The sequence below is a fragment of the Peromyscus leucopus genome, chromosome 1 (genome assembly GCF_004664715.2).
Source record: "Peromyscus leucopus breed LL Stock chromosome 1, UCI_PerLeu_2.1, whole genome shotgun sequence".
Taxonomy (NCBI): Eukaryota; Metazoa; Chordata; class Mammalia; order Rodentia; family Cricetidae; genus Peromyscus; species Peromyscus leucopus.
Window position 1 is genome coordinate 182,417,135 of NC_051063.1, and position 59,221 is coordinate 182,476,355.

The 59,221-nt window shown below is 43.0% G+C and overlaps 4 protein-coding genes and 1 non-coding gene across 5 annotated transcripts; all 5 read left to right on the forward strand.

The window, feature by feature from the left end:
• The first annotated feature begins 599 nt into the window (after window positions 1–599).
• Window positions 600–10,254, forward strand: LOC114684468 (zinc finger protein 773-like). Its single transcript, XM_028859060.2, has 5 exons — window positions 600–915; window positions 6,181–6,219; window positions 7,151–7,277; window positions 7,821–7,904; window positions 8,903–10,254. The coding sequence occupies exons 1-5, from the start codon at window positions 850–852 to the stop codon at window positions 9,868–9,870; spliced, it is 1,284 nt and encodes a 427-aa protein (XP_028714893.1). The 5' UTR covers window positions 600–849; the 3' UTR covers window positions 9,871–10,254.
• Window positions 10,255–17,151: 6,897 nt separating this feature from the next.
• On the forward strand, window positions 17,152–23,131 carry LOC114684470 (zinc finger protein 419-like). The gene is made up of 5 exons (XM_028859062.2): window positions 17,152–17,441; window positions 19,059–19,097; window positions 20,221–20,347; window positions 21,036–21,134; window positions 21,639–23,131. The coding sequence occupies exons 1-5, from the start codon at window positions 17,370–17,372 to the stop codon at window positions 22,544–22,546; spliced, it is 1,245 nt and encodes a 414-aa protein (XP_028714895.1). The 5' UTR covers window positions 17,152–17,369; the 3' UTR covers window positions 22,547–23,131.
• A 1,885-nt stretch (window positions 23,132–25,016) lies between these two features.
• Trnaa-agc lies at window positions 25,017–25,097 on the forward strand. Its single transcript has one exon. It is a non-coding gene; the product is annotated as a tRNA-Ala (tRNA).
• Window positions 25,098–30,190: 5,093 nt separating this feature from the next.
• Window positions 30,191–37,619, forward strand: LOC119087298 (zinc finger protein 773-like). The gene is made up of 4 exons (XM_037202107.1): window positions 30,191–30,426; window positions 34,641–34,767; window positions 35,274–35,360; window positions 35,942–37,619. The coding sequence occupies exons 1-4, from the start codon at window positions 30,394–30,396 to the stop codon at window positions 36,034–36,036; spliced, it is 342 nt and encodes a 113-aa protein (XP_037058002.1). The 5' UTR covers window positions 30,191–30,393; the 3' UTR covers window positions 36,037–37,619.
• On the forward strand, window positions 36,084–36,995 carry LOC114684471 (gastrula zinc finger protein XlCGF7.1-like). Its single transcript, XM_028859063.2, has one exon. The coding sequence runs from the start codon at window positions 36,084–36,086 to the stop codon at window positions 36,993–36,995; it is 912 nt and encodes a 303-aa protein (XP_028714896.2).
• Window positions 37,620–59,221: the final 21,602 nt, after the last annotated feature.

The window sequence follows — 59,221 nt, forward strand, 5'->3', positions numbered from 1 at the left end:
TAGAAGTGTACTAACATAGTTGTCTCTTGCTTAAGCTAATCATAGATAGGATGACCTAACTGCTTCTAGAATTCCTTTAGCTATGTATAAAAGGTGCCTGTGAGCTTCTCTTGAGGTTGCCATTTTGCCATTGTGCCTTTGCATTTCTCTTACTCTTGAGAATTAAATGCTCTTGCTGTTTTCTAAAAAAAAAAAAAAAAAAAAAAAAAAAAAAAAAAAGTGCATCTTGGAATCGCGGAGACTTGTTTCCAGAATTTGGACTGTTTTCACATTTTTACACACCAGATATGACATTGTCACCATTGGCTTTTAAGCAGAGCATTTTCATGCGAAGGGAAATTTGGGAATGCATACCCAATTCAGACCCAGGAATCCGCCTTACTGTGGCCTTGATGATCAGGGAAATGGAAACACTGGCGCATCTGTAATCACTACAGTGTCTGCAGAAGTCCCTTTAACTCCTTGCATACAGCTTCTATAGCTTCCCTCTCTTTGGCTATATCCTTGTTTCCAGGGTGCATGTTGTCCGAACTACATTACCCAGAAGAGACAGCGCAGAATGGCTCAGCCAATGAAAACTGGCGATTCCGCGGGCTTTAACAAAAAGAAGAACAAGAAAAAAAAAAGACAAGACAAAAAGGCATTGGGACTTAGTGGTTGTGGGCAAGTGATTGTTCTCCATGGATGCTCGTGTCAGATCAGTGGAAAACTGATTTTTTTTTTTTTTAACACCTTCGTTGTTCAGGAAGAGGAGGCTTGAGAGGAGCGACGCTTTGTGCACTAGCACCCAGACGGGTTTGAAATCTGCGACGATCCGTGTGACAGGTTGCGCGTCTAGAGAGGACAGCCATGTCTATGGATCCAGCTGTCCAACAGAGTCAGGCTGCGGTGGCTGGGCAGGGAGCCCAGGCACAGGTGCGTACCACGTGATCACACCTCCGGTCCTAGAGTTAATGAAGGCTTGGCACAGGGCTCTCAGGCACATCCACTAACGAGCCTGGGAAGATTTGTGAGTGTAAGACATGTGCGGGGCCACAGAAGCCTGGCAGCTTTTTGGTTTGGGTTCTGGTGTGTTTGAAGACTGGGATCTCATAAAGCACAGACTGGCCTCAAACTCATAATCCTCCTGTTACAGCCTCCCAGACGCTGGGATTACAGACATGTGCCCCCATGGTCCACTACTTGAACAACCAACTTACCTACCTTCATTTATTACCTCTCCCTCCCTCTATCCTTTCCTTCCTCTCTCCCTCACTCCCTTCACTGGCTCCCGTTTTCTCTTTTTGTTTGAGGCAGGGTCTCACTGTGTAGCCCTGGCTGGTCTGGAAGTTGTTACATGAACCAGGCTGGCTTTGAACTCAAAGAGGTTTGCTCGTCTCTGGCATAGGTCACCACTCTGGCCCCAATCTTTCTTCTTTAAAAGTGTGTATGTATGTGTGTTGTGTTTGCCCTCGTGTGTGTGTGTGTGTGTGTGTGTGTGTGTGTGTGTTTGCCCTCATGATGTGTGTGTTTGGGGGCAGGAGGGTCCATGCATGCTTTGGCACAAGTACAAAGGACACAGAACAATTTTTGTTGATTTGTTTCTCTCCATCCACCTTCATGTGGGATCTGGGAATTGAACTCAGATCATCTGATTTTTCTTTAGTGAGATCATTTAACCACCAAACCATTCTGCCAACCCAGACCTGGATTAATGTTACAGGTCCTCATATCTCACATTTTCCCTCCACAAGAGAGAAATCACTATAGACTGGGTCAAGTTTTCCCTTGGGGACCTGCCAAGGTTCTCTCATTCACAGATTGCCCAGTCTGAGTCATCACTGCCTGGGGTGTCTGTCTGCTCTGCTGTCTGTCACTACTGTTTCCCTAATCGGCTCAGATCTGGGCTGAGGAAGAAAAGCTGAAGGTTTATTATTACTTTATGGTCCTGAGAGTGGAACCCATGAATAGTTATCAAGCCCTCTATATTGAGCCTCATCCCCAATCCTTGACTGGTGGCTGGTACTACACAGCTGAGCCACAGCCAGCTCCAAGGATGGAGTCCTGTGATCTGATGTGGTATTGACTGGTGTCTGCAGGACTGGACATTCCTGGACTGTGAGGATTCTGCATTGTGATTGAGACGTGGCTATTGGTGGGATAGATTCGGCTCGGTGGGCTTTCATTGCCACTCCCTGTGGAGAAAAGGAAGGTCAGTCATGCACTTGGCATGAGTAGCCCATCTGTGCCTCACCTCCTCAGCCTTATGCAGAGGATGATCCCCTGTCCCTATGAAAGGACCCTAGCAGAATTCCCTCCTTGAGGTATACACCAGCCAGTTAGCTGAAGTCTAGAGCCTGATTTCTCAGGCTCTGTGTTTATTCACTCTGATCTGATGAGTACTTGTTGAAACAGTATTTGATCAAGAATCACACATAAATGGGTAATTAAAACAGCATGGAAATAACATTATTATGAGCACTTAACAATTACTTGAAAACACATTCTGCATTTGATTAAAGCCTAATGCATTAAGTATCACATTCTTTTTTCTGATTGCTTTCTCACTTGTTTTTATGTGTATGAGTGTTTTGTCTGCATGTCTGTCTGTCTGTCTGTGCACCACTTGTGTGCTTGGTGCCTGCAGAGTCCAGAAGAAGGTATTGGATCCCCTGGGATTGGCGTTACAATGTGAGCTACCATGTGAATGCTGGGAATCAAACCTAGGTCTTCTGTTATGAAAGAGCAACCAGTGTTCGAAATAGCTGAGCCATCTCTCGGGCCCCAAATATCACATTCTTAAATAAGTGTATATAAATCAAATGCATGGTTTATAAAAGCATACCCACATATTTGGTTTTGAGGGGGAAATGATTAGTTCTTTGAGAATTTCTTTCACTGTCTTTTAATTATATTCATCCCCTCCTCTAGGTCCTCCCAGACCTACCTGCTTCCCTATCCAAACCATCAAGTTCAGTTTGTGTTAGCTATATATTCTTGAGTATATATTATATATAGCCTTCTACTGGAGTTTGGTTGACTTACCAAGAACTGTACTCTTAAGGAAAACTGACTCGTGCTCTCCCAAAAGCTATCAGCGACAAGAGCTCTTTGGTAAAGAGTAGGACTTTGTGTCTAAGGACCCTTTCCATGGTCTGGCTTGACTATACCCAGCTCTTGTGTATGCTGTCACAATTGTTGTGAGTTCATGCATGCAGCTGCCTTGCTGTTTCCTTATAGTTATCGGCTACCTCTGGCCCTTACATTCTTTCCATTGATCCCCCTTTCCCAGTGACTCCTAAGCCATGGGAAGGCGAGTCAGTGCAGGGCTAAGCATTCCAAAATCTCTTATTCTCTGCATCTTGCCTAGTTGTGGGTCATTGTATTGATTACCATTTTCTGCAAAGAGAAACTTCTCTGATGAAGGTTGAGAGATGATTGATCTATGGGTGTAACAACAAGGCACTGAGAATCAGTTTAACACACCATGTCCATGGAGCAGAATGATAGTATATTTTCCTCCGGGGCCTTGGACCTGCGTAGACAGAGATTCTTGGCCCTAGAATGGTGTCAGGATTGGAGTTCATCTTGTGAGGCAGGACTTAAGTCCAATCAGAAAGTGGTTGATGAGTAAATCCATGTTCCTTGCTATTCTGTTCACAATACCAGAAATAGAAACAGCCTAGATGTTCCTTGACTGATGCTGGATAATAAAAATGTGGTACATTCACACAATTGAATATTATCCCACTGTTAAGAAAAAACAAAATTATGAAAATCACAGGTAAAGAGATGGAGGGGGAAACAGTCATTTGGAGTGAGGTAACCCATGTCCAGAAAGAGAAATGTTGTATGGTTTCTCTCATTTTTGAACGCTAACTTCGGATCTTCAGATGTGTGTGTTAAATTTGGAGGTTGGGGAATGGGCGTGGGGGGCTTTCAAGGTGGGGGAAAGATAGTATGTAGTAGTATAAAGGTACATAAAGGGGACAAGAGAATAATGGAACAATAAAGGTTAAATTGAGGTGAGGGTGGGAGGTAAGGGTAGAGAGGGAATTGGGGAGAGATAAATAGCACTGAAGACTTTTTGAGAAATCATATGGGAGATGGATGTGGTAACTCATGCCTTTAATCTCAGCACTCAGGAGGCAGGGGCAGGTGGATTTCTGTGAGATTGAAGCCAGCCTGGTCTACATAGTGAGTCCCAGAACAGCCAGATCTGTCTATGTAGAGAGATAGTGTCTCAAAAAGAAAAAAAAAAGAGCAAACAAATAAAAAGATCACATAGAAACCCCCTACTATAGAAGGGGGTTACACACACACACACACACACACACACACACACACACACACAATTTTTCTATAATGGGGTGTGCTTTTTTTCTTGCTGTGATCAAAACCAAACTTTGGAGGAAAGGGTTTATTTGGATGTCTTAGTTAGGATTTCTACTGTTGTGACAAAATACCATGACCAAAGCAATTTAGGGAGGAAAGGGTTTATTTGGCTCACACTTCCACAGCACCGTTCATCATTAAAGGAAGTCAGCACAGCAACTCAAACAGGTCAGGAAAGCAGGAACTGATGCAGAAGTCATGGAGGGATGCTATTTACAGGCTTGCTCCTCGTGGCTTGTTCAGCCTGCTTTCTTGTAGAACCCAGGGCACCAGGCACCATTGGCTGGGCTCTCTATTATAAATCACTAACTAAGAAAATTCCCTACAGCCAATATTATAGAGGCATTTTCTCCATAAGATTCCCTACCTTCAGATAACTTTAGCTTGTGTCACGTTGCCATAAAACTAGCCATCACAATGGCTTATACTTCTATTTCATTGTTCATCATTGACATACTTAGGGCAGGACTCAAGGCAGGAACTGAAACAGAAACCACAGAGAAATGTAGCTTTTTGGCAGGCTCCCCCATGGCTTGCTCGGCTTGTCAGCTTGTTTCTTCTTCTTCTTCTTCTTTTTCTCCTTTTCTTCTTCTTCTCCTTCTTCTTCTTCTTCTCTCTTCTTCTTCTTCTTTTCTTCTTCTTTCTTCTCCTTCTCCTTCCTCTCTTCTCCTTCTTTCTTCTTCTTCTTTCTTCTTCTTCTTCTCCTCTTCCTCCTCTTCCTCTTCCTTCTTCTCCTCCTTCTTCTTCTTCTTCAGATCAGATTTATTTATTTATGTATACAGTGTTCTGTCTGCATGTATGTCTGCAGGCCAGAAGAGGGCACCAGATCTCATTACAGATGATTGTGAGCCACCATGTGGTTGCTGGGAATTAAACTCAGGACCTCTGGAAAGAGCAGCCAGTGCTCTTAACCTCTGAGGCATCTCTCCAGCCCTTAGCTTGCTTTTATACTATGCAGGTCCACCTGTTCAGGAGTGGCAATGTCCACAGTAGGTTACGTCCTCCCACATCAATCACTAATCAAGGAAATCCCCCATACACATGCTCACAGAACAATCAGATGACAATTTCTCAGTTGACATTCTCTGTTTCTAGATATGTCTAAGTTTTTCTTAAGTTGACAGAAACTGACCAGTATACTGGGAAATAGTTCTCCCCACCCCTGACTAGACACTACAGACTAACAAATAAGAAGCTTAGTGCCAAGAACAGGTTACTACTTTTGGAGTTGTTGGCCATTGAGGTCTCATGGGCACCAAACATTACAGGCTATTGCCAGTGCACTTGACTACTTTTCAGAACTTGACAGTAAGACCCTATTGCTGAAGACCCATCGCACTTGAGTCATAAAACACGGAGAAGTCACACTGGCACTCACCTGGAAGCTTCGTCCCTACAGAACACCCTTTTATAGTACTGGAAGGTGCTATGCTTGCCACCAGAGGAAAAAAGTAAGCTCTGATCTGAACCAGCTGTGAACCCTGGAACTATAACAACAGCCTGGCAGTGCCCATTTGTGCTAAAAGTCTTGACTACAGTATTATACATCCAGGAAGGACTGCACACCAGTACTTGACATGGTGTAGGACTGGGTGTAGTACAACAATACTCCCGTCAAGGAATGGGTGTCGTTCTCATTCCCATGTTCCAGAAGACAACATTGAGGAGCTGATGATTTGTCTAAGGGCACAATTAATAAGAGACGTCACTGAGGTCTTAGATATACCTGACTGAGGGGGGGGACTTGGATGGTCCTTCAGGATGCCAACATCATTGCTCTTTACTCACAGCCTTCTTTACCCACAGGTTGCAGTAAGTGCAAAGACATCGACTGACTGTAAAGAGGTAAGTGGAGGGTACCACAGGAACTCATACTCTTCAATTCCCTCATAAGTGATGGCTGGGATTATGATGCTTTGGGAATCTTTACTTGCTATTCTCCTATCCTTCCATCTGATTTAAATGGAAGGTGATTATAGAATATAAGGTCTCTGAGTCCAGAGCACAAAATTATATGGATAGGTTCCATTTATGGAAGCCACTCCCTTAAGATTCAGAGGTATGCAAGTTCCAGTGATGAGTATTAGAAAATGCCTGGAAGTAGGATGAATTAGGAATGCTCAGAAGCTGGGTGGTGGTGGTACATGCCTTTAATCCCAGCACTCGGGAGGCAGAGACAGGAGGATCTCTGTGAGTTCGAGGCCAGCCTGGGCTACAGAGCAAGTTCCAGGAAAGGCTCCAAAGCTACACAGAGAAACCTTGTCTCAACACCCCCCCCCCAAAAAAAAAGGAATGCTCAGAAGCCCTGGGGTGTACATGAGATTTGCTGGATGTGGTGGAAGGCAGCAGTTGGGAGTGGTACAGTAGATGAGAAGCTGTGGTCTTGAATACTAAAATGGGAAATGGAGGGACATGACGAGTGAAAAACGATGTGCATAATAACAGAAAGAATGAACAGATGGGCTCTCAGCTCACATGCTAGGGTTATAGTGGAGAACAGTGACTCAGATCTGCACAAATTTGGTTAGCATGATGTGGAGGAATCTATGTAAATTGTCTGGTAGAAAGGTGGAACTTTCCACACCAAATGTCAAGACTGGGTGAATTTCATTCATCTGTTGTGGCTGGTGCTGAATATAGTGTTCACTGCAACCTTGAGAAGAGACTGAATGTCAATGGATGAAAAGCCTGGTGCCCTCTGCAGAAGGAAGCTAAGTGCGAGGGGCTGTCTTTGGGATGTCAAATTAAATTAACTCAATGATCTCTGTTGTGGCAGGGTTGTATGGCCTTTAACGACGTGGCTATCTACTTCTTGAGGGAGGAATGGACACTGCTTGATGACTCTCAGAGGCATCTCTACCACCATGTGATGATGGAGGTCTTTGTTCTCATGTCCTCATTGGGTAAGCCTCCCCACAACATTCTGTAAGAGCAACCTATCTGGTTTGACTTCTTTTGTAGAGAGAGATGTCTTCTTCCCAAACTGGCCCATGGACCACTGACTCTTTCCCCACTGTCCTGGAGTAGGAAATACAGGTGAAAGACCATCTTCTTTCTCCTAAGTACAGCAAAGAGACACAGGAAGTGCCCTAAGATGAGGAAGATTATAGTAGCTTCATAGAGTTCACACTGATGGCCTCTCCATGACAATGTAAATACACAGCGTTCCTATGTCCTGGGTACTGTTCTCTTCCTCTAGGTGACTTGGGTCTGCCTGTGGCAGGAATTGTGACATTGATATGGACACTATTTGGTGGATTTTCTTGCAAGATCTCTCCAAGGGTCTTTGTCATTAGTTTTCTTTCTTTTTCTTTTCTTTTCTTTTCTTTTCTTTTCTTTTGTTTTTGTTCTTGTTTTTGTCATTAGTTTTCTTTCCTGTGGATTGCCATGAGTTACATCACTCTGACTTGGTATGGGACATTCACCTGTCCTGCTCTTTACTTTAGGACTCATACCTTCTGGGACCCGTAACATCATTCAGGTGGAGTCTTCAGATCCCTTCATTCCTGCACTGAGATTCCTGACTCCAAGTATGTGGATGGTATTGGGAGGGTGGAGGTTGCTGATGTATGCACTCTGGATGGGTTCATATGAAGTATCTTTCTCTTGGTTCTGATGTTTTGGTGCCAGAGCAAAGGATCATGGTTGAGTCCATCTGTCTATGTTTGCCCAGTTGCCTACCAGCCATTGCTATTATTTCAGAGCCAGGACTCTCTCTCTCTCCTGTGAGTCTTGTGTGTTTTGCCTGGTCCCCTGTAGCACTATATAACACTGGATTTCCTTGATTGTGTTGTTAGTAGGCACAAGTTCCCTGAGCAGTCCTTGAATACAGGTTCTTTGGGTGTTGTATTTAATGGCCATAGACACAGCCTTCTGCATTGAGTTAAGTATCTCTGTCTTAAAGTTTTTATTACTGTGATAAAACCATGACCAAAAACAACTTGAAGAGGAAAGGGTTCATTTCATCTTACATTTCCAAGTAATGGGTTCATCACTAAGAATAATTCAAGGCAGGAATTCAAGTCAAGAACTGAAGCAGAGGCCAGGGAGGAACACTGCTTACTGGCTTGCTTCCCATGGCTTGCTCAGCTGGGATTGCCTGACCAGGGGTGGCACCACCCCTATGAGCTGGTCTCACCTACATCAATATTAATAAAAAGAAATAACCCTTGATTATTTTATGGAGGCACTTTTACAGTTGAGGTCCCCTCTTCTCAGATGACCCTAGCTTGTGCCAAGCAGAGAAAAAAACCCAACTAGGACAGTCTCCAACAATTGGGGCTCTGCAGAAAGCCATTTTCTAAGGAAGGAGTTCAGGTCCCCACCACCCCTCCTTGTGCTGCATGCCATCCTCATGTTGTTGCTCATGAGGTTTCCTGGGACAGGGATCTTCAGCTTCATCACCATAATAGGCCCTTCTCATCTGAAGTTTCATGAGACACCTCAGGTACTGATCCCTTGTGGTGTTGCTGCCTCCAAGTCGAAGTATCCTTTATCATTGTTTCTCTATGTTTGGATTGCTGCAAAGGAATTGTGGTTGAAAAGATACCTTGGAAGCAGAACACTTCCATGGAAGCAGGGCTTAATATGACCATGCTCCCACCGCCACAGCTGGGCTGTACTGAGACATCCTTACAGAGAGCAGAGAGCAGGATTCCAGCTGTGGAGTGCAAGAAAAGTGACTTTTCACAGAAGAGTTTACAAAGCACAGACCGTGGGATGGACCTCCAGACTCCCTCAGGTCCTCTGGGGCATCCTGTGACTCACGGTAGTGAGGAGCCACCCAGGAGCACTAAAAGAAAAAAGGCTATTCGTAGTGAGAAGGGGAACTACAAATGCTGTGACTGTGGCAAATCCTTCAGTTGTAAGTCTCTGCTTATTCGACACCGGAGGATACACACTGGTGAAAAGCCTTTTAAGTGCAGTGACTGTGAGAAATCCTTCATCCAAAAGGCTGATCTGAATCAACATGTCAAAGTTCACACTGGCGAGAAGCCTTTCAGATGCAGTGAATGTGGGAAAGATTTCAAACATAGTCGCTCCCTTGTTGGGCATCAAAGAGTTCACACTGGAGAAAGGCCTTATAAATGCAGCCAGTGTGGGGAATCGTATATGAACAAATCCAGCCTCATTCGTCATAATCGACTCCATACTGGAGAAAAGCCTTACAAGTGCAGCGAGTGTGGAAAATTGTTTAAAGAAAGATCCAGCCTCGTTTATCATGCCCGAATGCACACTGGAGAGAGGCCTTTTAAGTGCAGCCAATGTGGGAAGAGTTTTAAAAAGAACTCACACCTCGTGAAACACCGAAAAGTTCACAGCAGAGGGAAACCTTTTAAGTGTAATGTATGTGGGAGATGCTTTACTGTGAGGTATATCCTCATTAAACACCAGAGATTTCACACTGCAACAAAGCATCATGAGTGCAAGCAATGTGGGAAAGTGTTTTGCTACAGGACTGGACTTTCTAGACACAAGAAGACTCATACTGAATAGAAGTATTGAGTGCCATGAAGATGGGAAATTGTTTTCATCATCTACTATATACATGCAAGGGAACATTCACTGAACAAAAATCAAGAATGTTTGAATTGTGAGGAGCCTTCACCCACACCTCCATCCTGTTCAACTGGAGAGGCCACGGTGCTGGGATGCATCATGAACCCACTGATTCTGGGAAAGCCTTTGAGCAAATGTCTGCTCTTATTAGTAACATATGCACAACTCAGATAGGTCTGTGAATGCAGAGAAAATCTTTAGCCATTGGTCAACCTTATCCTAAAAGTGACCCTTGTGAGGGAGTCATTCATTGAAAGTTACTCATCAAATAAGAACATTGGGACAAGATGAGAATTATTGCCATCTTCCTACCCCCCCCCCCCAAAAAAATGAATGTTTTCTAGGAAACTTAGCAAGAGGAAGGTCTGTTTTTTGTTTTGTTTTGTGGGGTGAAGGGTTGTTTTTTGGAGGCAGAGTTCTCTGTGTAGCCTAGGTTGTCCTGGAACTAGCTCTGTAGACCAGGTTGCCCTCGAACTCAGAGATCAGCCAGCCTCTGCCTCCCAAGTGCTGAGATTAAAGACACATGCACCACCACTAGGCCAAGTCCTGTGTTCTTGACTGCACCAGTGTGGAGTGGAGTTTCCAAGTGACTGAGTTTGAATGGAGGAGGAACAGTGTGGTCTCAGTTTAAATAAGACATGGCTTTTGTTGTTATAGTTGTTTGTTTGTTTGCACTTGTTTTCTCACTAAATGTTGCAGTTCCTGGAATAAACAATTGTTTGCTGTATTGTCTTCCTGACCGTATTGTTCCTAAGTGTCACTAGTTTTATTGGGGACCAGCTCTATGTAGCACCTTATGCTCTCATGTAGGAGTATAGCCCATATGCTTTAGGTATTTGTTGTTTTTTCAGGCGTAAGTATTTTTTCTGCATCTCTGTACGTACATTGAGTACATGCCTGGTAAAAATGGTATTGGATTGCCCAGAACTGGAGTTACAGATGGTTGTGAACCAGTCAGTGTTTGCTGGAAATGGATCCCAGGTCCTCTGCAAAAATAGCAAGTGGTCTTCAATACTGAGTCCTCTCTCCAGCCCAAGTTTTAAGTTTTTAAGAAGTTACCAGATTCAGTTCTAATTGGCTGTGTGTTTCAGATTTCCTCCTGAAGTATTTCACATACCAGTTTGTCACATCCTCCCTGACACTTTATAAGTTGTGAGGTGTTCACATGAGTCATTTTAACAACTATGTAGTAGCATATGATTGTAGTTTCATTTTTTATTATGGTCATATATTATTATAAAGATTCATTTAATTTTGTCAGTTTATGTTAGAACCTGCAGGTATGTGTGTGTACCACATGTGTGTCTGGTCCCCTTGCAGGTCAGAGTGGCCATCAGAGCCCCCTGAACTAGAGTTATAGATCCTTGTGAATTTCTAGTCAGTGCTGGGAATGGAACCAAGGTTATCTGCAAGAACAGCAGCTACTATTAGCCAATGAGCTATTTCTTTGTTCTCCTAAATCAGGTTTCCTTCCTTCCTTTTATTCTTCTTCCTTCCTTCCTTTCTTCCTTTCTCTCTCCCTCCCTCCATTCCTCCCTCCCTTTCCTCCCTTCCTTCTTTCTTTCTTCTTTCTTTCCTTCTTTCATTTTTTCACTCACTATTTAGCCTTGGATGTACCTGGATTCCTTCTGTAGACCAGGCTGGCTTTGAACTGAAAGAGATCCACCTGCCTAGGCCTCCAGAGTGCTGAAATTAAAGATGTGAAGTTGGGGTATGGTAGTGCACGCCTTTAATCCCAGCACTTGGGAGACAGAGGCAGGCAGATCCCTGTGAGTTCAAGGCCAGCCTGGTCTATAGGACAGGCTCCAAAGCTACACAGCAAAACCCTTTCTTGAGGGGGGGGGGAGTGAACCATCACACTTAGCACCCACATTTTTTTTTGCTAATTTTCTTTTATTATTTACTTTTTTCTTTTTGTTTGTATATGTGCTTATTTAAAAAAAAAAAAAACTGGTTTCCAAGCTAAGAGACAGAGACAGGTGTATCTGTGAGTTGAAGTAAAGCCTGGTTTACATGGTGAATACCAATGCTACATAGTATGAACCTCTTTCTCTCTCTCTCTCTCTCTCTCTCTCTCTCTCTCTCTCTCTCTCTCTCTCTCATACACACACACACACACACACACACACACACACACACACGAATAAAAAAAGAAAACAGAAAAATTTGTTTTCTCTTATTGTTTTAAAAGTTTTTGATATTTCTGTGAAAAATATCACAGTCTGTGGGTTTTTGTTTTTCCATTTTTATTTTCTGACAGGGTCTCACTATTGATCCCAGATGTCCTCAAACTCTTTCTTCTCCTCCCCCAGTCTCCTGAGAACTTAGATTGCCTGAATGCCAACATGCCCAGCTGTCTCCTTTGATCTCTCAAGGCTTAGGCACTTAGTCAACTTGCTGATGTAAGGCATTTTACTCTGAAGAGGTGAGAATTCTCTAACCATGAAGGTATAGCCATATTCATTCCTAATGTAAAGAGTATAATTATGCCTATGAACAGAGACATGTGACACATGATCTTCTGCCCATTCATGCTTTCCCAGACTGAAGGGCAGACATCCTGCACAAAAGAAAATAGAATGAAAATTAAGCATACACTAAAGCAGTGTTTCTCAACCTTCCTAATGCTGTGTCTCTTTAATACAGTTCCTCATGTTGTGGTGACCCCCAACCACAAAAAAATATTTTTGTTGGTACTTCATAACTATAGTGACACTACTATTACGAATCATAGTGTAACTACTTGTGTTTTCTGACAGTCTTAGGTGACCCCTGTGAAAGAGTTGTTGACACACTAAGGATGGTATTGAATATCATCCTCAAATCCCAAGTTCTGGGATTACAGCCATGCATCAATATGTTTTGTTTGAAGGAGGACTTTCTTAATCATGAGTATACAAGAAAGACATGAAGACATAAATAAAGGAGAGCCAGACAATTGTCAGTCACGTCCCATTCACGAAATCAGCAAGTTCCGAAAAGAAATTGAAGAGAAAGAATGAACAAATAATCCAACCAAACATGAACAACCAACAAATTACCAGAATCAACAAATAGTCCCCAGTAATTAACCTATCTACTAATAGTTTGAGCTCTATAGTTATAAGACAAAGACAAACTGCTTGGGTTCAAGGAAAAATCTGACTGATTTTTGTCTACAATAAATAAATCACTCACAAAGAGATTTATAATGTAAAATGTAAAACAATGTCAAAGCACATGGAAGATATAAACTAACCATGAGCAGTTAAACATATATCTGTTAAATTATACCTTACCTAAGATTGGAATAGATAAAACATGCTACAACATATTAATATGAGGAACAATTTGTTAAGAACTTGGAATAATAAATATGTATGCACCAATTCAGGTACATGATTTTCTAAAATAAATATTGCTAGACATGAACAGATAAATATGTACAGATACATTCATAGTGGGTGACTTCAATACCTCATTGTCATCAAAAGACCTGTCCCCTAGATAATGAAAAATAATTTTAAAAAACAGTGAAGAAATAATTGCAAGAGATCTTCAGACCATTGCAAATGGGCTGGACAGATGGGAGTGATCCACAAACAGACATGTGTGCAAAACACATGTACACATCAAAATTGAAAAAAAAGTATTTCAAACAACAACTATTGAAGATGAATTCTCAGTAGCCCATGGAGCATTTTCTAACATAGATCACATTGTAGGCTATAAATTATGTTTTTGTTTGTTTGTTTGATTAGGTTTGTTCATTTTGGTTTGGTTTTTCCAGACAGGTTTCTCTATGTAACAGCCCTGGCTGACCTGAAACTCGCTCTGTAGACCAGGCAGGCCTGAGACTTACAGAGATCCACCTGCCTCTGCCTCCTGAGTGCTGGGATTAAAGGTGTGCACCACTGTGCCCATTGTAAATGATATCTTAACAAATACAAAAGAATCAAAATCATTACTTATATCTACTCATATCGCAGTGCAATAAAAATAAATGTCAATAGCAAGCTGGCAGTGGTGGCGAATGCCTTTAATCCCAGCACTCGGGAGGCAGAGGCAGGCGGATCTCTGTGAGTTCGAGGCCAGCCTGGGCTACTAAGTGAGTCCCAGGAAAAGCGCAAAGCTACACAGAGAAACCCTGTCTCGAAAAAACCAAAAAATAAATAAATAAATAAATAAATAAATAAATAAATAAATAAATGTCAATAGCAAAAAAAAACTATTAGAAACTATGCAAAGAAAAAGCAATTGGCCATTGCTCTTGAGTGACCAGTGGATCAATGAAGAAATCAGAAGGAAAATTTAAAAATTCATATAATCAAATGCAAATGAAAATACTACTTACTGAAGGATAATGTGGGCTCAAGATTTTATCCCCAGCACTTGGGAGGCAGAGGCAGGTAGATCTCTTTGAGTCTAAGGCCAGCCTGCTGATCTACATAGAGTTCTAGGACAGCCAGTGCACATAGAGAGACCCTGCTGAAAAATAAAAAAGGAAGAAAGAAAAGGAAAAAGGAAAAGGACCATACAAGAAACTTGTTCTAATAATAGACACATAATAACATAATAGACACAATTCTAAAGGATGGCTGATAATTATGAGAGCTCTATTAGTTACTTTTCTCATCAGTATGACCAAATATTTAATATATACAACACAGGGGACTTGAGATTTATATTGTCTGGTTTATGTTTCAGGGCAGGGAGTCCATGATGGTAAAGAAGGTACTGCAGCTGGACCAAGTCCATACACCCAGAAGCACATGCATGCACAAACACACACAGATTAATCTTTAAAAATAACTCCAGTGTGGGGGTGGGTGGTACATGCCTTTGATTCCAGCAAAAGTAGGTGGATCTCTGAGCTTGTGGCTAGCTTGGTCTACGTCACGAGTTCCAGAAAAGCTAGGGCTACAGAGAGACTCCCTGTCTCAAAAATGAACAAATAAACAAAACAACAAAAACACAACAATAAACAAACAAAAAACCTGTAGGGATATCTTGCAATCAAAGATGTGTGGTGTATTCAGCATTAGTGTCTTATCCTTTAGCTCTGGTAGTCAACCAAGAAGATGGCAGAAACTTGCAATTTTTTGGATGCCTCTGGGGCTTCCCTGGTTAATCATTCATGAGGAGGTATCTCCCACTCAGTATTGAGGCTTTTGTTTAATTACCTATTGCTTCAAGTGGGCAAGATATTCATGACTGCAAAATACTGGCATGACTTGGGGGTAAGCAACCACTCTTTGATGAGATTTAGGCCATTCCAAAGAAGGGAAGCCATGCCTGGCACTGTTAACCCAGTCAAAAGCCATGGATGGGGAGGTCACAGTCCCAGACCAGAACTTAAGACTGTTGTTCAGCTAATAGACAGAGCATAGAACTGGCTACTAAATACTGTCTATATTCATAGACAAATGCTACTCTCAGCATTAGTCAGAGAAGCCTTCTATGGAGTGGATTTAAGTAGATGAAGAGGCTCTTGTTTGTTTAAGGTGCTGATGATAAGCTACAGGTGAATGCTCAGCCCTGGACAAGGCATTTATCTTAGTCCCTGGAAGGCTAAGGGACACTGAGGAAGAGGAGACAGAATGGAAGAGCTAGAAGACTGGAAGGCTGTGGAATGCCATCTTTTGGGCAAGCCAGAATGATCCCAGCAACAGAGCCAGAGCATCTCCTGTTGTCTGCCCAGGGTTTGCACAAGAATGGAACCATCGATAGGGATGAGCTGGGGAGTTTTTCAGGGTACCTACTTTTCTCTGGAGAACCATAGGCTATGGGTAGATTTTGAGAGAAGGGGAGTTATTGGTTGTCTACCAGGTGCTGAGCCCAGGGAGCTCCAGTGAATAGTTTCAAGTAGATGGTCACACATCGCCCTTGTTTAAAACAGTGAGTAACAAAACAAACAAACAAAACCCAAGAGGGGCTGGAGAGATGGCTCAGCAGTTAAGAGCACTAGATGCTACTTCAGCCTTGTTGAAGAAAGCAGGCTTTGTCTGCCCACTCTTTTCTGTCATGAGGCCACTTTCCTTGGATGTACAAAGAATCCTTGTCCTTTTGTCCTGTGTCACTTTGTGGAGCTGGTGCTTGCCACATTTTTTTTTTTTTTAGAAAGCCCAGCAGGTTTTAGGAATATTCGCCATGTTTACAGGAGCAATATTGGCACAGAAAGTAACTACAATCTTTAAAAGAGTAAAAATTAAAATAAATAAAACAGGTCACAGTCAGGAATATCAGTCCTATACCCAGGCTCACAACCCAGACCCCAGGGTGCAGTAACAATCAGGTAGGTCAGGGATCATGTTATCACCTCATCGAGAGTTCCCAGACCAACTGACTGGGCTACCCAGAGAGGCACATGTACAGGAACATTCCTACTCAACGCTTAGAACCAGACACACCATGGCAGTACAGATTTCAAACCTGTCTAGGTGCCAGAGGACAAGACCTTTCTCCTCTCCCACCCTTCTACCTTCTTGGTTTTCTTTTTACAGAGAATGTTTCTTTTCTTTTTCTTTTTTTTCTCCAGAAACATTTATTAGCATGATTGAAAACATTTTTTGAATAATAACAGAAGGAGATTCTAAACATGATTTCTGTGAGTTCAAGGCCAGCCTGGTCTACAAGAGAATTACAGAAGAGCCAGTTGTTACACAGAAAAAAACCCTGTCTCGAAGGGAGGGGGGGAAAGGTGGAGCGTAGGGAAGTATCTGAATCTAAAATCCCATGGTGAAGGAATCCTTGATTCCAAGTACGTCATTTTTGTCCTCCATGGTCACGGACCTGGTAAATACCATTTCACACAAGGCAAAGGTCTGAAATGCAAAAGTCAACATTGCCCTATCTCATGCATTTCTGAACATCAAACAAAACAATTAGGTCTCACTATGTAGCCCTGCCTGGCCTGGAACACACTGTGGCAGGTTGGCTTCTAAAAACACTGAGCTCTGCCTGCCTCTGCCTTCAGTTCTGTAATTTAGAAGAGTTCCAGCAAGCTCGACCTTGTAGCTCACCCCCTCTTTCTAACCCACACCCAACTTACCTCAGGTAGAAAATATTGGGGCGTCTATAATTACAATATTCTCCACACCAGTCCCATGAAGTCCATGGAAATTTGAGTCTCCTCCATCTGGGCAGTTGTGTCCAGAGCTGACATTTGATCCTATTTGAACTACATTGCCCAGAAATCATTGCAAGAAGCTCAACCAATGAAAATCGGTAGTTCAGTGACGACAATGACCGTTGGGCGGGACTTTGGGCTCTACGTGAAGGAGAGTCTTTGTAACTTCCTGGACCCGGCAGTATGGTTCACAGAAAACTGGTTTCATCTGAGTTGGCCATGACAGGAAAACCGGAGCGTTAGAAGCGTTTGTTCTTTGTCATAGAGACGGGTCTGAGGTTCGTAACGACACGTGTGACCTGATCCAGGCTTGGAGCAGGGCTAAGCCATGTCCCAGGGCCCCACCATCCTGTGGAGCCCGATGGTGATCGTGGAGGCTGCGGGTGGAGCCCTGCCTCAGGTGAGTGCCGCGAGATCGCCCGCCTACCTGCATTCTAGAGCTTTGAGATCTGAGTCAGGAACCGACAGGGCAGGCCCGGTGTCCCCGACTGTAGGACACTGGTGGACGAGAATTATGGTTTTGACATCTAAGTGCTAGAGAGCGATCCCCTCTGATTCACAACGTCTGGCAGACCATTCATCGAAAGGCTGCAGGCCCGCAGGAGCTCAAAGACAGAAGCCCTGGAGTGACCCCTGCTGGCATTAGATGCGGGGAAAGGGCGCAGTGCGCCTAAGGAGCTTTTATTTATGGAGATGCTGGTGGCCAGGGAAGATCTGAACAGAGGAGAGACTTGATCTGTTCAGAGTTTTCCAACCTTCCCGGGGAATATTGGGCATGGATGAGGCGATGTGGATGGAGGGATGGAGACAGAGAACTTGAATCTTTGGGTATATCCTGTGGACTAATGCAGGAGTTGGGGTTGTAGACCACAGAAGTGGAGAGTAGTCTTCAGATATCTGATACATCCCCCGCTCCTCGCCAGTAGTTCTGGCGGCCCTGGAACTAGCTGTGTAGACCAGGATGGCCTCAAATTCACCAAGATCCTCCAGAGTGATTGGATTAAAGGTGTGGGCTCCCACCTCGGGCCTCTCTGATAGATTTAAAAGAAGTACTTTCTTTTCCTTTCCTTTATTTATCTTTTTACGTGAAAACATTTCATCATTTGAATAAAGTCTACTGGCCTCAGACACAAGGATCTGCTTCTCTTTCATTCCATGTGTTGCAATTAAAGGGGTGCACCACTGTGCCTGGCTGATACCGCCCCTCACCCTCACCCCCACCCCCACCCCCACCCCCAAGGCTTTCTCTGTAGGATTAAAGGCATGGGCCAGCCACCACCACCTATCTCCTAAATTCTTATATGTGTGTAGATAAAACAATACATTCTGAAATGATTGTTTAAGTGTTTGTGAAACTCTTGACACAAGTATTAGTCATGTGCCCAGGAAAAGCCTGTACTGAGTGAGTACTTGTCACGTAGGGCTACGTTTGATGCAATGCTTTTCTTTTCAGCTAGGACTGTGTGGTGGTTTGGATGAGAATGGTTCCATAGGCTGGTGTTTGTGAAGGCTTAGTCACCAGGGAGTGGCACTGTTTGAGAAAGATTAGGAGGTGTGGCCTGGTTGGCAGAAGTGTGTAGCTGGGGAAATTTGCCAATGTCCTTTCTGTCTCTCTGTCTCTGTCTCTGTCTCTTTCTCTCTCTCTCTCTTCCATATCAGGATGTAAAGCTCTCAGCTACTGTACTAGCCCCATGCTTCTCGGCTTCCCACCCTGATAATAATAGACTAACCCTATGGAACTACAAGCAAGCCCCACTTAAATGCATTCATAAGAGTTGCCTAGGTCATGGTGTCTCTTCACAGCAATAGAGCCGTAAATAAAAAAACAAGCTGCCATTCTTATCCTCAGAGAACAAACTGAGGAGATTGATACCTGGACCAAGGTTACCCAGTAAAGGGATGAAGCCCATGGGGGCAGTTGGGTGTACCTGACTACAGGTATGTGAGGAGACTTGGATGGACCTTTGGGATACCAACACCTCGTTTGTTACTCACCTGTAGCCTTGTTTTTCTACAGGTTTCCCATTATTCAGTGAAACCGGCCAACCAGGAAGAGGTAAGTGGAGGGTGCTCAGGAAACACACTCCTCAGTCTTCACATAAGAGACCTCTGTGATTGCAGTGTCCTGGGACTCTTTGCTTAACATTCTCTCCTTCCGTTGGATTTCCTGGCAGGTGCTCAAAATGTGAGGTCCCCATGTCCACAGCAGAGAATACATGGCCAGGTTTCCATTTATGGCAACCATTGGCTTAAGTTTCCAAGGTCTTAAAGTTCCAGTGATGAGCATTAGAGGATGCCTGGAAGTGAGATGGTTGGGAATGCAGAGGAATCCTCAGGTGTGCTGAGGTCCGCTGGATTTAGTGGAAGGTAGTAGCTGAGGGCTGGGCTTGCATACTGAGTTGGAAATGGAAGTTCAGTGGGGAGACTGATGTGTGCGCTGTGAGAGTATGTATGGATGGCTTCCTGGCCTTCCTGCCTGGGACACAGTGGATACCAGTGACCCAATATGGTCTGTGTGAGGCAGATGATTGGGAGGAGCCCATGTGAATTCTCTGATAGAAAGGAGGGCCTTTCCATGGCATCCTTCAAGCTTGGATCGACTCCAGCTGTGGTGGTTCAATGACCATGCCCCCCATAGGCTCATAGACGTGAACACTTGTTCCCCATTGGTGGAAGAGTCTGGGGGGAGGACTAAGAGGTGTGGCCTTGCTGGAGGAGGTGTGTCACTGGGGTGGGCTTGTAGGTTTCAAAAGTCCATGCCATTCCCAGTTAACTCTCTCTGGTGCCTGGCTCAGGATGTAAGCTCTCAGCTGCTGCTCCAGTGCCATGATGCCTGCTGCCTTAGGGGTCACGGACTCACTCTCTGAGTTGTGAGCCCCCAATGAACTCTTTGTTCTATAAGTTGCCTTGGTCATGGTGTCTCTTCCCAGTAATAGAAAAGTGACTAAGACACCCCCTGTCCACCTGCTTGTTGACTAAGACACCCCCTGTCCACCTGCCTGTTCTTGCTGAGTGCTGACCAGAGCACTCGGTGGGCCCTTGAGGCCAGACTGGATGTCCTAGCTTCAGAGCCTGGTACCCTCTGAGGTAGGAAGCTAAGTGAGAATGGCTGTCTTGAGGATGGAAAGAGTCCCTGACAAGGAGACTTCACATAAACTCTACTTTCCCCTTTGTGGCAGGGTTGTGTGTCCTTTGAGGATGTGGCTGTGTACTTCTCCTGGGAGGAATGGAAACTGCTTGATGACTCGCAAAGGCTCCTGTACCAGACTGTGATGACCGAGATCTTCGCACTTGTGTCCTCACTGAGTAAGCCCTTCCCTCCATCCTGTTAGAACATGTCTGTATTGGCTTGGGTTTTTGTTTTGTTTTGTTTAGCTACAGAGACACATATCCTTCTCACAGCTGGCCTGTGAAAGCTCAGTCTTTCTTCCCACTGTCCTGTAGTTGAATATATAGGTTATGGACACAGGCTTGTTACACAATACCTTTTCTCCCTTAAGAACAGTAACGGCCAGGTTGGGGATTTAGCTCAGTGGTAGAGGGCTTGCCTAGCAAGCTCAAGGCCCTGAGCTCAGTCCTCAGCTCTGGGGGGGGGGGGGGGGGGGGGGACAGGGGGACGGACAGTAACGACAAACAGGAATCATTTTGATGTGACAACATTTGTATGGTGCAAGGGCTCCTGGAACTCACTGTATTGACCAAGCTGGCTGGAACTCAGAGATCCTCCTGCCTCTGCCTTCCAAGTGCTGGGATTAATGGTTGGCAACTCTAGAGGGTTGGGAGTCTCAATCAGTGATCAGTCTTCCCTGAGCTGATGACAGAGCAAATACATAGCATCTCTGTAACACAGATACTTCTCACTTCTTCTAGGTGACATGCCTTGATGTTTTTCTTACAAGAATTGTTCTCATTAGGCTTCTTTCCTTTGGGTTATTATGGGTTGATCAGTGTGTCTTTGTATGGAACTCTCACTTCTTGTATCATCTTCCTTTAGGACTTGAACTTTCTGGGATCAATGACACAACTCAGATGGAGTGTTGCGGAGATCTCTCTGTGCCTGCACTGAGATTCATGACTCCATGTTTGTGGACAGGTACTCGGAGGGTGGAGATTGCTTATGAATGCACCTATTATTTCTGAAACAGGACTGTCCCCAATGTATCAATCTCAGATGATTGGCCCATTGCTTTGCCACACTGTGAAACTCAGGCTTCCCTTGATGGTGTTAGTGTGCTTTATACCTAGGTCAGTACTTGAGTGTAGGTTCCTCAGTTACCATGTCCTATGGGCCTAGACAGCCTTCTGCACTGTGTCCTGCATCTCCAGCAGCTGGGGCTTGTAGAAAGCTATTGCTGAGGACAGTGTTATGGTTCACAGTGCTTCTCCCAGTGATTCACTCCATGCTTGTGTTCTTACTGTCTCTAGGGTCCTTAGATCCTATGATATTGACAAATTCAGCATGACAATGGGTCCTTACCACCCTGAACTAGTCCCCTTGTTCTGTAAGAAATCTCAGTTATGTGTGCTCAGTAATGTGTGCTGTCTGTCTGTCACTTGACAATCTCCATGCCATTCATCAGTATTTGTCTCTGGTCAGGTTGTTGGATCAAGGTGGAGAGTGAAACGCCCCGCTTTGAGCAGAGTCTTTCCACAGAAGGAGATCTTAGTTCATCCATGCTCCAACAGCAAATGCTGAGCTGTGCTGAGACACCCTTGCTAAGTGCAGACAATGCAATGATCATCCAGACTTCCTCAGGTCTTCTCGGGCATCAGGTGACTGCCAGTGGTGGGGAGGCACCCAAGAGCACTGAGAGTGGAGAGGCCATTCACACTGAGAAGAAAAACTGCAAATGCACGTACTGTGGCAAAGTCTTTACTAGTATATCTCACCTTAATCGGCACTGGAAGATACACACCGGAGAAAAGCCTTTTCAGTGCAGCGAATGTGGGAAATCCTTCAGCCAAAAAGCCTTTCTCATTAAGCATTTCAGAATGCACACTGGAGAAAAGCCTTATAGGTGCAGGGAATGCGGCAAAGCCTTCAAGCATAATATCTCCCTTATTTCCCATCAGGGACTTCACACAGGAGAAATGCCATTTAAGTGCAGTGAATGTGGGAAATCCTACAGGAGCAGGGAAGGCCTTAAAGTTCATTATCGATTTCACACTGGAGAAATGCCTTTTGAGTGCAGCGAATGTGGGAAATCATACAGAAGCAGGGAAGGCCTTTTGAATCATTTCTACAGTCACACTGCCGAGAAGCCTTTCAGCTGCAGTGAATGTGGGGAGTATTTCACCCAGAACTCTGACCTCATTGAACACCTAGCAGTCCATGGCAAGCCTTATAAGTGCAATGAGTGTGGAAGAGTCTTTAATTCAAGTTATAACTTTGTTAGACACATGAAAGTTCACATTGTAGCAAAGCAGTATGCGTGCAGGGAGTGTGACAAAGTGTATTGCAGTAGCTCTAGCCTGTATAAACACCGAAAGATTCACACTCGATAAACGTCTAAGGAAGGCAAAGAAGGTAAGAAGTCCCTTAGTCATCTAAATGAACACCTGAAATCTCAGCGAACCAGAAGTGTTGAGTGCTTCAGAGCAGATGTCAGCATCATTCACACACCTCCAACCCATCAAAGTGGAGAGGTCACTGCACTAGGATGTGTCATGAAGCCATGGATTCGGGGATCCAGGTTTGAAGCCTCTGCACAAAAGTGTTTTCTGAAAACAACATCACATCCCACATAGGTTTCTGAGTGCAGAGATTGTAGGGAACAGCTTCAGCCGCTGGCACACCTTCAGCTTTAGGACTGAACCTGACCTTTAAAGAGACATTCTGAGAGTGGCCTTTGTAAGAGATACATCATCTATCGAAACCGCATCCTCTGGTAGATCTCTTTCCAAGAAGCTGACGCCAGGGAACTAAGAGAGAGGGAACTCTGTGCTTGGCTGACCAAGTGAGGAGTGGACTTTCCATGGGACTGAATTTGGGTGGGGGAGGAACAGAGTGTCCTTGGATTTTAACGAGACATGACTTCTCCTTTTACTGAGTGTTACAGTGCCCTGAATAAATGCTTGTTTTCCCCCCTCTGTAGTCTTTCATGACTGATTGCAGAGGTTTTCCTCTGTGCTCCTGGGTTTCAGTAGACTTTTTGTTGTTGTTAGAGTCATTTTTTTGTATGAGCGTTCAGTTCATATATGTATGTCCACCAAATACATATGTTTATGTATGTATACAACATGTGTGTCTGGTGCTGACAAAGGTCAGAAGAGAGCATATCCTCTCCCCAGAACTAGATTGAAAGAGCAACATGTGCTTGTAACAACTGAGTTTCCTTGATTTTCACTAGTTTTGATGGAGAGCAGCTCCATGGTGTCCCTCATGATCTCATGTTGATATGTAGTCCAAATGTTTTCATTTATGTGTTTGCTTGTGTGCATACTGAATGCTTATGTGGGGAAGAAAGTCATGGGATCCCCTGGAACTGGAGTTACATATGGCTCTTAGCTGCTGTGTGTGTGTGTGTGTGTGTGTGTGTGTGTGTGTGTGTGTGTATGTATTTGTGTGCTGGAAATGGAACCTACGTCCTCTGCAAGACAGCAGGTGCTCTTAAGCACTAAGCCATCTCAGCAGCCCTATCACATACTTCCTTTTGTTTGGAGACAGTGTTTCTCTGTGTATCCCTGCCTGTCCTGGAACTTGCTTTGTAGACCAGGCTGGACTCAAAGATCCATCTGCCTCTGCCTCCTGAGTATTGGGATTCAGAGTGTGCATATACATGTTTTCGAAGTATGACTGTAAGCATGAGTCTTCTAAGTTCTTATTAATAAAATCAAACCTGAGCCAGGTATGCGGTGAACTGGAAGATCAGAGATACAGAACAAGCCACAGCTAACCTCACCTGGCCAGCTTCTCAGCTGATCTTATTTCCTCAGACTGGAGGCCTCTGAGTCCTCATCCAGAATGGGTCTCAGCTGAATTGCTGCTCAAAAGCCTGAATGCTTAACCAGCCAAAATGCCTCTAGTTTCTGGTCCTCATGCCTTATATACCTTTCTGCTTTCTACCACCACTCCCTGGGATTAAAGGCTTGCTTTCTGGTATTAAAGGCTGTGATGAGTCACCATGCCTGTCTGTATCCTTGAACACATGGATTTCTGCCTCTGAAATGCTAGGATTAAAGGCGTGTGCTACCACTGCCTATCCTTTATGTTTAATATTGTGGCTGCTCTGTCTCTGACCCCAGATAAGTTTATTAGCATGCACAATATTTGGGGGGAATACAATACCACATATGACTCTTCAAATTGTGTCCTTTTCTTGGTTTTCTGTGTGTGCATGTAAGTATATGCCCCAGCACGGTTCTGTAGGTTTTTTTTGTTGTTTTTTTTGGTTGTTGTTGTTGTTTTTTTTTTTTTTTTTTTTGTTTTTTTTTAATGTGCATGTCTATGGGGTTTGTTTGTTTTTGTCTGTATTTTTGGGGACAGGATCTTACTTTATCCTGACTATCCCTGACTAGCCTGGAACTCTTTGTAGATAGACTAGGCTGGCTCTGAACTGACAGAGATCTGCCAGCCTATGTCTCTTGAAGGCTGGGACTGAGGTGAGTGCCACCACACCTGGCTTTGTTTTGACATGTCTTAATATTTCTGAGAACAAGTATCAAAGTCCATTTCCTTCTCTGACCTTTAGTGTTTTATGACAGACCTGTGTGCCTGGCTGGCCTCAGGCTATATTGATTCTCATAGCTCAGTCTCCTAAGCATCGGGATTGTTTGTACACCAGCACGAGTTGATCCCACTGGTTGAGAAGAAGACCATTACCACCATTTTTGAGCCAAATTTGAAGTAAGCTTTGTTTTCTCTGCCACTTAAAGAATTAAAAGGAAAAAAAGATCTCCAGTCCTATAGGTAGCAGCAAGAGAAGGCTCAAACAGGCAAGCCTGAGCAGACAACATCAGCCAGTCAAGAAAGGCCTTTGGGGTTGGGGATTTAGCTCAGTGGTAGAGCACTTGCCTAGCAAGCACAAGGCCCTGGGTTCGATCCTCAGCTCCAAAAAAAAAAAGGCCTTTACGAGGATGAGGAAACAAATGTACCAAGCATACCAAGAGAGAGGGCACTCTGAAGCCCAGCCCCTTTTTGAGGGCTATTTTTCTCTTTCCTTTTCAAGTCTTTGAAGGGTCTTGTGTTAATTCCACAAGGCAAGAATAAGACTACTGCCACAATTATTTGAGCCAAATTTGACCAGGTCCCTACCCAGGATTCCCAGAGTATGGCACCAAATTAGTCAGAGGCTTATAAAGGCAAAACACACAAGGCCACACACTCCCTTCCTGTCTCCAACTAGTCAGGGGCAAGCATACATCCTGATGTGCTTTTTTGTTTGTTGTTTTTTTTTGTTTTTTTTTTTTGTTTGTTTGTTTGTTTCTTCAAGACAGGGTTTCTCTCTGTGTAGCCCTGGCTATTCTGGAACTCTAGACGAGGCTGGCCTCGAACTCACTGAGATCCACCCGCTTCTGCCTCTCAAACACTGGGATTAAAGTCGTGCACCACCACTGCCCCGCCCTGATATACTTCCACTTCCTGCTGACGTACTTTCCATCCAGGTGTGATCAAGTACATCCTGTGCGGTTGGGGCAACCAACCTAGCTTCCAGGAATGGAAACCTGTGGCTTGTTATCTTCCATAAACAACAGCCCGCAGCACTCCAGGAAGTTATTGGTCTTTGGGCAAGTGAGACTTATAGGCTAGCAGCATTTTTGTTTCATAGATTTCTTAAGCACAGTCATTTAAACTTAAAGCCTAACTTTTGTCCTCATACACACTTTAGCTGTTTTCAGTGCTTAACCCTGCCTTACCTTGATCTGTCAGGGCAGCACAAATGCCTGAATCTTGACAGATTGAGGACTTTGTGCTTCGGTACATACCTTTAATCCCAGCATTGTAAAGGCAGAAGTAGGAAGATCTCTCTGAGTTTGAGGCCTGGCGTACATAGTAAGTTCCAGAACAGTTGGGGCTATATAGAGAGACCCTGTCTCCAAACAAACAAACACATAAATATAAAAGACTTGAATCAAACGTCAAGTGTTTTCAAGCCAATGCTAAGATCTCGATATCTTTTATCAATTGTGTTTTAGTTGCCCATTTGTGTATGAATATTGACCCAGGACTGACTGTGTCAACAAGCACTTGCCAGAAAATTGAGAGTGAATAAACACAGGCTGAGGAGTCAGCTCTGAGGGGTACACTCCCAAGGATGGAACTCTGCTGAGGGTCTTTCCATAGGGACAGGGGATCATTTCTGGGTGTAAGACTGAGGAGGTGAGGCACAAATAGACGGCTCTCACTGCATGGCTTTCCTTTTCTCCTCAAGGAATGGCCATGAAGGCCTGCTGAGCCAAATCCATCCCACCAGCAGCCATGTCTCAACCACAGCCCAGAACTTTACACTGTAGAAACTTGAATGCTGTAGCTACCAGTCAGAACAACTGACTATTCATCTCCACCCCTGTGGAGGAAGTACCACCTAACAGGCCCTTCTCACCGATTTGTTCCTTCATAGCCCTTTAGAAACAAAAGTGTCAGGGGTTGGAAAGTGCTCAGTTAAGAGCACTGACTGCTCTTCCAGAGGACCCTGATTCAATTCCCAGCACCCACATGGCAGTTCCCAACTGTCTGTAACTCCAGTTCCCGGGGATCTAACATTCATGGCAAAACACTAACATACATAAAATGAAAATAAAAAATTTTTTTAAAAAAGAGTAAAAGTGTCAAAATTCTCTTTCAATCCAAGGCCAGGCTTTGTGTTGGTCCTGATTCCACTGACCACCCTTTAATGGTGGTTAAATCCTCATTTTAAACCATTACTTGAGTAATTTCAATTTCCTCTTCTGGGTTCTTAGACTTACTAAACAAACAAACAAATATGGAAGCCAGGCATGGTGGTACATGCCTCTGGGTTCTTAGACTTTTTTTTCTTTATGATTTGTTTATTTTATTTTTATTTTATGTGTGTATTGGTGTTTTGCCTGCATATATGTCTGTGTGAGGGTGTCAGATCACCTGGAGGTGGAGTTACAGACAATTGTGAGCTGTTATGTGAGTGCTGGGAATTGAATCCAGGTCCTCTAGAAGAGCAGTCAGTTTTTGTAACCTCTGAGCCATCTCTCCAGCCCCCTCTTAGGATAGACAGATTAGATAGATGATAGATAGATAGATAGATAGATAGATAGATAGATAGATAGATAGATAGATGATAGATAGAGCCAGTTATGGTGGCACACGCCTTTAATCTCAGCATTTGGGAGACAGAGGCAGGCAAATCTCTGATTTCAAGGCCAGTCTGTTCTACAGCAAGTTCCAGGACAGCCAGGGTTACAAAGTAAGACCCTGGGGCTGCTACTGGAAAGATAGTCCAATGGTCAGGAATGCTTTCTTTTCTCCCAGAGGACAGGGTGCATCTCCCAGCACTTAGTCCTGGTAGCTCACAGCTGCCAGTAACTTCAGCTCCTGGGGGTCCAGTTTCCATTGCCTCTAGAGGCAAACGTGCATATCCATTCCTGCTCATAAACAGTCATGGAAATTAAAATAAAATCTACGGAGGAAAAAAAAAAAACCAAACATAGGGGCTTGTGAGATGGTTCTGGAGGTAAAGATGCTGGCCACCAAGCCTGACAAACTGCACGCTAGGAGATTCATCTGACCCCCATTTCCAACTGTGAACACACATAAACAAAATGAAAAAAAACAAATGTAAAGAGAGAATTGCAAAGAAATTTCTTTTTAATATAAAATGGACTAGAAAGAAAGCTCAAAGCTAACTTCCCAGTGCTTGTAAAAAGAAAACAAAACAAACAAAAAACTTGAGCAGACAAGACAAACTATAATTCTCAGCAGCTGCCAGAAGAAAACTTATGGGAAGCCACGTTTGAGTCTGAGCGGGGTTGACATGTTCCCCTAATGGAGACTGTGAAGCAAGGACATGTACACAGTAGCTTCTTGCTGGAAGAGATGTGGTTTGGAAAACCAATGAGAAAAGATAGTGTCCGGAAAAGTACAACCAGTTTTTGGCCAGTAGTGGAAAGACGGGATACTTTTCAAAGTAAGAAGGGAGGCTCTGCAGGCTGCCTGAGGGAAGCTGGGAAGTGTCTGCGTGGAGGGCGTCTAGGGAGGACAGGTTATTAAACTCAATGGGACTCAGATAGTTTGAGGGTGGAGAATTCCCGGTGAAAGAGGATAAGAACTCCTCTAGGGCAGGTGATTGACAAGCCCAGCTGGATCAACACTGAAAGGGATTTATTATTTTATGTGCATGGATCTTTGGTGCCTGCCTAAAAGTGGACCACATGTGTGCCTGTGTGAAGCAGAAGAGGGCGTCAGATGCCCTGGAAATAGATGTTCCCCGGGGAAACCTGAACCTGGGTCCTCTGCAAGAGTAGCTGTTAGACCTGAGCAAAACCAAATCCAATTTAATTAGACTGGCCAGCTGGCTGCCTCTCTCAAAGTCCAGGTTTCAGAGAGCAGCCTCTCACTGGCCTTTGAGGTCCCTTTCATGGGGAAGGGTTAGGGTTGATAGAAAACAGCTGCTGAGATAATTGGCTATTAGCACCTGCTCGGAAGAGTGGGGGACCCAGGGCTCAAGGCTGCCTGTGGGGTAGATAAGTGCAAGAATCCATCATGTGGAAGAGGAGTCATCAAGGTATCTGCAAAGACACATTTTCCTAAGGCAAAAGGGCAATCACAGGTTCTGGAGTTTAACAAGGCAAAGGGGGTGGCCATACGTCATGGGGTCACAGTTCAGAGCAGATTGTGAAACATGGTTTGCAAGATATTTTAGGCTTAGGAAACAGAAACTTCTTCTTGCAAGATATGGAGACTTAATAACAATGTATAACAATGTAGCTCCTTAACAACAGTGTGGCTCCTGTTTGGGTTTCACACAGCAAGTGCCCTGAACCTCTGAGCCGTTTCTCTCTAGCATCTGAATTAACTCTTTTAAAAGCAGGGCTGTGGTGGCCCACGCCTTTAATCCCAGTACTCAGAGGCAGAGTCAGGCGGATCTCTGTGAGTTCAAGGCCAGCCTGGTTCTACAGAGTGAGCTCTAGGAGAGGGATCAAAACTACACAGAGAGACCCTTTCTCAAAAAACCAAAAATAAATAAATAAATAGCTGGGAAGACAGAGGCAGGAGGATCTCTGTGAGTTCCAGGATAGCCTGGGCTGCACAGAGAAACTCTTGTCTCGAAGGAAAAAAAAAAAAACAAAAACAAAATCAATTCTCCATCTAGACCTAGAATTTAGATTGTAGTCCCCAAGTGCCTTAACAGGCCTCGGTGCAGAGGAGAAATCCCAAATCCTAGAGTGGCAAAGATGAAGCTCTCCCTTCCAGGCTACCAGGATGAATCCCTATATGGGATCATGGCACTGTGTTCCAGTTTATGACGTACACCTTGGGACAATCAAGCAGTCAGGTCAGGGATCAGTCAGAATTCACTGGATACAGGCATCCTGACATGCTCCTACATTGGGACTCTTTTTGGAAAGCAAGGCAGAAGAACTTGGCTGTCGCTACCGAAGGCTTGAGCAGGTCACTATGAGTGGCTCGGACTTCGTCCTCTCCTGCTTTCCTGTCCTGGTCAATACAGGGTAAACCAGTTTGTGCAGATCTGACCAACCCATCCAGGAACTTTGAAAGGGATCACCTGCAGGCAACACAGGTAAGTCTGATCCGAAACTATTTTTAGTTACGGAGACACCCATTTTCACTGGCTGAGCAAATTTAATTTTTAATTTTTAATTTTTCATTCAATATATTGGTCATATTTTTCCCCTCCACAAACTCTTCCCAACTCCCACCCAACTTTATATACTTTCTTGATTTTAAAAAAAAGGGGGGAGGGGTACATACACACACACACACACACACACACACACACACACTACCACCACCAACAACAACAATCAAAACCCCAAGGAGTCCCTTTTGTATTGGCCAGCTGTTCCAGAGCTTGAGGCCTGCCATGGAGTGTGGTATATCCAGGGTCGTTGTGTGGTGAAACTTTTTTTTTAAAGCTCAGCCAATCAAAATGGACATTTCCATTGTTGCGAAACGTGTTGGGCGGGCCTTTTAGCGTTGCTGGCAAAAGAGTCTTTTCAAAGTTCCTACTTGGGTTACCCTGTTGCACAGAAAACCGGTATCACATTGAGTAGTCCAGGGCAGGAAGTTGCCAAAGGAGAAGAGCCTTATCGTCTGGTACCAAGGCGTGTCTGACGTCTGCGGCACCATTGTGTTGATCAGCTGAGTGCCTGGTTCAAAGACGCCTGAGTCCCTGTGCCCTGCTGGCCAGCAGAGTCTGATGGCGGCCGCTGAGCAAGGACTACAGCCCCAGGTAAGTGCCACGTGATCCTGGACCTACCTGAATCCAAGAGCTCGGGGAGAGAGCCCTGGAGTCAAGAGCCTGCAGGGTAGGGCAGGGCAAGGGATCCTAGACTGTGTGGTATGCTGGCTCTAAGGTGGACTACTAGAGTCTCCTTTCAGACACCTGTGTACTAGGAAGTCCATCTGACTCTAATGAACATCGAGATGGAGTGTACCTCCCAAGGCTTGCAGGCAGGCTTGGGGCTCAGCGCCACCTAGCAGCTGAGTTAGATTTGTGAAGGAGCTGGTGTCTACAGATTTGCAACCCGGGAGACGCTCGATCTATTTCTCAAAAGCTTCAACCCTCCTGGAGGAATCGGAATGTTGTGGGTGGAGACAAAGCAGAGACCTGCGATGTCTGTAATCTTGTGCGCAAAAGTAGGGGTGGGTGTGGACCATAGATAAAAGTGGAGAGGAGAGATCGGATCTGTAGACGGATTTTAAAATGTGAGCTATCTATCTGGGCAGCGGTGACGCACGCCATTAATCCCAGCACTTGGGAGACAGGCAGCCAGGTCTCTGAGTTCGAGGCCAGCCTGGTCTACAAAGTGAGTTCCAGGACTGTTACACCCAAACCTTGTCTCGAAAAACAAAACACAAAACAAACAAACAAAAAAACCACCAACAACAAAAATCTGAGCTATCAGGGCACCCTGCTGGGGCAAATGCAGCTTCGAAATTGATATAAAAGGGTGAGTTGTTTGTTTGTTTTTGATTGGGAGTTTGTGCTGCAGCAATTTCACTTCATCCTTGGGGATATTGAGAGTCTCAGAATGATAATGCCATATGGGAAGCTTGCTCATTCGCTTCTGGAGTTCTGAGGGAAGTGTGTGAGGTGGCGATAAATAAGGGCGGTCCACGGTCGCCAGAGCCAACAAAGAGCCTGAGCTGATGTCTGGGAAGGAGAATATTAAGCGTCTTGTATCAGCCAGGTATGGTGATTGTTGCACATAAGCCCAGACCTCAGGAGGCAGAGGCAGGAGGCTCTCTGTGAGTTTGAGGCCAGCCAGGGCTATGGAGAGAGACCTTGTCTCTGAAAAACAAAAAAAAAATCAAAAAGTCTTACATCAGGTGGGAGCTGAGATGAAGGAGGATCTAGAGTTAGGAAAGCCTCCACTATGTAGATTTTGGGTGCAGGCTTGAAGTTTATCATAGAGTGTAGGATTCTGGACTGTGGAACTTAGCACATCAAAAGGTATCCATTTCAACAGGATCTGGTCAAGATCCATAATCAAACAGTAGCAATGAAGACAGCATGACTGGATTGGGGAGCGCAAAACTTTAATCTCATCACTCAGGTCCCAGAGGCTGGCTGATCTCTGTGAATTCAAGGATAGCCATACATGCATAATAAGACTCTATTGATGGATATATATCTATAGATATACACACATATGCATATGTTATCATGGATATAACATTATTGTAAGCGCCTAACATTGCTTAAAAGCATATTCAGTGTTTGATTATGTGCTGATTATTGCATTTATTTTGTTTCATTTCAGACAAGGTCACACTCTGTAGCCCTGGCTGGTCTAGAGCTCATTATGTGGACCAATTATAGCTAGCCTCGAATTCACAGAATTCCACCTGTTTCAGCTTCGGGGGTGCTGTGATTAAAGGCTGTGCCACCTTGCCTGGTGTAGTATTATTCTTTATTAAATATACATAAATAAAGCCAGCCATTCTGAACTCATTATGTAGACCAGGCTGGCCTCAAATTCATAAAGATTCACCTGCTTCTGCCTCCCGAGTGCTTAAATAAAGGCTTCTGCCAAGACATCTGGCTTTCTGCTCAAACACTTCCAAAAAGTAATTATGTGTGTAGGAAGCACCTTTGCTGAGTACTGTGCTGAGTAACACATGGGAGTGAGTGTGACCTAATAATATTCATGTAATGTTCATAAACACATGGGTATCAATTTTTTTTTGATACTTGATCTTACGATGTAGCTCCAGCTGTCCTTGAACTCACTAATCATTGTAGATAGCAGGCTGTCCTCAGACTCAAAGATAAGCATGCCTGCTCCTTCCCAGTTCTAGAATTAAAGATGTGCACCTCTTCACCAGGCAACATGGGTACCATTCTTCTCCTTATGTGCCAAGAGACAAGACTGAGGACATTGTTTCCTTACCCAAGAGCATGCAGAAAGAGATCGCATTGAGGACTGGGCTTCAGGTGCCAGTTGGGTGTACCTTACTGAGGTACTTAAAATCTGAGGGCTTAAATGAGCCTTGGGGATACCAACGCCATTGCTTGTTTCTCTCAGCTTCAAGTTATTTCCCAGTTTCCTCTTGGTTCAGTGACACCTAGCAATGGGGAAGGGGTAAGTAGACAGTTGTGGTGATATGTTGCTTGTAGCCTAAGAAATAAAACCTTGCCTGAAGATCAGAGGACAGAGTTAGCCATAGAGGTCAGGCAGTAGTGGCATAGGCCTTTAATCCTAGCACTCAGGAGGCAGAGGCAGAGATCTGTCTGGGTCTCTGTGAGTTGAAGGCCACACTGGGCTACACAAGATTAATCCAGTCTAAAAGAGAAACAGCCAGGCAGTGGTGGCACACACCTTTAACTCCAGCACTTGGGATCACACACTTTTAATCCCAGCACTAGGAAGGTTGAGACAGGAAGTGATATGGCTGGGCAGAGAAAGGAATATAAGGTGGGAGGAGACAGGAACTCAGGTCTTTTCAGGCTCTTGCAGGCTGAGGGGTTGGGGGAGGTGGCTCGCTCTGCTTCTCTGATCTTTCAACTTTCACCCTGATATCTGGCTCTGAGTTTTTATTATAAGACCATTTAGGATTTGTGCAACAGACAGTGTCCCATTATGTACCCTGTTTTGTCCCCTCCTCTTTAGTGATCTCTGAGATTGACGTGGCTTGGGACTCTGCTTGCTGCTCTTCTATTCTTCATATACCTGCCAGGGAAGATGATTACTGAATATAAGGTCCCAGGGTCTGGAACAGGGACTATATGTAGAGGTTCTGTCTTAGAGTTCCTGTTGCTTTAACAAGAAACACCATGACCAAAAAGCAAGTTGGGGAGGGAAGGATTTATGTCTTATATTTCCACAGCACTGTTAATCATTACAGGAAGTCAGGACAGGAATTCAAACAGGGCAGGAACCTGGAAGCAGGAGCTGATGCAGAGGTCATGAAGGAGTGCTGTGTACTGGCTTACTTTCTATGACTTGCTCAGCCTGCTTTCTTACAGAACCCAGGACCAGCAGCCCAGGGGTGGAACCACCTACAGCGGGCTGGGTTCTCTCCCACCTATCACTTATTAAGAAAATGCTGTACAGCTGAATCTTATGGTGGCATGTTCTCAGTTAAGGTTCCCTCCTTTCAGATAACTCTAGTTTCTGTGTCAAGTTGACATAAGATTAGCCTGCAGAGTTTCCCACTTTTGGCAGAACTCTTAAAATCAGAGGCATTAAAATTCTAGTTATGACTCTGGGCATGCTTTTAATCCCAGCACTCAGGAGGCAGAGGAAATCAGATCTCTTTGACTTTGAGGCCAACCTGGTCTACAGAGTGAGTTCCAGGACAGCCAGGGCTACAGAGAAGCCCTGTCTCAAAAAACCAAAAAAGAAAAAAAAAAAAAAAAAGAAAAGAAAAGAAATTCCAGTGACTACCATTATAGAAAGCCTGGAACTGAAAAAGAAAAAAAAAAAAAGGTGAAGAATGCCTGGCACTGAGATAAATTGAGAATGCTCAGAAATTCCACAGATGTGCATGGTCTTTGTTGGATTCAGTGAAAAGACAGGAGGTGTAACATGGCTCACAAACTAAGCACCTGGACTCGAATGCTGAATAGAAATGCAGGTAGAGTGAATAGTAAGGTGTGTGCTGAGAGTATGCATAGATGGCCTCCAAGCCCATGTGCCTTGGCATAGTACAATGGTACAAATCTGGTCACATGTGGTAAGGTCATCTGTCAGAGCCCATGTGAAACAAGGGCCTTTTGATGTCATACTGTAAGAATAGATGGATTTCTTCTGTCCATCTACCTGTTAGCTTAGACTGTTGACCACAGTGGCCAAAGGTACCTTGAGAGATTGGATTTCTGTGGCTTCAGAGCTTGGTGCTCTCAGAAGTACAAAGTTAAGTGTGAATGACCGTCTTGGAGATGGCTAGAGTGCCACAGAAGAAGGCATCATATGAACTCATATATCTTCATTGTGGCAGGACTGTGTGGCATTTAAGGACGTGGCTATCTACTTCTCAGAGGAAGAATGGACACTTCTTGATGACTCTCAGAGGTTCCTGTACTGCAGAGTAATGATGGAGATCTTCGTTATGGTGACCTCATTGGGTAAGGGCATTCCCATCTTGTCAGAACATGTCTTTGATGGGCTTGACTTCGTTTCTACAGAGGGATGTAATTTCCCAAAGCTACACCATGTTCAGTGAATCTTTTCCCACCATCATGGAGTACAGGATACAGGTGATAATCCTGGGCTCCAAGCCACATTTCCATCTTCTCTTGCTCTTGAGTACAGAAGGGTCTGTAGGAAGCAATGTGGGATCGGGAGCCATACAGTGAGCATAACAGAGGTCAACTTGATGGCTTTCATGGCCTGGTGATACTGTGAATACATGGCATTCCTGTGACCCAGGTATTACTTTCTTCCTTCAAGAAGGGTGTGCCTGTGGCAGTGATTGTTACACTACTGTGATCATTGTTTGATGGGTTTTTCTTGCAAGCCACCTCTCTAAGGATCATTCTTACTAATTTCCTTCCCTATGGATTGTCATGGTTTGCATCACTCTCTATTCTATCTAGTATGGAATGTTCATTTGTCCTATGTTTGACTTTAGGACTTGTACCTTCTGAGATCCGTGACATCACTCACCTGGAGTCTTCAGGAGATCCCTTCACCCATGCACTGAGATTCCTGACTCCAGGTATGTGGACAGGTACTTGGAGGGTGGATGTTGCTTATGTATGCACTCAGGATGAGTTCATATGAAGTGTCTTTCTACTGGTTCTGATGTTTTGGTACCAAGGCAAAGGATAATGGCAGATTCTATCTCAGTTTCCCCTGTTATTCTAAACCAAAGCTGTTCCTCATGGATCAGTCTTTGCAACACTGTGAAGCACAGGATTTCCTTGATTGTGTTGTTAGTGCACGGTCTATCCTGAGCAGTCCTTGAATGTAGATTCTTTGGTTATCCTGTGTTACTGGCCTAGACAGCCTTCTGCACTGTGTCCTGCATCTCTAGCAGCTGGGGCTTACAGAAAGCCATTTGCCAATGAGTGTGTTATGGTTGCACCTCTTCTCCTGTACTTTGCTCCATGCTTGTGTGCTTGCTGCCCCTAAGGCCCCTAGAAAACTATGATCCTGACAATTTCAGCATGGTAATGGACCCTTACTACTCTGCGCTATTCCCATTGTTTTGTGAAGAATGTCACATCATTGTTAATAATATGTGTTGTCTGTCACTCTGTGGTCTCTATCCATTCATCAGTATTTCTCTATGTTCAGGATATTGGAACAGAGAGGCGAGACATTGCCCATTGAGCAGAGTACTTCTGCAGAACAAGGGATTAACACAGCCATGCTTAAACAGCAGAAGCTGACATGTGGTGAGGAACCCCTACAAAGAGAACAGATCGGGATCCCAGCCATGAAGACCAACAGAAGTGGCCCGTCAGAGAAGATTTCACAAAGCACAAATGATGTGATGGACTTCCAGGAGTCCTCAAATCTTCTTGAGTCTCAGATGACCCCCAGTGCCAGACAGCCACACAGAAGCTCTGAGAATGCAGAGTCCATTCACACCAAGAAAAGAAACTACAAATGCACTGAGTGTGGCAAAGCCTTTAGTTACAAGTTCCGGCTTATTCGACACCAGAAAATACACACTGGAGAGAGGCCTTTTAAATGCAGTCAGTGTGGGAAATCCTTCCGCCAAAATGCCCATCTTGTTGTACACTTGAGCACTCACACTGGAGAAAAGCGTTTTCAATGCACTAAGTGTGGAAGAGCTTTCAATTATAAAAACTCTCTCATTCATCATCTGAATGCTCACAATGGAAAAATGCCTTATAAGTGTAGTCAATGTGGGAAATTATATAGGAACAAATCCAGCTTAATATGTCATTATCGAGTTCATACTGGAGAAAAGCCCTTTGTGTGCAGCAAATGTGGGGAATCATATAGGAACAGAATCAGCCTTGTAAGTCATTATCGACTTCATACTGGTGAAAAGCCCTATCAGTGCGATAAATGTGGAAAGTCATTCAAGGAAAAATCCAACCTTTTTTATCATGGCCGAGTGCATAATGGCGAAAGACCTTTCCAGTGCAGTGAATGTGGAAAGTGTTTCATCCAAAATTGTCACCTTGTGAAACACCAGAGAGTTCATAACACTTCCTTCGTGTGCAATGAGTGCGGGAGTGCCTTTACTTCAGGTTACAGCCTCCTTAGACATGAGAGAGTTCACACGGCAACAAAGCAATATAAGTGCAAGGAGTGTGACAAAGTGTATTGCTATAGTTCTGGCCTCTATAAACATCGGAAGGTTCACAATAGATGAGCAGGAGTCATGAATGCGGGATGTCCTTTAGTCATCTAACTTAAACACCTGAAAATTCACTGGAAAAAACTTAAAAGGCTTCAAATATGGAGAACCTTCTCCCAGACCAGCATTTGGTGGACTCCTCATCAGGCGAGTCTCTTGCTGGTAATTAATTGAGAGACCCGCGACTGGACAGATAGTGAGAGACTTTGGATCCCTAAGCCCTAAATAGGATGTCTTCTTCAAACCCCTCCCCTCAAGGGATCTCTGTGGAAGAGGAGGCAAAAAGATTGTATGAGCCAGAGGGAGTGGATGACTCCTAGGAAAGAGAAAGTCTGCTTACAACAGGACTGATATAAAACCCACAGAGGCTGTGCCAGCACAAGACAGATTTAAACTAGACGAAATCTTAGTACTGACAAGGGGAAGTGCCCACAAAATCCCATTTCTAAGCGAGAAGCAAGTGATACCTGCTGAGAAAAGGAAAATCAAGTTTTCTCCACTGGACAGTTGTTAGGTATGTCAACCACACTCTTGGGCAAACTCTATGCCCAGAAGTAGACGGCCAACAGAAAACGGACTTGTGTGTGCGTGTGCGCTTTGTTTTGGTGTTTTGTTTTTTTTTTTTTCATTGTTTTTGGTTTAGTTTTAGTTTTAATTTTTTTTTTCAGAGAAAGAACATGAAGTTGGGCAGGTAGGAAGGTGGGAAGAGTCTGGGAGGAGTTGGGGGAAGGGAAAGAACATGATCAAACTACATTGCCTGAAAAACTTTTTAAATAAAGGGTGACACATTGTATCTATGTATGTAGGAAATTTTAAAAAGATTTACTTATTTACTTCATGTATGTGAGCTTTTTCCTGCATGTGTGTATGGACATCCTATGCATGCCTGATATTGGAAGAAGTTGACAGTGTTGTTGTATGCCCTGCAAGTGGAGGTACATACACTTGAGAGCCACCATGTGCATTCTTGGAATGAAACCCAGGTCCTCTGCTAGAGACCAGCTAATCTTAACCACTGAGCCATCTCTCCAGTCCCATCATACCTGTTTTATTGAAGGCTATATGTCATCAAATTTTGTGCTTGTTTATTTACTTTTGGTCATTTCTCTCTCTCTCTCTCTCTCTCTCTCTCTCTCTGGCTTTTTTTTTTTTTTTTTTTTTTTTTTTTTTTTTTTTTTTTTTTTGAGATAGGGTTTCTCTGTGTAGCTTTGCGAGTTTCTTAGAACTCACTGTAGACCAGGCTGGCCTGGAACTCACAGAGATTCACCTGGCTCTCTCTTTTTTTTCTTCTTTTTATATATATATATATATATATATATATATTTATGTATACAGCATATGTGACTGCAGGCCAGAAGAGGGCACCAGATCTCATTACAGGTGGTTGTGAGCCACCATGTGGTTGCAGGGAATTGAACTCAGGACCTCTGGAAGAGCAGTCAGTGCTCTTAACCGCTGAGCCATCTCTCCAGTCCCTCACCTGGTTCTTAAAACTAGTTTCATATTATGGTTTTGAAATTTCTTTCTTTGCTTATGTTATTATTATTATTTTTACATTTTGACTGATGTGTCTGTGAAATTTTGTAAATATTCTTTTTTTAAATTTTATTTATTTTATTGGTGCTTTGTCTATATGTAAGTCTGTGTGAGAGTGCTGGATCCTGGAGTTACAGACAGTTGTGACCTGCCATGTGGGTGCTCTGAATTGAACCCAGGTCTTCCTGAAGAGAAGTCAGTCCTCTTAACTGCTAATCCATCTCTCCAGCCCCGCTTATGTTATTTTGATACAGGTTCTGAGTTTGCTGGCCTGGAGTGCTCTGTAGACCAGATGGGTCTCAAAACTCACAGAGAACCTCCCCGTCCCCTGTGTCTAAAACTCCAAAGTTTATACCTCGGTCCCCTGAGCACCGGGGTTGTGTGTACACCAACGTGTCTGGTTGTTTTCAGTTCTCAATACTGTCTTATCTTCATCTGTCAAGGCTTGTGCATTTCTCCTGCCTCTGTAATTCATGGCTCTTTCTCTAACCATCAAAGTCTAGCCATAGTTATAGCTAATATGGCAATGCTCCTGGCATTAGAACAGGAAGATGTGAGACAGAAAGTTCAGATATCTAGCCAGGTGTGGTGTTGCATGCCTTTAATCTCAGCACTTGGGAGGCAAGTAGATCTCTGTGAGTTCAAGGTCAGCCTGGCAGCCTGGTCTACAGAGTTAGTTCCAGGATAGCCAGAGCTGTTACAAAGAGAAACCCTGTCTTGCAAAACCAAAAAAAAAGTAAGTTTTGGTATCTTCATGGGCTTCTGCCCATTCATGCTTCCCAGATCATAAAGGGCAGGATCTCCCACAGAGGCCTTTGATGTGACTCCAGACAATGGAAGACCTGTATTTTTGTCTTGCATGCATCAGGATTCACCCAAAGTGAGTGTTTTCTGGGGAAGCAGCTAAATCATAGTAAATGAAATTTCATTATAGTAAATGAAAATGAGCCCCTTGTAGGTGTAGCCTAGCAACAAGCAGGCTTTGTGATGTATACAGAAGAGAGAAAGTAGAATGAGAATAAATAAACAAAAAAGGTCAGTACTACTGTAGCTAGTTTTCCTGCCTTGCCCACAGTCAGGACAAATTTCTGTCATCCGCTAGTCCCACAGCCGCTCAGACCCAACCAAGTAAACACAGAGACTTATATTGCATACAAACTGTATGGCCATGGCAGGCTTCTTGCTAACTGTTCTTATAGCTTAAATTAATCCATTTCCATAAATCTATACCTTGCCACAAGGCCTGTGGCTTACTGGCATCTTCACATGCTGCTTGTCATGGCGGTGGCTGGCAGTGACTCCTTCCACCTTCCTGTTCTTTCTTTTCTCCTCTCTGTTAGTCCTGCCTATACTTCCTGCCTAGCCACTGCCAATCAGTGTTTTATTTATTGACCAATCAGAGTAATTTGACATACAGACCATCCCACAGCATACTACTAAGGGTGGTGGTGGTGCACGCCTTTGATCCCACCACTTGGGAGGCAATGGCAGGTGGATCTCTGAGTTCTAGGCCAGCCTGGTCTACATGGTGAGTTCCAGAACAGCCAAGGCTATACAGAGAAACCCCGTCTCGAAAAACTAAAAAAAAAAAAAAAAAAAAAAAAAATAGAAAAGAAACATTACTTCAAACTGTAAATTAGTTAATTTTAAAAAAGGGTCAGTACATCTCTGAACCTTTTATGAGACAATATAAGAACTTTCAGTTTGGGGGGCATTGTGTATCGTAAAACTCAAGAGTAGATGAGAACTTTCTAACACCAGCAGAGAAATTCAGAGTTGAAGAGGAACTTATTTGACTTCATCATCTACCTTCTTTAATGTAGTTTCAAAGTAGATGTGCAAAAACTGACCTGCTAATCTTCATTTGAGTAATAATTCAAGTACACGATATTAAAAAGTCTTCCTGAACTCTCAGAAGGTAGGTATGTTAGTGGTATAACAGATGTGTGCGTATACAGATGCTAAGATTAAAACTTTATACACACACACACACACACACACACACACACACACGATGTCAAAACTACAGAATGGCTGGAGCTGGGGCTCAGTCGCTGAAGCTCTTGTCTTGCGTGCATCTAGCCATAGGCTTGATCCACAGCACACCACCAGACAAGGTGGCACTTGATCTTCTGATACCATGTATAATGTAGTTCGTTCAAGAAAATGGTCTTAAACACCTAAGCCTCCTCACTCCTTTCCAAGGTGCTGGGATTACAGACAGACCTGCATCACAATGCCCCCCTCTGAAAAGAAGACAGTGCAATCCATCACAGTATAGGAAGGAACATATTGCAGAAACAAAGACGTCTCAGGGGTGAACATGTGTTAGTTTCCCAGGGACCAGAGTTTGGTGCCCAGCACCCACATGGTGGTTCAAACCCAGCTGTAACTTCAGCCTCTGGGTATCTCATGCCCTCTTCTTGACTCCACAGAAGTACATGCACACATACACTCACACATATAAAAATAATAATTTCTAAAAAAGATTTTATAAGATGGTAGAAGGGGTAAAAAGTATAAAAGTAAACAATAATGCAGAAGAAGAGATGAGCAGACAATTCAAGTATATGAGCAACAGAGAAAATCACCAGAATTACCAAAAATCTCCTAATAACTATCCTAGTTACTAATAGTTTGAATTCTCTAGTAATAAGAAAAAGAATAGCTATTGGATTTAAAACAACACCAGTTAAGTTGTATTATTCTCACTGGCAAAGAGATTCAAAATAAAAGGATATAAGTCAATATGCCAAGGAAGTGGAAAATTAAACCAGTCATGAATAGGTATATTTCTATCTGATAAATTAGACTTTGACCCCAAATTAAAATAAGGCAGGTCACAATACATGTTCCCATATATTAATATTTAGGGGAATAATCTGTTAAGAACTTAGTAGTATAAAAATATATTCACCAAATATTAAGGTACATAATTTTATTAAATAATGCTAGTAATGACAAGACAAATGAGTCCAGATACATTGTGATTTTAATACCTCACTGTTATCAAAAGATCTGCATTTCAGATTGAAAAAAAATCAGAAAGAAAATGCAGAGTTAAATTGTACCAGAAGTGAAAGGGACTTAGCAGAAATCTCCAGAACATTGCACGCAACACTGTGGAATACACATTCTTCTCAGCATTACATGGAACAATCTCTAAACCACATTGTAGGCCTTAAAGAATATCTTCACGGCCGGGCAGTGGTGGCGCATGCCTTTGATCCCAGCACTTGGGAGGCAGAGCAAGGCGGATCTCTGTGAGTTCAAGGCCAGCCTGGTCTACAGAGTGAGATCCAGGACAGGCACCAAAACTACCCAGAGAAACCTTGTCTCGAAAAACCAGAAAAAAGAAGTCTTCACAAGTACAAAATAATCAAGAATAAATAAATCCTTAAATGTTTAAAAAGCAAAGATGGGCTGGAGAAATGGCTCAATGGTTAAGAGCACCGTGGATTGCTCTTCTAGAGGACCAGGGTTCAATTCCCAGCACCCACATGGCAGATCACAACTATCTGTAACTCTAAGATCTGACACCCTCACATAGACATACATGTAGACACAACACGAATGCAAATAAAATAAAATTTAAAAAAAAGGAAAGACAGGATAGGAACGGAACTGTGTGGGGAAAAGAAGGTCAACCAGGTGCCATGTCACCAGTTCCAGAACATTGCATTTACTCTTACGATCTCTGTGGTCATATTCTATACCTTTGAAACATCAACATTGTTTATTTCTTTCAGCAAAATTATGACCTTCTAGTCCTTATTTAATTCCATCTCTGTCACACCTGTTTTCATTTATGTCTTTTGATTTTCAAGACAGGGTTTCTCTGTGTGGCCCTGACTGTCCTGGAACTCGATTTGCAGACCAGGCTGGCCTTGAACTCAGAGAGATTCACCTGCCTCTGCCTCCTGAGTGTTGAGATTAAAGGTTTTTTTTCTTTTTTTCCGAGTTGTTTTGCCTTGAATCGAATTTTTTTTTTGTTTTGGTGTGTGTGTGTGTGTGTGTGTGTGTGTGTACATACATACATATATGTAGAATGGATTGAGTGCTATGATCAAAAGACACCTTTCTCCTTCCACTGTATGAGTTCCAGGAGTCAAATTCAGATCATCAGGCTCAGGTAGAGAGTGTCTTTACCCACTGAGTCATCTTGCCGGCCCTTGAACAGTTTTGTATTTATACACATTCATGATAGGCAGTCTCTCCAGGCATACATATTTGTCTTGGTGGTTATGTCATCTCTGTTCCTGTTGCCTTTTCATTGGTTGCCAAGCGTTGCATGGTAAATCACCTCTCTTTCCAGATATCTATAAAATACTGAAAGTCTTTGTCAGAGCTCCTGAGTTCAGTTCCCAGCAACCACATGGTGGCTCACAACCATCTGTAATGAGATCTGGTGCCCTCTTCTGGCCTGCAGGCATACATGCAGACAGAACACTGTATACATAATAAATACAGTATACATAATAAATAAATAAATCTTTAAAAAAAAGAAAGAAAATCCATGAGCCTGTCTATACAGATTATAAACTATCATTTAAAAGAGTGTTCACTTCTGCATGGGCTCCATACAGTTGCTGACTATGTAACTAAGAAAATTGTTTTCTGAGGTAACCAGGACCAAAGAATGGGAGGCAGAGGTAGACAGATAGATCTCTGAGTTTGTGGTCAGCTTGGTCTACACAGAAAGTTCAAGGAAAGCCAGGGTTACACAGAGAAACCCTGTCTCAAAAAACAAATGACAAAATGAGAGACAGCAGAGGGAGGGAGAGGAAGGGAGGGAGGAAACGAGGGAGGGAAGGAAGGAGAGAGTTCTGAAGACTCTGTAGAAGACAATCTCAGGCACTTTGTAGCATCACGTGAATAGGAGAGATGCCATAGCCCTAGGGTCTTCTTCATGGTTGTTTGTGTCCCACAGATTCCCATGAACCTGTAAGTAATTATGGTTAGCCTTAAACAAGTGAGGGGAGAATGCCCATGCTCTCCCTCAGCCCACCTTATCCATTTAAGTTTCCAGGATTATGTGTTGCATGGACTACATGCCTAGTTCTGATTTCTTGACTCTGTGGACTCTGGAGAAACCCCAAGTCAAGGATCCTAAGTCTAGGCTAGAGGGATTCCATTTGTGATCATTATTGAAATAAGATTGAAGTTCTAGATACAAGAACCTACCTGGACAACTAGTTGAGGTAAGATTCATAGAGGATTTTTTTTTTTTTTTTTTTTTTTTTTTTGTTTTTCGAGACAGGGTTTCTCTGTGTAGCTTTGCGCCTTTCCTGGATCTAGCTCTGTAGACCAGGCTGGCCTCGAACTCACAGAGATCCGCCTGGCTCTGCCTCTTGAGTGCTAGGATTAAAGGCGTGTGCAACCACCGCCTGGTCAGAAAGGATTTTTTAAGAAGACTACAAACTGGAGCTAGAGAGATGGTTCAGTCCTTTACAGTGCTTCTTTTCCAGCCGCACAGGGTAGCTAACAAGCCTCTACAATGCCAGTTCTATAGGATTTGGTGCCCTCTTCTGGTCTCTGTGGGCACTGCACACACACGATTCACAGATATGCAGGTAAAGCTCCCATCAAACAAAAAAAAAAAAAAAAAAAAAAAAAAAAAAACAAATCAGCACTTGGAGCAGAGCAGGCGATCTCTATGAGTTCGAGCCAGCCTGGACACAAGTGAGTCCAGAAAGGCAAAGTACAAGAGAAACTGTCTCAAAACAAAAAAAAACAAAAAAAAAAAAAACTCACATTAAAAAAATTATTTTATGCCGGGCGGTAGTGGTACATGCCTTTAATGCCAGATTTCAGGAGACAGAGTCAGGTGGATCTCTGTGAGTTTAAGGTCACCCTGGCTTACAGAGTAAGTTCCAGAACAGTCAGAGCTACACAAAGAAACCTTATTTCAAAAAGCAACACAAAAGACAAATAAAATTATAAAAAAGAAAGAACTGCACTGTGTCTTCGTTAGTACACAAGGATGAGGAGCTGAAATGGCCTGGAAGGACTTGGCCTCTATTCTAGGGGTGGTTGGGAGTATAGATTAGAGGGAGATGAGATCTGATTCAGGTCCCAAGATACTCTCTAGATCCGTGGTTCTCAGCCTTTGTGTCATGACCCCTTTGGGGGTAGCATATCAGATATTTATGATTCATAATAGTAGCAAAACTGCAGTTTATGGAAGTAGCACAACATGAGGAACTGTATATTTTTTTCTGAACAGGGTCTGTGTAGTTTGCAGCCACTGGCACTGAAGATCACTGCTCAATCACAGAGATCTGTCAAGTGCATTAGGCGAGCGTTGACCACCACACCACCAACAACCAACCTGCTGTATTAAGAGGATAGAATGGACCATGTTATAGATGATGAATGGAGGATTGACTGGGTATGGTGAGGGTCTGGTACATTACAAAGGCAAGGAGAGCACAGTGGTGGCTACCACATTATCCTAGGTGAACACCGATAACACATGGGCCAGAGGGGGGGTCTTGTAGTTGGGAAAAGTGATCGAACTGCGTTTCCTGATGTAAGACAGAAAATAGCTACCTCAAGAATTTGGGTCTGATATCAGCGAGAAGAGTGGATATTCCATTGCCTGAACCAGGAAGGTCAGTGCTAGAAGTATCTCTGTATGGAAATCAAAAGTTCATTTATGCCCATGTCAAGTGGGCAGCCAGACACACAACATTGGAATTCCATGCAGAGTTCCCAGATGGAGATATACAGGGTGGAATGGAAGATAATGTGTAGGCTGGAGTTTAGAAGACAGAAGATTCACATCACACTGATAGTGCAGTCAGAAAGCCAAGAGGGTGACAATAGATGCCACCAACTGGGTGGAGGTATAAAGTTGTGTCAGAGATGATCTAAAGAATAATTCCAGAGAGTTAGAGTGTATACTGATGAGCTCTGGGCCTGAGAACCAATCTAACTTGGGTTATCTGTCCAGCATGATCATGCCAACTCCATGGAGTTAGGTGACTGACGAGTAGGGCTCTGAGTACTAAGCCCAGATCATAAATGATGACTCTCTGCCTATCGGGGACTATGAGGGTGCAGCCCCTCGATAGCCCCCTCCCAGGGTCTGGTAAGAACCTACAACCAGCTGATAATTAATCTTTGAAGAAAAGAAATGAATCTATGTACACAAAACCCCTAAATCCATACACTTTATTATTCTGTGAGTTCTCTCTCTACACAGCTTCTATTCTGCACTCATGCCTAGCTCCTTTCTTGCCTGAATTCTCTCTTTATTTATCTACTGCTCCCTCTAAGTCCTATCTTAATTCTCTTGTCTTTTTTTTTTTTTAATTTTTCGAGACAGGATTTTTCTGTGTAGCTTTATGCCTTTCCTGGAACTCACTTGGTAGCCCAGGCTGGCCTTGAACTCACAGAGATCCACCTGGCTCTGCCTCCCGAGTGCTGGGATTAAAGGTGTGCTCCACCACCGCCTGGCACTTTTTGAGTGAGTCTTTTTTTTTTTTTAATTCTCTTAATTCGCCTCATCTATGTCCTTTTCATCTTGTTCTTACCCAGCTAGTATTTCCCCATCTGACTCTTTCTCATCTTTCATCTCATCCACACATACTCTCTGGTCAAAATCCTTTTCCCTCCCTGTTCTCCATCTCTCTGTCCTCTATGTTCCCCCCAAGTCTCTCCGGAGTCCAGTTATAAACCCAAGCAAAAGCAATCCTCTGGCCGAGCAAGGTCACCAGGCTTGAATTCTAGGGGTCATAAAGGCAGGTAAGAATTTTCCTCAGGCAGTGACCACCAGGCTTTCTTTTACGACCTGAAAAATGGGAGTGGTAAAGGAGAAGGTCAACTGAGTGCTAATGACTGGTTAGCATATCAAAAAGGGGATCTACGTGCTCAGTCTACATTCTGAGAAGTGGTTAGGTAAGAAGTTAGGGGTCTATTGGTAAGGTTGTATAAGAAAGGAGGGTCTCACCCTAAATTGCACAAGAAATAAAGCTATCTGCCTGATTTAGGAGACAGGTGTTGTTTCATGTGGCCTTGGATGCTTTATAGGCATTTTAGATAAATACACTGTTAGGAGTTCTTGGAAGCATGCAAGAAAATCATTTTAGGAACCAGCTAATTTATATATATATATATATATACACTAAAATATCACCAAGACTAATTAAGCCATGGCTTGACCTTTGAAGAAGTCCTTGACTTTTCCAAGTAGTAGATTTTGTGATAGTAGCTGAATTCCATTATGTTTTCCTGCGGCTTGCAGATCTGCCCACGTGCCTGTTGTTACAACATATGGACATATTAATAGGACCATGTGGAGAGCAAACACCAGTGGTACCCAGTCCTCATATTTCCTCTGAGCCTGAGAATTTAAAGAAGAGCATGAGTGGGGTCCTTGGGGAAAAGGCCACTCATGGACTTCTCCCCACTGTGGCAGAGGTGGGTGAACTTTGAAGACGTGTTCATGTACTTCTCCGAGGAGGAGTGGGTACTTCTTGAGGAGACTCAGAGACTCTTGTACCATGATGTGATGCTGAAGAACTTTGCACTTATGGCCTCACAGGGTAACACTGTCAACCCCATCCCATTATCCTGGTCTGGGCTGTCCTTCCTCCTCTTCCTAGGAGTCATTTGCTTGCCACATCAGAGCTATGTACACATCCCCTTCCATTGGAGTAGGTACTATGGTCCTGGACCTAGATGTATGCACTGCTCCCTCCTGCATTTGAATGGTTCCAAATCCTGCTCTGCTGTTTCCAGGACATATCTAGGGGGTTAAACATCTTTTTGTTTTGTTTTTGTTCTTTTGTTTTTTTCAGACAAGATTTTTTTCTGTATAGCCTTGGCTGTCCTGGAACTCATTCTGTAGACCAGGGTGGCCTTGAATTCACAAAGATCCACCTACCTCCCGAGTACTGGATTATAGATGTGTGCTACCATCGCCTGGACTTTTCCTAGGTTTTTTTTTTTTTTTTTTTTTTTTTTTGAGACAGAGTCTTATTAATGTAGCATTGGCTGGCCTGGAGCTCACTATGTAGAGCAGGCTGGCCTCAAACTCTTACAGATCCACCTGCCTCTGTCTCCAGAGTCCTGGGATTAAAGATGTGTGTCACCTTGCTTGGAGGAGTTAAACATCTTAAAGTCAGCCCAATGGATCTTATCCTTGTCTTCTCACTGCCTCTGGGTATATACATGACACTTCTGTGCCTCTCATCCCTACTACCACCCCCACCCCACCTTTAAGTTGACATTTCCTCTGGTTTACTGATTCTCCAAATTGTAGTGACCAGTGTGGTCGCTACTTGTATATAGAGAGTACTACTCTACTACTATAGGAATATCAGAAATTGCAATTTTCTTCTTTGTAAGATGCATTACCAAGACCAGTGTTGCCCATCCACTGGTCCTGTCTTGACCTTGAAGCATGCCTCTTCCATGTTTCATGTAATTGATTCTCTGGAGCTGGGCAGTGTAGCCTGGGTTCATGACTTAGTAGGCATGTCTCCAGCCATTGTCAGAGATTCTAGGTAGGTGTGGCCTAGATGGGGGAAATGGGGAAAGGTGTGTCAGGGCTGAGTTCAAATCATTCCATCACCTCTCTGTGCCCATTGTTGTTTTAGTGTGAAGGTCTCCATTTCTGTCTTCTTTCCCATTTATCCACTTGTTACTTATGCCCTCTGATTTGACCTCAAGTTGTTTTATTATGTTTGTTTTGAGACAAGGTCTCTCTATGTAGTCCTGGTTGTCCTGGTACTCACTATGTAGACCTGGTTGGCTTTGAACTCACAGAGATCTGCCTGCCTCTACCTCCCCAGCACTAGGATTAAAGGTGTATGCCACCACCATCCAGCTCTCTAGTTATTTTAGATCTCTATCTCCACATCTCACCTATTTCATGTCATCTTTAATGCTCTCAACCATTGGACTAGAGGTAGTATGTTGTGGCTATGCACATACCCCAACTATCCCTTAAATGCTAGCTACCCAGGAGCAATTAGATTTTCTTGATCAGGAATGTATCCTATCTGCACAACTCTCACTTGTCCCCAGGAACTCAGGACCTCCCAGTCACAAAAGACTTCATTGGAAATCCCCTTCTATCTTTACTATACTCCACTTTGTTTCTTCTCAGTCTGGTCCTTCTCTGTTCTGTGATATTTAGATCATCTTACTTCATCTGGATCTGGCTGGCAACTCCGTCTCTGCCTTTCTTCTTCCCAGCCTTCTCCTAGTCTGGTCTCCCCACCTACACTTTTTGCCTGGCTACTGGCCAATCAGCATTTTATTAAACCAATAGAAGTGACAAATCTTTACAGTACACAAGAGCATTATCCTACAGCATTTCTTCTTTTCTCTTTTTCAAAACAAAAAGCCTGAATCTAATTTCCTTTGTTCAGATTTTTTCCTGACCATTATCCATAATAATTGGTAAACAATACTGTAAACAAAGGCAAACATCCATAATCCATTTTTTTGGGAATGTGGGCATAGTTTCCTAGGCTACTTTCTGCTGATTGGGGGCACTAGTAACCTTATGGGGACACAAAGAAAATTTAGGATTATGGTCAAATATTGACTTGAGTAGTCTGTGAAGCTGGATCATCTCAGCCTGCAACCTTGAAGCCTTTCTGGATGCAGAACTCAGAGGAAACTGCAACAGAGGTGCTCTGAAATGTTAGATCATCTGGGCCATCTGTACCCATTGAAGATTTTTCAGGTCTTTCTCAATCAAACCATATTAACCTAGAAGCAATCCATAGGTTCTCATCTTCTGTGGAAACAAAAACAGAATTTCTTTTCCAAAGCAATATATCCTTAGACCCAAATTTTGAAGTCAAAATACCTTTAAAATACATATGTTGGTTTAACTTAGCAGCCTTTACAATCACATCTCTCTGCAGTTAAAAATCCCAGCAACACAATAATATACAATATCTACATTCTCTGTGTATTTTCCATCTTTACATGGCTTGTTATATTTTTATTACTCTATAAGGACATTATGTAGCCTTTATTTTCTCTCTCATGTCTACGTATATTTTTAAACACACTGTAACCCGGTTAGAGTTTTTCCATCTGACTCTGTTCTTATTGTGTATCTGTAATCCTTTTCTGACCAGGAGAGTTTTTAAACTGTTAAACTGTGTGGCTGGGATGAAAGCACAGCTTTGACTGCTAGCTCCACCCTGCTCAGCTTTCAACCTGGTGCAGGTACCAAGGAGTCATGCTTACCTCCTTAATTCCAGGAAGCAGTATTAAGTAGCTTGAAGCTGTGTTCTCAGTCCTGCAGTCAGAGGCTGGGAGAAGCCTCTTTGTACCATGGCCCAAGGGAACACTGCAGAAATCTGCCACACCAGTTAGCTCATGGCAGTTGGTGGCCTGCTCCATCTCACAGGCAGCTGTTGGGAGACTCATTTCTGAACTGCTGTTGGCATGAGAATTTGAGACTAGGAAGTCTGGTGTGGACTCATTTCTGTGCTTGCAGAAACTTTCTAGAGCTTTTTCAGGTCTATGTGGATCAATGCCCAGTGATGGTTGCCAGTTGTAGATGGAAGTTTCTGTTGCACCCAGTCCCACAGCCATTCAGTCCCAAATAAACACACAGAGACTTATATTAATCATAAACTGTTTGGCCTATTGCTCAGGCTTATAACTAACTAGCTCTTACACTTAAATTAGCCCATAATTCTTGTCTATGTTTAGCCACATGGCTTGGGCCATTTCTCAATCTAGCATTCTCATCTAACTTCCTCTGTGTCTTGATGGTGACTCCATCTCTGCTTTTCCTCTTCCCAACCTTCTCCTAGGCTGATCACCCCACCTACACTTCCTGCCTGGCTACTGGCCAATCAGTGTTTTATTAAACCAATGGGAGTAACAAATCTTTACAGTGTACAGGAGCATTATCCAACAGCAGATGTGAATTTGGTTCCTAGAACCCACTTTTAATGGCTCACAACCACCTATAACTCTAGCCCCCAGGGAAGACCTCTGGTCTTCATGAGTACTTTCATTGATGTGCACACATTCACATGCAGAAACACATACATAATTAAAAACATGAATCTTTTTAAAAAAGTGATGCTTTGAAAAAAATATTTAAAAATGCATCAAATTAAGGTTTTTACCTAACTTCTTAAAATGAAATCCAATCCAGGAACAATGGCATATATCTGGAGACCTAGGCTACTCAGGAGGCTGAGGCAGGAGGATAGCTGGAATCCAGGAGTTCAAGTGCAACCAGGGCAATAATTTCTTGTAATGGTATAAATAATGAAATTAATTCTGTTTTATCAGGAATAAATTCAGTAGTTTTAATATGTAAAACAAGTTTTTATGCATATTGAGAGTCAGTAACTATATTGAGAGGTTCTGTAAAGGCCATTAGTACCATAAAAATGGCATACAGTTCTGACTTTTATACAGAATTGTAAAGGATTTAAACCACTTTACTTAAATCTCCTGATTTATATTCTGCCTTTCCTGCTTTATTAACATCCATATAGAGCGTTGAGACTCCAGAGACTGGTTTTCTCTGTACAATGTGAGGAAGGACCCAAATGATTCTTTTTTTTTCTTTTTTCTTTTTTTGGTTTTTCGAGACAGGGTTTCTCTGTGTAGCTTTGCACCTTTCCTGGATCTTGCTCTGTAGACCAGGCTGGCCTCAAACTCACAGATATCCACCTGCCTTTGCCTCCCGAGTGCTGGGATTAAAGGCGTGTGCCGCCGCCGCCGCCGCCGCCGCCGCCGCCGCCGCCACCACCACCACCACCACCACCACCACGACCACCACCACCACCAGGCCTCAAATGATTCTTTTTATGAATTTTATTCTCTTATTTTTGGGATAGCAGTTATTAATCTCTCCCAAAAAACTACTGCATGCTCTTTGCCAATATTCATTATCTTTGCATAAAGAGAAAATTTCTGTATTAGTTAAAGGTACGGCAATTTCTGTTGGGTCCACTCCTGTCAAATGATAAAGTCTCAATTTTCCTTTTAAAATCAGATCAGAAATCTTTTCCACAATGCTAGTTGCTTTGTTTATACTTTAAGGTTTTTCTTGGGGGAAATTAACATACGTTTCTGGAAATGTAGCTTCATTTATCTTTCTTCAATCCTGTAAATTATGAAGTTTTGCTTAATTTTGCTTTTTTATAACTATATTATGGTTTGGATGGAATATGTCACCTACAAGCCTATGTGTGTGGAGAGCTTGGCCAGCAAGTGTTGCTGCTCTGAGAGATTGTGGGACCCATAGAAAAGTACAGTCTCACTGCTTGGTATGGGTCAGCAGATTCTGAGGTTTGTTTTCTGGTCACTGTTTCAGATTTATCTCTCTGCTTCTTTTATTTATTTATTTTTTTAGAGGATTTTTACTTCTACTTTTGTGGTGTGTGTGTGTGTAAGCATACAAATGCCCAAGGGAAATGAAACCATTAATTCAATTTGCCTTCCTCAATGGACTACCAAGTGTAATATATTAAAATGCACCAACATATTAGAACAGCACATTCAACCACTTTTTTCAAACACTTACATTGTTCCTAGATATAAAATGTTCTGTGGGAGACATAGCAGGAAGCAAGCACTAGTCACTGTTTGCTGTTATTGTAAGTAGCATTTTTCAAACGCCAGCTCTTAGTTTGTCTTAAAAGTCTCCTTATTTTTAATAAGTCTAATAATGCTAATTATAGATATGGGAGCTCCACCACACAGAATTATTTAACAATTTGATTAAATTAGTTTCTTAAGTATGATGAAGATAATAATACCTACTCTTAAAGCACATAATTATGATTTTATATCTACAAATATTTCTTTCTCACATGCCTTTTTTTTCTTGTTTCTTTTCTTTTCTTTTTTTATTTTATTTTACAATACCATTCAGTTCTACATATCAGCCACGGGTTCCCCTATTCTCCCCCCTCCCACCCCCTCCCCTTACCCCCAGCCTACCTCCCATTCCCACCTCCTCCAGGGCAAATCCTCCCCCGAGGACTGCAATCAACCTGGTAGACTCAGTCCAGGCAGGTCCAGTCACTTCCTCCCATACTGAGCCAAGCGTCCCTGCATAAGCTCCAGGTTTCAAACAGCCAACTCATGCAATGAGCACAGGACTTGGTCCCACTGCCTAGTTGCCTCCCAAACTGATCAAGCCAATCATCTGTCTCACCTATTCAGAGGGCCTGATCCAGCTGGGGGCCCCTCAGCCTTTGGTTCATAGTTCATGTGTTTCCATTCATTTGGCTATTTTTTTTCAATAATTGAGTAGAACCAAAATTTATTATAAGCCACAGTCTCTCACATGCCTTTTAACTTGCTTATCTGTCTTTTTTTTTTTTTTTTCTGGAGCTGAGGACCGAACCCAGGGCCTTGTGCTTGCTAGACAAGTGCTCTATCACTGAGCTAAATCCCCAACCCTAACTTGCTTATCATATATATTGCTGCATATAGCAACTAAAATAAGCTCTACTTCATCAAAGTTTTCAGAGGATTGTTTCACACTAAGTATTGACACAAAGCCATTTACCTAGAAATGGTTGCAATATACAAAATTTAGGGCTTTGGGGGGATGAAGTCCTCAGTGGAAAAGTTGGTAGTTTTATTAGCTCTGCAATTATATTGATGTTTAATTATGTCACTGGTCTTTGGAAAACAGATTCCATGTCTATACACATGTAAAGAAAACAATGCCGTTATGTGCAAACATTTGGACATGAAAGCAAACAATTAGCCTTGTACATTTCCCAACACTGATGTAGAAATTGAGTTCATCTGCTTTCATTTCACAATGCATATTCTCTAAAAACAGTTCCATGTTGCTCAGTTGAAGTGGGATACAAATTAAAATTTTAACATACAGAATGTTAACAGATAAGTTTAGTAGACATACATCCTAAAATTAACAGACCCTAAACAAGATTAGAAACATGCGATTCTAATGTAGAACAAAGGAAATATTAATCTCACCAAGATTATGAAACTCCAAGTATTTTAAGATTTCCATTACTTTGATGATGTTGTACCATCCTACTGAAATTTCCATATGCAGTTTCTCTGTATTCAATGTGCTTAATATACATATTTTTAAAATAAAATTGCCTTTGAAGTTATCACTTATATGGTGACAATAAAATATTATTGATGAATGTAAAAAAAAAGAAATCTTTCCACGTCTTTAATTTCTTACCCTGTTTACATGGTAGAAATATCCATTCCAAAACAATATCTTCCTCCTGCATTAAGATAATATTATAACCAGAATGCAGTTAAGCTCTGGATTCACACAATCCACATGTGCCTCTCATATTTTCTTTTTCACTAGAGCCAATTCCTTTTCATCTTCAGCTGATAATGCTCTTGGACTATTTAAGTCCCTGAGCCCATTTAGGGTATTGGAAAAATTTACTAGTTCATCTTTAGTTATCCCAATGGTGGGCAGTAAACTGGAAATGTCTCCTAACAAATTTTTAAAGTCACTAATAGTCCACAATTGATTTCTCCTGATTTATACCTTCTAGGGTCTAATTTTCTTATAAACCTATTTTATATCCTAAGTAATTAATAGAATCTCCTCTTTGTATTTTTTTTTTCCAGGAGAAATTTGTAATTCACATCAAGGTAAAACTTTAGTTCTTTGAACATGTTTTCTAAAGTACCTAACTTTGAATCAGTTAATAAGACATCATCCATATAATGGAAAATTATAGATTGTGAGAATTGTACACGAATTATTTCCAATTGTTTTTCACAAAATATTGGCGTAGTGGGGCTATTTAACATTCCCTGTGGTAGTACCCTCCACTGATATCTCTTAACTGGCTGAGAATTATAATAAGTGCTGTGAAGGCAAATTTTCCCTATTCTTTTCTTGTAGAGATATAGTGAAGAAACAGCTTTTAAGTCAATAACTACAATAGGTAACAGAGAGGGCAAGGGCATCCCATTCTGTAGAAAGCCCATATGCTGATTTACTTTGTTTATGACTCTCAACTCTGTCAGCATTCTCCATTTTCCAGATTTCTTTTTAATAACAAATACAGGAGGATTCCAAGATTCTTTAATATGTTGAGCATTTAGTTGCTCCTGAACCAGCTGTTCTAAGTCCTGCCTAACTCAGGTTTGTCAGCATTTTAAGGGTAGGGCCATCAGTATCGCTGAGATTTCAACAGCTGTTGTGCTCTATTTCTGTACAGCCTGAATGGTTGGTGACTTTTTTGTAGTGTCTTTTAATATTATTCCCAGAAACTGAATTGGTTTATGGTCCACTTCTGAGATCTGGGTATTCCACTGCTGTAGCACATTATAATCCCATAGATTCACTGCTACATTAGCCACATATGGCTTCAACCTTCTTCTGTATCCTTCTGGCTCTATGTATTCAACCCATCTTGTGCTTTGTTTTAGCTGAGTTAGAGTTCCAATCCCTAGGAATTGAACATCTACCTCCTGAAGAGGCCAATTCAGATGCCATGATTCTGGTGTAATTATAGTCACATCTGCTCCTGCGTCCAGGACAGCCTTCAGGTATAATGTTATTTATTCATACCCTTAGCTTTGGTCTTTGTTCATTTATGGAAGTCTGCCAAAATATTCATTTTATGTTTTTTCTTGGAATTTTTTGTTCATCTTTCAAAGCTATTCTATCATCCAATGCAGTATGGTATTTTACATTTAGCCACTGGATCATCTAATTGTCCTGGGGAGGAGTTTCCTCCATGGTGACTGGAAATGACTGGACCACATTTGATTTGGGGGCCTGCAAGAGACCCCCCAAGGTGTTTCCAGATTGTAAAGAGTTGCCTTGTGTGTCTCTTCTTTATCTGCTTTTGTAGATACAATGTCAGCCTTTGCTAAATCTTCTCTCTAATCCAGAAGGTTGGAGCCTTCTGTTTGGGTCATTCCTAGAAGAAACATTGTTTCTAGGATTGCACTGTGTACAATTTCTTCTTATATGGCCAGGTTTATAACAAAACATTTGACACTTTGATGTCTCTTTATGCCTTTGGAAATTGCCTCTCCTATCCAAATCTCATCACTGTATTTAAGAGACTAAACATTGATTATGTATTGAGTCCATTCTTCTATGGGTGCTGATCTGACCTTTGCAGGCAGGGTAACAAGCACCCAGGCTGGCCTCAGTGCCCGTGCATGCCTAGAGTGCTCAGGGAGTCCAGGGGCACTTCCAGCTCAGTTCCCTGAGTGCACCTGGTGAAATGTGCTGGGCCAAAGCAGGTAGACACCAGGTCCCCTTTCATCCAAATAAAAAGCTGGGTCAGTTGGACCCACAGTTTGACTCATAGGCTTCAGGGCAAGAGGGAATTTTAAGATAGGGAAGCAGGGGGTTGGAGAAATGGCTCAGAGGTTAAGAGCACTGGCTGTTCTTCCAGAGGTCCTGAGTTCAATTCCCAGCAACCACATGGTATACATAATAATAAATAAATCTTTAAAAAAAAAAGATAGGGAAGCAGGTCCCTGGGGGCGGGGGTGAAGAATGCAGATGCCTGGCAGAGGGGCTCAATACCTCAGTGTGGCCTGCTTGGAGCTCAGAGCATGAGAAATGCCAGCAGTCACAGAGGCTGGGGACAGATGCCATGCAGACTAGTCATGGACGGACCATGGGGCTCAGATCACATGGGCACCAGATAATGAGGGAAATCCACAGATTGTTGATAAAAGGACTAGTTATTAATAGATGACATGGGGGAACTACTCACTGATACAGGATAAGGCAAATCCAGTGACGGAGTCGATGGAAGGATGAGAACCGGTCTCACACTGCCTCACAGTGCCTGACTCAGTCTTCACCATCAAAGAGCACGAGAGAGAAGAGCCCTGTGAACATTCTCTCCAGATCTTAAGCTAGCCAAGAGGCCACATCCTAGGGGCTGGCACCCCAAGACCATAGGCAGAATGAATACCCACTACAGTAAGGTTTTATTTTGTTTTGTTTTTTTTTTTAGACAGGGTTTCTCTGTGTATAGCCTCAACTGTCCTGGAACTCACTCTGTAGACCAGGCTGGCCTTGACCTCAGAGATCTGCCTGCCTCTGACTCCCGAGTGCTGGGATTAAAGGAGTGCACCACCACTGCCTGGATAAGGTTAATAACCAACTTTCTAGAGACACAGAAATTGGACACCTGAGAAGGGAGGCAGAGTAGGTATATAAGAAATACGGATACTACCACAAGATGGTAGTTCTAAGTACTGTCTGCCTACCTACCTGGGCTTCATTATGCCAATCAAGACGTAGTTAACACTGATTTTGAATGCAAGGGTAGTGATGACTAGTGTCAGTTCCAGAATCACAAGACACATGGTTTAGATCAGAGGTTCTCAACCTCTGGGTCACAACCCCCTTGGGGTCAAACAATCCTTTCACAAAGGTCTAAGACCATCAGAAAACAATTCAAAACACCAGCAAAATTACAGGAAAGCAGCAATGGAAATAATTGTATGGATGGGGATCACTACAATATGAGGAACTGTATTGAGTCATAGCATTAGGACGTTTGAGGACCACTGGTTTAGGAGGACACTTGCTCTTTGACATTGTTAAGTCTTGAAGCATTCAGAGAACAAAGTCCTGGAACTCCATGCTGTTCTTGTAGGGGGGGGGAATACTTATATTCAGGCATATAATTTAGCACACAGAGTTCTTTGGTGTTTTCTGGTAGGGCCTCAGCAATAGGGCACATTATGTTAAACTAGACAGAGAACTCTCTGCTATCATGTGGTCTTCTCTGAGGCAAATAAAGATCATGCCTATAAATACCACTATCAGTATGCCTATAAATAAAGATCACTCCATGTTGGCAAAACTAAATATTAAACTGTAAACAGAACTAAATGTAATGGCTGTATATCTATCTCTCTCTCTCTCTCTCTCTCTATCTATCTATATATATATATATATATATATATATATATATATATATATATATATATATATAGTCACTGTGAAAAGCAACAGCAAAAGATAAGGCAATTTCAAGGTTGGGACATAGCAACATTACTGTCACAAGTCAACATTTTCGATAAAGAAATACCTGGAAATCTGCAGACCTGTGGTAATATGTTGCTTGTAATCTAAGAAATAAAAGCTTGCCTGAAGATCAGAGGACAGAGATAGGCACAGAGTTAGCCATAGATGTCAGGCAAGGTGGCACCCAACTTTAATCCTAGCACTAGGGAGGCAGAAGCAGAGATCTGTCTGGATTTCTGTGATTTCAAAGCCACACTGGGCTACATGATATTAGTCCAGTCTAAAAAAAGAAACAGAGTCAGGCAATGGTGGCACTCACCTTTAATTTCAGCACTTGGAATCATACACCTTTAATCCCAGCACTAGGAAGGTTGAAACAGGAAGTGATAAGGCCGAGCAGAGAAAGGAATATAAGGCAGAAGAGACAGGAACTCAGTCTCTTTCAGGCAGAGGAGTTGGTTAGGTAAGAGGCAGCAGCTGTGGCTTGTTCTGCTTCTCTGATCTTTCAGCTTTCACCTTGATATCTGGCTCCAGGTTTTTTATTAAGACCAATTAAGGTTTGTGTAACATCTGGCGCCCAACATGGGGCACAAATTCACAAAAAAAAGCCACTTGCCTATGGCTATGAAGCCACTGGCACAGGCCAGAGCTGCACTTGGCCAGAGTCTCCACCGCACCTGGGCTGGAGTCCCTACCCTGCTGGCTAAGATTCTGTTGCAGCTTATCTGCAGCAAACTCCATAGGCTTTTAGACTCCCAAAGCCACAGAAATTAGCTGCTTTTGCCTGTTCCCCTGTGCAGAGAGCTGGATCTTTCACTTCTTTCCTGTCTCAGTGGGTTGTAGCTTTCCCTGGGCCCCCTCTTCAGGCTGCTGCCACACCTTCAACTAAATCATCATTGTCAGCAGTTTTGGTGAGTCAATTGGGACTTCCTAAAGGGGGAAATTAGTTTTTAAAAAAAGTCAGAATGTTTTCCATTAAATATGGGAAACATTATGACAATGGAAGCAGTCTGATGTCTGACAATAGATGGTTTGAAAATGGAACAATTAAATGAGGGGATAACTAACTTAGATGGGATTCACATGTCAGTTATAAACATTATTGGTTTGATCATTCTTGTTTTATCCCTAAAATGTTGGTTTATATGAGTGCCAAGTTGGTTGATATGAGTGCCAAGATACAAATTTTAGAAACTTATTAGAACAGATCATAGAGATATTCATACCCAGAGGAATTTAAAGGAGAACCATTCTCAACATTGAATTATAAGGTTACAGAGAAACAGCCTGAGGCTCTCAAACAGCCAACCTTAATTTATCCAGTAACCTTACAGGAACTACCAAATGACAGATATCCCCAAGTCTGTGTATGAGCTGAATGGACTCCTGTGCAAATGTTAGATTTGAGGAGATTCAAGGAAATAATAGTCTCCATATGGCATGCACTCACCTTTTGTGACGCAGATGTTAAACTCATGATCAACTTGTAATAGAATTATCCCTCAAGAATGGAGAGGTTTGGTTACAGCAGTCTTGGAGGCTGGGCCACAGTTACAGTGGAGGACCTGATGGAAGGATGAGGCTAAGACCATTGAACAACAGAGTAGGGCTAGAGGTATTGAAATTTCCCAAGATCAACTTCTTGGAGAGGATGATTATGCTAATATACAAAGACAATCTTCATATGATGACTACACCCTGGCTTTATGCCATGCAGCAGCCTTGAAAACTT

Excerpts from the sequence above, each read along its gene's own strand:
- LOC114684470 (XM_028859062.2), top strand. The coding sequence starts at position 17,370 with ATGTCCCAGGGCCCCACCATCCTGTGGAGCCCGATGGTGATCGTGGAG. Across the intron at positions 20,348-21,035 it reads CGCACTTGTGTCCTCACTGA|GACTTGAACTTTCTGGGATC; the intron begins GTAAGCCCTTCC and ends ATCTTCCTTTAG. Across the intron at positions 21,135-21,638 it reads GACTCCATGTTTGTGGACAG|GTTGTTGGATCAAGGTGGAG; the intron begins GTACTCGGAGGG and ends GTCTCTGGTCAG.
- LOC119087298 (XM_037202107.1), top strand. The coding sequence starts at position 30,394 with ATGGCGGCCGCTGAGCAAGGACTACAGCCCCAG. Across the intron at positions 30,427-34,640 it reads AGCAAGGACTACAGCCCCAG|GACTGTGTGGCATTTAAGGA; the intron begins GTAAGTGCCACG and ends TCATTGTGGCAG. Across the intron at positions 34,768-35,273 it reads CGTTATGGTGACCTCATTGG|GACTTGTACCTTCTGAGATC; the intron begins GTAAGGGCATTC and ends GTTTGACTTTAG.
- LOC114684471 (XM_028859063.2), top strand. The coding sequence starts at position 36,084 with ATGAAGACCAACAGAAGTGGCCCGTCAGAGAAGATTTCACAAAGCACA.
- LOC114684468 (XM_028859060.2), top strand. The coding sequence starts at position 850 with ATGTCTATGGATCCAGCTGTCCAACAGAGTCAGGCTGCGGTGGCTGGG. Across the intron at positions 7,278-7,820 it reads TGTTCTCATGTCCTCATTGG|GACTCATACCTTCTGGGACC; the intron begins GTAAGCCTCCCC and ends TCTTTACTTTAG. Across the intron at positions 7,905-8,902 it reads ACTGAGATTCCTGACTCCAA|GAATTGTGGTTGAAAAGATA; the intron begins GTATGTGGATGG and ends ATTGCTGCAAAG.